Source organism: Sceloporus occidentalis, unplaced genomic scaffold (assembly GCF_023333645.1).
Source record: "Sceloporus occidentalis isolate IW3139 unplaced genomic scaffold, rSceOcc1.0.p SCAF_169, whole genome shotgun sequence".
NCBI classification, from domain to species: domain Eukaryota; kingdom Metazoa; phylum Chordata; class Lepidosauria; order Squamata; family Phrynosomatidae; genus Sceloporus; species Sceloporus occidentalis.
Genome location: NW_028317149.1, coordinates 899,704 through 971,792, shown reverse-complemented (window position 1 = coordinate 971,792; position 72,089 = coordinate 899,704). Strand labels below are relative to the sequence as shown.

The 72,089-nt window shown below is 39.7% G+C and overlaps 3 protein-coding genes across 3 annotated transcripts in view; 1 reads left to right on the top strand and 2 right to left on the bottom strand.

Annotated features, from left to right (window-relative positions):
* LOC149279369 (SWI/SNF-related matrix-associated actin-dependent regulator of chromatin subfamily E member 1-related-like) overlaps positions 1-2,293 on the bottom strand; it is a 7,074-nt gene extending 4,781 nt beyond the window's left edge. Inside the window, exons 1-2 of the mRNA XM_089501269.1 lie at positions 2,259-2,293; positions 2,002-2,110 (exon numbers count right to left, since the gene is read on the bottom strand). Of these exons, the coding sequence (XP_089357395.1) occupies positions 2,002-2,110; positions 2,259-2,293 (144 nt within the window). The remainder of the gene's footprint in view (positions 1-2,001; positions 2,111-2,258) is intronic.
* A 27,707-nt stretch (positions 2,294-30,000) lies between these two features.
* On the top strand, positions 30,001-46,979 carry LOC149279368 (major facilitator superfamily domain-containing protein 12-like). Its single transcript, XM_089501268.1, has 10 exons — positions 30,001-30,265; positions 31,825-32,035; positions 38,368-38,488; positions 39,173-39,379; positions 39,454-39,546; positions 39,837-39,929; positions 40,043-40,213; positions 41,268-41,362; positions 41,500-41,630; positions 46,891-46,979. The coding sequence occupies exons 1-10, from the start codon at positions 30,001-30,003 to the stop codon at positions 46,977-46,979; spliced, it is 1,476 nt and encodes a 491-aa protein (XP_089357394.1).
* A 3,064-nt stretch (positions 46,980-50,043) lies between these two features.
* LOC149279367 (SWI/SNF-related matrix-associated actin-dependent regulator of chromatin subfamily E member 1-related-like) lies at positions 50,044-65,728 on the bottom strand. Its single transcript, XM_089501267.1, has 7 exons — positions 65,561-65,728; positions 57,512-57,617; positions 57,148-57,242; positions 53,479-53,682; positions 52,803-52,923; positions 51,245-51,460; positions 50,044-50,192 (listed from the first exon to the last, which is right to left on the bottom strand). The coding sequence occupies exons 1-7, from the start codon at positions 65,726-65,728 to the stop codon at positions 50,044-50,046; spliced, it is 1,059 nt and encodes a 352-aa protein (XP_089357393.1).
* Positions 65,729-72,089: the final 6,361 nt, after the last annotated feature.

Sequence of the window (72,089 nt, the reverse complement as noted above, 5' to 3'; positions counted from 1 at the left end):
ATCATCTGCCCTGTAGCAGTTCTAATTAGGTAAATATAACCCTTAGACAAACAACACGTGACATATTACACCGTGTCATGATTTATCCAACAAATAAAACTAAAATGGAGAAGCCATGTGTGAAAAACTAAGTACACCTTATGATTCAATAGCTTGTAGAGTCACCTTTAGCAGCAATAACTTGTAATCGGTTTCTTTTTGACTTGATCATCCACTTGGAGGAATTTTGGCCCACTCTTCTTTACACGTTGCTTTAGTTCATTAACGTTTGCGGGCATTTGTTTATGCACAGCTCTTTTAAGGTCCCACGACAGCATTTTAATCGTGTTGAGGTCTGGACTTTGACGGGACCATTGCATTACCTTGGTTCTTTTCGTTTTCAGCCATTCTGGTGTATATTTGTTGGTGTGCTTCATACAGAAAACGATTACTTCAAGATATTGCTGCTAAAGATGGCTCTACAAGCTACTGAATCATAAGGTGTACTTAGTTTTTCCCAACATAGCTTCTCCATTTTGGCTTTATTTTTGTTGAATAATTCATCATACGGTGTTATATGTCATGTTGTTCATCTGAGGATATATTTACCTATTTTTTAGACCTCTCCATGGAACAGATGATTGTTATGTCCCGATTTCTAAAACCATAGAATTCAAAGTGGATGTGCTTTTTCACACCACTAATATATATATATATCTTGTGCATCCAGATTTCATACAAATTTTAACAAAATTTGCAGAAAGAATGAAATACGAAGACGAAAGATCTCTGAATTTTCTTCTTTTACTCACCCTCATTCACTCATGCTCTTTCACACTCTCTGTCCCCCTACCTTCGCCACCTTGCATCTTCTTGCTCCTGAAAAACCATACATAGCCTTCTAGTGAGCTGCCGCAAAAGGGGGGCAGGCTCCAGGCACACCTTCTTCCCTGATTGAAGTTACAGAGCTGTCTGCGTGGCTCCGCCCTTTTGCAGAAGTTCCACAGAGAGACCAGAACAATGCACAGAGATTCATGGAAAAACAAGTGCAGAAATGCCTCTCATTCTCAGGAAGTCTGTCTCCATTACTCTTGACTCAGAATTGGCCATGTAACATGGCACACTGAAATGATTAAAAAAAAATCAAAAAAAAAATCCATTGCTTTATACTCTTGTCTAGCCACAGCTACAAGAGAAAAAAACATAAAAAATGAAATATGCAAAAGAGCTTCCAGGAAACCCTATCACCCAATTGGAGAAACAATGGAGAGGTTGTGCCCAGAGGCGCTGCCCTTTTGTCCGAGTTCACTGGGAGTCCAGTTATCCAAGACGCAGACAAAGAACTCCTTTTGGAGCAGCGGACAAAGAAAGAAGACAGAAGAACAAGAAGATGCAAAAGAAGAAGCAGGGCTGCAAAGCAAGGAGATGGAGGCACATGGAAGCGGTTGGCGGAGAAGGTAGCGAGAGAGTGAATGAGAGTGTGAGCGTGATTAAGGGAATGGATGAGTATCTGTGAATAATTAGTATCTGTGAATGAATGAGTATATGAATGAGTGTGTGTGATAGCATAGATGTGTAAGTGAGGGGGTGGTTGCATGGCATAGGGAGGCTGTAATCACACTCCTATCATGCCCATATATATATTAACATTTTTATTTAATTGTTTTGTCGAATTTGTTGTTACACTTACTTTTATAAAAAGTGTGGGGGTTTTTTTTTTGTCATTTTCGGTTTCGGACCAGTGAATGCTGAATTTTTTGGTTTCGGTCCAGAATTTTCATTTCAGTGCACCCCTACTTCTAATATATATGTATATTTGTATCTGTGTCACAACAGTATCCACTACTTAACAGATGCCTATATTACCCTCATACAATACTTGGTTTGGATATTAACTTGTAGTGTGCAAGTAGTCCATACAACACATGCACAGCATAAACACAATGCCTGCTCACTTAATGGTAATAAAGGCAAATTACACAAAATGTATAAAATAAAAAAAGATAAACTCAGGAGCTTTACCTCCTCCTCATTCCCAGCATTCTTGTCTCCACTAGTTCGTGGCATCTTCACTTTCTCTTGTTTGATGGCCACAAGAAAATTTCCTCCATGTGTCTTAGTTACATGATTCCTGAAGTAAAAGTATAAATCATAATAGGTGGAACTATCCCTGTACAGATGCAGATATTGAAAATACCAAATGTGATTAGGATAATAAGGGAAGCAATAAATAAAAAGTTGCCGTATGTTGCAATATGCAAGATAATTATTGCACTCACAAAACTCCTGTCAGAGGTCTGGCTGTCTGTGCCATTATTTTTCAAATTAAGTTCCTGTTGGGAAAACAAAGAAAAATAACATCATCATCATCATTATTATTATTATTTATATAGCGCCAACAATTCACACAGCACTTCTTACAATACATATATTCAAAGGGCCTGACAAAACTAGAACATACGTAAGATAAATGAGGCCCTTTATGTATTTATTTATGTATATAAATAAGCACTTATGTCGTTCATAGTAAATTTAAGATCTCCACTGAAGAAAAGTAAGAGTACTGGTATGAAGGATAAGTTGGCACACACAAGAATGAACAAACTGTAGCACAAGGTATTGGTGCCAAGATCAAAAAAAGATGTACAGCATTAGCAATCAGGTTTAGTGAATAAATAAGTTGGAGCAATCAATCACCAAAAGCCAGAACAAAGTTCAGTAATGTTTATATTTGTTTAATCAGTAAACAAGCACTATTGCCACGTTAAATACATATTGGAGTCTATTTTGCGTGCATTTTACTGCATGCAAATCAGTGCAGGTATTTTTTAATTATTGGATATAGCAAATGAGAATTAGGTCTTATTTAACTTCTCCCTCAGCTGTCTCTACTGAAAGGAGAGAGTATACTTCAATACACTTCTTGCACACGTTCTGTAAAACTCCAGTTCTAGACAATACGACAACCATGGAGCGCATATAGATGGGGAGGAAAAAAACAACAATAGTGCAGTATGTACACACAATAGAAAAATAAATAGGGTATCAGATCCACTCACAAACAAATTGGACAAAGCAGGCTCGTCAGGAATTCAGTAGAATATCAGCAGAATTTAATGGCTTCTAAAATCTATAAAAACAAGGAAACCAAAAATGGTGCAATATCATCACAGAACATGAGTCAGGAGGTCTGGATACACTTACAGTTGGAAGAGGCACAGCTATATAAAAATAGTGTGCAAAAATGCAATGTAAACAAAGACAGTCCCAAGTCAGCTGCTATGGCGATCTGCAAAGCTCTCTCAACGCGTTTTGCCAATTGTTCGTTGGCTTCTTCAAGAGAAAAAAATCAAATCCAATAATATGTGTATTCAGCAAAATACACACAAAATAAACATGGCAATAGTGCTTGTTTACTGATTAAACAAATATAAACATTATAGAACATTGTTCTGGCTTTTGGTGATTGATTACGCCAACGTATTTACTCACTAAACCTGCTTGCTCATGCTATACATCTTTTCTTGATATTATTCACTGTCAATACGTGGAGCCGTTTGCCATTTTCCCTGACATACCCAATGAACAAAATGAATGCTACTTGTATTCACAGAAATATTTTCTGAATGAAAAGAAAAAAAAACCAAACCATGTAATCTCACATCAACATTATCATTGAAATTGAAGAATGCCATGTACTACCTTAATCATTAGTACATTTTATTGCCTTTTAAGAACGAAATGTATACACACATATATATATATATATATATATATATATATATAGTTTTAGGTATATCTTAAGAATTAAGTATTATGACTAAAATTATTCTACTAAGAAAAAATAAAAATGAAAAAAAATATGTAGAAAAACAGAAATACACAAGTTACATGAAGCAACGGCCTAACATTCAATGCAGGTAATATGAGAAAACACAATAAGATTTTTTGAGGGGATGAAAACAAACTATAAAATTTGACGGTGCAAAAAAAAAAACTGCACGGTAATATTTCTATATAGTAAGTAAAATATATTACTACTATGTGTGCGGAGGTAGGAAAGTTATTTTATTAACTCGCCCACTTTTCCCCTGTTAGTTTCTGTGCGCAGTGTAAGGGTTAATTTAAGTAGCTTAAATACATTGCACAATGGACAGCTAGCAAACGCGATTGACATGGTTAAATCCACTCGCTCCGGTAATACACAGCCAGCATAAACAAATATGTTTTTACGTCGCGCTATAATACGCACTTCTATTATTTAATTACCGTTCATTAAACTTTCCTTCTTCTCACGAATACCTCTCAACCGGGCTTGAACACACTCCCCCTCTATGTTTCTATTGGCTAATACACATGCCCCATAGCCGACTAACAGGCTTCTGATACGCTTATCAAACTCCCTTAGATGATGAAGCGTAGACTATTACAACGCGCCGATTGGTTGCATACCTTTCACAGCGGTTTTTTCTAGAGTGAGGGAGTGTTGTGCGAATGGCTAAATGAGCTGTCAATCACTATGAAAGCACGTTACTTTGCGCAGAGTTCGCTAACAGCCAATCATTAATCAGCTTCATCCTAATGTAGGGGCTACTTAAAGGGCCAGGTATTACCGGAAATCATAGAGGGAGAGGGGGAAGTGGTCATCTTATTGTAAGCGTGAGCACGAATGAGAAAAGAATAAGCGCTGTCATATAGCTAATGCTATTCATTATACAAAAAACACACACACACTCTCTCTCTCTCTCTCTTTAATAGAACACTGCATGATGTCATTACAAATCACATTTCTTTCTCCTAGATACGAATAGGTTTGCGGTTTTTAAAAGTATTAATTGATGAATGGTATCCTGTAGGAATGACAATTGCTAGAACAGTCTGACGCCAAGCTTACTAGAAACACAAATGAAAAAAGGAAGTGTTGATTTATGTTAAATAACTGCAGGTGCCATTTAGTTTGTAATAATCACCATTTGAAAAACTTACAGACAGTTTAAAAGAAGATCTCCCAACAAGGTGGGATTCTACTAAGATGTCGCAGATGCCACCTTCCCGGAAACATCTGAACAGATTCCGCATTGAGAGAATGCAGATAAGAGGGTGAAAATGCTCTACTTAAAGCGCCAAGGTCATAGGGTTACCTTCAATCATTCAGATTAACGGTTTAAGATCCTAACTACATGAGGTGATGACAAAGTCGCCACAGATGACAGCATAATGCACTTTGCTGTCCAATCAGCTAACTTCAGGCAAGATGAGAAAATGGTCTCACTATATTCACTGGCCACTTTATTAGGTATACCTTGCTAGTACTGGGTTGGGTCCCCTTTTGCGTTCAGAACTGCCTTCATTCTTCGTGGCATACTTTCTACAAGGTGCTGGAAACATTCCTCAGAGATTTTGTTCCATATGGACATGATGGCATCACGCAGTTGCTGCAGATTTGTCATTCCACCGCATCCCAAAGGTGCTCTATTGGATTGAGATCTGGTGACTGTGGAGGCCATTGGAGTACAGTGAACTCATTGTCATGTTCAAGAAACCACTTTGAAATGATGTGAGCTTTGTGAGATGGTGCATTATCCTGATGGAAGTAGCCATCAGAAGAGGGGCACACTGTGGTCATAAAGGGATGGATATGGTCAGCAACAATACTCAGGTAGGCTGTCACGTTTAGATGATGTTTAATTGTCAATTCTTGTCTTGTCATATCCCTTGAATTTATGTATTGTATTAAGCGCTGCGTAAACTGTTGGCGCTATATAAATAAAAGATAATAATAATAATTGGTACTAAGGGGCCCAAAGTGTGCCAAGAAAATGTCCCCCACACTATTACACTACCACTAGCCTGAACCATTGATACAAGGCAGGATGGATTCATGCTATCATATTGTTTATGCCACAATGTTTTTCGCAGCTGGAATCAAGACGTTATTCCATTCTTCCATTGTCCAATTTTGGTGAGCATGTGCAAATTGTCGCCTCAGTTTCCTGTTCTTAGCTGACAGAGGTGGCAGCAGTGTGGTCTTCTGCTGTTGTAGCCCATCTGCTACATTGGTTGTAAAGAGTGGTTATTTGAGTTACTGTTGCCTTTCTGTAATCTTGAACCAGTCTGCCCATTCTCCTCTGACATCAACAAGGCATTTTCGTCCACACAACTGCCGCTCACTGGATATTTTCTCTTTTTCAGACCATTCTCTGTAAACCCTAGAGATGGTTGTACGTGAAAATCCCAGTAGATCAACAGCTTCTGAAATACTAAGACCAGCTCATCTGGCACCAACAACCATGCCACGTTCAAAGTCACTTAACCCCTTCAATCCCAGGGGTTTTTGGTACCTCAAGTCCCAGAGCAATTTTGCCATTTTTGCGGTATGTCGGTTTAGCGATTATTCGCCTTTCCTGTGAATAGTGTACCCATGTAAACTATATATTATTTTTCTCAAGGAGAGATATAGATTTCTTTTGATACCATAGTTGGATGATTAGCTGAAAATTAAGAATGAGAAGTTTAGTAAAAACTAGCGACAATTGGAAGAAAAAAAACTATTTTTTAAATTTTCCCTCTGAATCCTCACAAAATTAGGTAAAGTGATAGAAAATCCTCTCCAAGTTTATCAATTCAGGTGTCCTGATTTCAGAAATACCTAATTTATATAGATTTTCCATACTTTCCCAGCACCAGGGAGCATACTATAAGGTGTACATTTTTTGTTTAATTTTTTTTGCCTATGGCTTAACGGGTTTGGGGGTTGTGAACGGGGGCAGGAGGGTTATACTGGCTAGATGTTATGCTAGGGCAATGGGATGTAAGGTTTTAAAATTTTTTATGATTATTATCTTTTTTATATATTTTTTTAAATTATTATTTATTTATTTTTAATATATTTTTTTTTTACACAAAAATGGGTAGAGGTCCTCTTAGGGACCTCCTGAACATGCCAGTGATGTCACAATGACATCACTTAGCTCACATTATTATTTTTATTATTATTATTTATATTATTATTTTTATGATTTTTTTATTATTATTTTTTAAATGAATAAACTTTTTTTCCATCCTTTTCTGTTTCAGGGCGGGAGGGGGGGTGAGAGACATGGTTTCTCACTCCCCTCCCCTGCGATCCCCCTGCACCGATCACACTGTGATCTCTATGCAGGTCCTCACAGACGTGCATAGAGATCGCACCGTCTGTGCCTCAATCGGAGGACAGGATATCCCCTGCACGCAATCGGGCAGTTTGAAATGTAACAGCTTTCATGCCGGAAGCTGTTACATCAGATCGGACAGCAGAAAGCCGGCAATGCCAGCTTCTGCTGTCAGTAGGGAGTCCAGGCTGTCATGACAGCCTGATCTCCCGTGCAGCGGCAGGGATGTGTCCCTGACGCTGCAAGAAGGGCTGGACGTACCGGTACGTCCATAGGGATTTCTTGAGAGGCGTTTTTTGGACATCCCGGTACATCCATAGGGGATTGAAGGGGTTAAATCCCCTTTCCCATTGTGATGCTCGGTTTGAACTTCACCAAGTTGTCTTGACCACGTCGACATGCCTAAATGCATTGAGTTGCTGCCATGTGATTGGCTGATTAGCTATTTGTGTTAACAATCAATTGAACAGGTGTACCTAATAAAGTGGCCAGTGAGTGTATGTAGTGAAAAAAGATATGTCCTGTAAGTTGCAAGGTGGGGCCTCCATGCATGCATCCAGGTGCCATGTGTTCTCCAGGAAAGCGAAACACACACCCAACCATCCATGTGCATCAATGAGCCTTGGCCGCCCATGACACTGTTGCCGGTTCACCGCTTTTCCTTCCTTGGGCCACTTTTGACCGGGTACACCCCGTAGACCGGGTAGACCGGGTGCAGTTTCGGGATGCTCCTACCCAGTCGTCTAGCCATCACAATCTGGCCCTCGTCAGATTTGCTCAGATTCTTATGCTTGCCCATTTTTCCTGCTTCTAACACATCAACTTTGAGGACAAAATGTTCACTTTCTGCTTAATACCCTATTTGCCCGATTATAAGACAAAATACCCCTAGTCTTATAATCGAGGTCGTCTTCTAATCAGACCTCAAATGAGGTCTGACTATGAGACTAAGATCCAGATCGCCCGCAGCACTGCAGGGGACCTGGATCCTCTGCTGCCAGCACTTACACCGGATGTCTGTCATTGAGCGCCGGCGGCAGCAGCGGAGGTTGTCTACGCGCATCGCACGTACCTTCCCCGGCTGGCAGAGAGGGGAATTCTGCAGGGAATTCTCTTCTCTGCCAGCTGGTGAACGTCCGCTCGATGAATGCAGACAACCCCCTCTACCGCTTGTACTTCAGCAGTAGCTTCTATGACGCAGCACTGCCGTCACACGACCTTCCGGTGCTCATAGAAGTTCCGGCGGAACACTCACTGCCCCCACCAGACACCAGGGAGTCAGAAGCACTGGTAAGTCGGGGGTTTGTGTTGTATGGGTGACATATGCCTTTTAACCCCCTGTATGCCACTCTGCCTCCAGAAATGCCCTTTAACCCCTTATATGCCACTCTGCCTCCATAAATGCCTTATACCCCCTTATATGCCACTCTGTTTACATGAATTAATATTCACTAGTAAAACTTTTTCCCTATAGGGTCCTCTTATATTCAGGCTTTTTCTTTTGTTTCCTAAATTAATATTTAGATTTTGGGGGGTCGTCTTATAATCAAGGTTGTCTTAAAAGCAAGCAAATATGGTATATCCTACCTCCTAACATCAGTGTTATTCACTCTACCTGTCAGTGGTCATAATCTTATGGCTGATCATCTTATTTATACATACATACATGGTGGTGTATAGAGCCAAAATCATGAAAATTGTGCCACTTTCTAAGTACTTATGGACCTGACTGTATATATATATATATATATATATATTCAGAATATATACATGTTCTGAATGTGTATATATGTATATATATATACACACACGCACCCAAATCTGGTGGATGAAAAAACATAGAAGGTCCATAATGCACCACTATGTACCCTCTTAACGTATAATCATACCTTTTAACTAATAAACAGATTGAAAACATAAGACTGAGATTTGTTATTTACAAGGTAGAAAAACTGGGGTATGGAGTCCCCAAAATAAACTAATGTGACTTTCCCTCTCCCAGAGGACAGCTGGTTCGTGAGTCACCGTGCACTCAGCGTTCAGTCAGCACCTAGATCATCCTGCAGGTGTCTGACACATGGGTCAGAGGGGCTGTCCCTCACTAGTTTTATATATAAACTATATATAAATTATATGAAATAACTTCCACAGTATAAAAGTCCCTGGTTTGGGATATCTTTCAACATATTGTAATATGCCCTATTCCTTGTACATACAACAGAATTACAAACAGATGGCTGGTGTTTGACATGTCTTGTAAGTAATGACTCATGGGATATGACCTAGTGTTCTGGCAACTGTTTTAAAATACTTTATGATCAAAAGTATTTGGACACTCCACTTAATTACTTAGTTTAGGCGTTTCAGCCACATTGCTAACAGGTGTGTAACATCAAGCACACAGGAATACCATCTCCATAGTCAAACTATGGCAGTTAAATAGGTCATACTGGAGAGCTCAGTAACACTACATTATACAAGGTACTATCATAGGGTGCCAAATTTGCCACAAGTCATAACATTTCTGCCCTGTTAGAAACAGCTCAGCCACAAAGCAGTAGACTATGTTCACTCTAGTGATGGGAAGTTCGGATCAGTAAAGTGAATCAGATAATTTCGAGTCATTCATTGAAATGATCCGATTCATGATCCGAATCTTCGGATCACTCAGTGTGACTCAGTTACTGTTTCCCAGTCCCCCCCCCTGCAGTCACACTGATGATTGGCCCCGCCCCTTATCATTAGAGTCAGTGAACCCCCCTGCCTGCCTACTCTAGTGATGCCACTGAAGGCAGAGAGCCATTCAGAGAATCCTTCAGAGATTTGAATCTTTCAAAGACACCATACTTTTAGAAAAAAATACATTAATAATCTTCACTGCCCCCAGGATTTAGATTCCCTTTAGTCCAAAGAAGGCTTTAAATTGCATGAAAGTCACTGTGAGTTTAAAATCCAGTGCAGTCCCAATGATTCAGTTCCTTAGTAAGTAATATAGCCATAAAATATTAGGTAGGAAATCCCCAATATTTATGCCTCAGTGTGATCAGATCTGAAGGCCTGCTGCTTAGTTCATTAATATTGTGGTTAAATTAATATGGTGGGAGACATTTCTAAGTACAGGCAAACTATGCAGCGGGCTTTCAGCAATATTGCATTGATTTGAATTAAGATCTGTCCGATGAGCCTTACTGCTGAGCAGTAATTCTAGCTTGAATAAAAGGTAAAGTGTCCAGGTAGGTGGAATATGATCAGAGTCTTACGCAAGCTGAGGTCGCCAGAGGTAGCCAGATTCTATCCAAAGTTACATAAAGGAAGCAATTCAGAACAAGCACACCCAAAGATCACAGAGAAAGTGTCTCTAAATAGACACAAAAACACAAAAAACCCAGTCACATGAGTGACAGGGCAATTTTGCACCAAGAAGACACCAAAAGTTCCTAAGTGCCTAAGACAATACTGAGAATGTCGGCAAGAAATCTGACGACACCAGTTCAATGAGTTGAGTAAGCAAGAGCTTCTTTATTCAAGTGCGCACAGGGGAGAGTCCAGTTCGCAGACTTCTCTCTCCTCCTTAATTTTCTAACAATATATAGGCAAAGAAGCGCAAACAGTTATTAGCATATTGTCTAGCCATCTGTTGGTATATTTACTTTGATTTGCTGACACACACGGTTTAAAGAGGTCAAGAAAAATACCCCCCCACCCCAGACATGTGAAATCTTTACTTACAGAAGGTCAAGAAAGGGACAACTTGTCCTCTGTCGTGGCGGACTCTGATTCTTTTGCAACAAGGCACTTAGAGCAAAGAAAACATACGAAAACATACCATATGTACACATTCTTCCGAGACACAAACAAGACATAAGTAAACTAAGAAATGAGGTAGACAGGTGATTGTAGTGTTATCTTATCTGCTATCAGCAGAATAAGCAATGAGGTAAAGATCATTGTACTGACATCCAGAATCAGCAAAATTCTTCAACTTCCACAGTCCCCCCTTTTTATTCTTACGGACTCACTGTAAGAATCAATTTCTTCAGAGTCCAGTGGAGTTATAAGTTGGCCAATTCCATGAGCCTTGCTCCTTCTCATATTGATCTTCAAACATGTCACTGTACAAAGTCTCTAGGGGAAACTCATCAAGTGGGAAGTCATCATCATATTTCTGCTCCTGGATCTGTGGCATTGCTCTTGTTGGTCCGAGACATTTTTGAATAAGTGTTTTGCAACAAACAACAATTACATTGATACATATAAAAGCCACAAGCAACAAAAACATACCAGACATCAGCTTTGCTCCAAGTGAACCAAATAGTCCGCCCAGACCAAAAGGATCCCAAGTAGTCTCCCTAGATCTAAGTCTTTCCTGAAGTTCGCTCACCTTTTCCATATCATGTTCTATGGATACACTATTGTCTACAATGTAAATCTTCCCCTGTAAAAGGTATTCCTATGCAGGGCTCTGCTGAGTATGCAGAATATATCCACAAACACAACAAAGCTCCGAGACATTAGAAGCATTATACACCTTTCTCAACATTTCTACAGGTATTATCTTTTTCCCAAGGAGAAACATGCAGATCACGTTTAATTTGTGAATGTATCTTATTCTCTGCTATATTTTAAGTAGGTTCTGATCTGAACACCTGAAAAGGACTGAAAGGAAAAAAGAAAAAATAGCAAATACATTTAGTATAAAACAAGTAACGATAATATACTCAAACATTTTTGCATCTCCTGATGACCTCATTCTTCGTATCTTCACGAGGGGCTCTTGCCAATCTCGTCTTATGTTGGTTAACCAGCTGGGATTATTGTGCCCGATGGAATGGTTAACTTTAACAATTTAAGATGAATCCACGTAGTAATTTCAGCTACCTTTACAGCTGTTTTAGTGATCAGTAGTACTTGGTATGGACCTTTCCACCTGGGCTGAAGAGTCTTTTTCCGTTGGAAATGCTTTACCAGGACGTAATCACCTGGTTGGATGTGATGAATTGTTTTTTCGTCCTCAGTGTTCGTACGCACAGCAGCAACCTGGGATTTAAATTGCTCAAGAGATTGTATTAGTTTTTTACAATACATTTCTATTGTGCCATCAGTTAGAGCATGATCATGTCTTAGTAACTCTAGAGTATTAGCAGCTATCATGGGTCGACCCATTATGAGTTCATGAGGAGAACATTTAATAGCTGAGTGTCGGGCATGTCTTATTGACATTAAGGCTATAGGTAATGCATCTGGCCATTTTAAACCTGTCTTGGCACATATCTTGCTAATCTTATTCTTTAAGGTGCCGTTAGCGCGTTCTACTTTTCCTGCGCTTTGTGGATGGTAGGGACAATGTAAATGGTACATAATTCCTAGCCTATGTGCTATCTCTTGCACTATTTCAGCAGTAAAATGATCAGAGTATATATGCTGAGGAATGAACTCTTGTAGCAACTTTTTAGCAACTGTTAGAGCGTCCGCATGTTGGCAAGGATAGGCTTCTATCCAGCGGAAATATGTACACACCACCACTAGTACATATTGATAATGTAGAGATTTAGGCATTTCAATAAAATTAATTTGCAAATTTTGGAAGTGTCCTCGAGGACAGGGAGTCTTTCCACCTGGGCTGAGCAGTGAGGTGGGGGAGCATTAGCTTCCACTTCTCCTTCTGATGTAACTACAGCATACCCAGTACAACGCCTGCTGTCAATATCCATAAATGAGGAACCATCTACAAAGTATTCGATATCAGGGTCAGTCAAAGGTCGCTCATACAATTAGTCGCAAGTAGTTTGTAATTGTTCTATCAAAATCACACAATCATGAGGAGTTCCCTCCTCTGGTTCTGGCAAAAGAGTGGTAGGATTTAACACTGTGCACCGGTGGATGGTACAAAACAATCTCGTATTTAGTCCGCCTACTATTAGTAAACTGTGTCGATCGACAGGTTAACAATGCACTCACTGCATGAGGAACCATCACTTTCAGTTCCTGTCCCTGAACTATGGCCTGTGCTGATTCTACTAAGGCAGCAGCCGCCGCCACAGCCCGCAAACAAGGGGTTAATCCAGCTGCCACAGAATCAAGTGGAGTGCTGTAGTAGGCAAGGGGTCTCTATCTCTCTCCGTGGCGCTGGTTTAGTACTCCAGAGGCATTACCCTGTATTTCATGACAAAACAAAGTAAATGGCATATCATAGTTAGGGAGCCCAAGAGCAGGGGCACTCCACAAAGCCTCTTTTAACTGAAAGGGTAAATCAATTCAGCATCTTCAGTATTAGGTTCAATAGAGCCAGCAATTGTTACTAGCAGATCTACAATTTCTATCCAACTGCCCTGGCTTGTTACAATTAAAACAAATAACATTCTTTCTAGTTTCCTTTCTAGAGGAAGATTGTCCGTTATCTCCCACTACATCAGACGGAGAGTTCTGTGAATAGAACTGTCTCTGACTTTCCATCAACATTCTCTGTTCTTTCTCTCTAACTTTCTCTTGACGTTCCTTATTCACTCCTTTTGCTTTTCAAAATGTTTAGCAGCTGCTATCATTTCAGAAAGCGGCTTCTCTTCCCATCCTAAAACATTATTAGTGACACCCTTATGGAAGTCTGGTAACAACCCTTTTACAAAACAAGATACAATCAACTGTCTTGCATTCTCCTCTGGATCTGTCACAACTCTGTGTCCTATTACAGCTTTCGCTACTCTGTCAGCAAATTAACTTACTAATTCATTCTTTCCTTGCATTGTAGAGTTAATCTTTCCCCAGTCAGGTCGCTGTAGCCATGCAGTCTCACAAGCTTGTATTATACAATCTATTGTCTGCTGTCTCTCAGTACTCAATCTCTCAATAAACAGTTCATTTGCTCAAGGTGTTACATCAGGAATTCTGTTATAAGCTTCAATTAACTGTTTTACTCTATGCGTCAGTCATAACCAAATCAAACAATTGCATAAAATCCTTTTTCACTGGATCATAAGCAGTAGACACACTACGTAATTCTTTACAAACTGACCAACAATTTCAGGTCTGGGGAATCGATCTTTCAACAGCAATAATTCCCCTGGTGTCCATGGTTGATGGACAGATAGAGGTACACTCTCTCATCTCTAGCCCCCCCCCAGCCTCTCTCATGGGCATAGCATGCACAAATGTCTTTTCCTCAGCATCAGAATCTGAATGAGGATCTAAATGGGGCTTTCTGGATCTAGTTCTACATGATGGTCCTGTGGGCTGAATATTGGACCTTGATATTTTAGGAGGATCAGATTGCCTTTCTTGGTCTAGGGGTGAAATAGGAGCTGGTGGTACAAATCGGACAAGCTCCAAAGAAAGTGGCAACTCTGCTTCTGGACCTGCAGGGTGTTAATTAGAACCAGGCATATTAGGATCTGCTGGTTGAGGTCCATTATATGGGAGTGGGTCAAATAATTCTTGAGTCCATAGATCATATGGATCTAAGGATGGATATAGCAAATTATGGACCTTAGGTGGTCCTGGGGTTACAGACACCTCCTGTGCTTTCCTAGAAGTCTCAACAGGTTGAGGTGTTTGAGCACCCTTTTGATTCTTAAAGTTACCTGCCGGACGGCAAGGATATTGGGAATTGGCAGAACAGGTCGGCTCTAGTAACTTCTGCTGTTTCTGTCTTTTAACATTGTCCCACCCTTCTTGATACCATTTCAAGAAAATCATTCTCTCATTCCTTTTCACATCACACATTTTCAAACATTCTTTCAAATTATCTAATACTTCTACATTCAAACTACCGCCAGCTGGCCAAACATAACGGCTTTCATTATCCTCTTCAGATATTCACTTCCAATGAGACATATATTTTCCTGCCTCCTTTCCATGTTTCCTTATCATATATTCTAAGGGCGTCCCCTTAGGCACATTTTTTGACAACAAACTCCCCATCTCCTCCGCTACAATAATCCGTGACTATGTACTTCAAAATATTTACACTAGTTCTCACCACTAGGTACTTTACAATAGCCCGTGATTATGTACTCAAATAGCTACACTAGTCTCTCACAACTAGGTACTTTACAATGGTCCCTGACCATGTAGTAAACAATAATTACACTAGTCTTTCACAACTAGGTACTTTACAATGGTCCCTGACCATGTAGTAATCAATAATTACACTAGTCTTTCACAACTAGGTACTTTACAATGGTCCCTGACCATGTAGTAATCAATAATTACACTAGTCTTTCACAACTAGGTACTTTACAATGGTCCCTGACCATGTAGTAATCAATAATTACACTAGTCTCTCACAACTAGGTACTTTACAATGGTCCCTGACCATGTAGTAAACAATAGTTCGAATTAAACAATTCAAGATCTTATAGGTCTTACTTACTCAACTCTGGATCCCGTCACCCGGATGGAATACTGAGGACGACCTTACCCTCATCCACCCAATAATTAAACTATAGGCATTTCAAAAGGTGCCTTACCTCTTTTTGATGGCCAAGAATTAGGTGGATCAAGGTTTAGTCCGCTCCTTCGGTTACCGCTTCCGAGACTGTTGGGATCCCGGACGAGCCCCCAAGTGTGAATGTCGGCAAGAAATCTGACGACACCAGTTCAATGAGTTGAGTAAGCAAGAGCTTCTTTATTCAAGTGCGCACAGGGGAGAGTCCAGTTCGCAGACTTCTCTCTCCTCCTTAATTTTCTAACAATATATAGGCAAAGAAGCGCAAACAGTTATTAGCATATTGTCTAGCCATCTGTTGGTATATTTACTTTGATTTGCTGACACACACGGTTTAAAGAGGTCAAGAAAAATACCCCCCCACCCCAGACATGTGAAATCTTTACTTACAGAAGGTCAAGAAAGGGACAACTTGTCCTCTGTCGTGGCGGACTCTGATTCTTTTGCAACAAGGCACTTAGAGCAAAGAAAACATACGAAAACATACCATATGTACACATTCTTCCGAGACACAAACAAGACATAAGTAAACTAAGAAATGAGGTAGACAGGTGATTGTAGTGTTATCTTATCTGCTATCAGCAGAATAAGCAATGAGGTAAAGATCATTGTACTGACATCCAGAATCAGCAAAATTCTTCAACTTCCACAATACCAAGGTTCAACAGTGGACATAAGATATATTACAGAATATTATTAATCCATAAAGGAAGTTTACAATTTCTATAATGAGTATTTTTTACTACCAGATTGTAAGATTATTCCTTCCTGTTTGTATGTGTATAATACCATGAGTGAATGGTTTGTTTGGTTTTTTTTCTGTTATTTAACTGAACAGTTGGGTGCTTTATTATTTCAGCAACTTGCAGCCATCAGTGGATGTTTAAGAGTATTTATATTGTTGAGTGTCTGTCTCTTGACAATAGCGGTAACAATATTTGATGTGAGAATGATTGTAAGATACATTTTAAGATAGGTTGCTTGAAACAACTATGAGAAGCTTTAAGGTAAGGAACCTCAGCATTTTCATTCAGCTAAAATTTTTAGGGAACAGGGTTTGGTCCTGATATAGTAAATAAACGGTATAATCTAAGTTGACAACAACAACTGAAGCTCTCAATTCAGTTTGTGAATATTGAATATGTGCCTTCAGCTTCTCAGCAGATATTTTTATGTTAACCCTGAGTGTCCTTTTCTGTGTGACTCTATGTGAAATGAAAGGTTAAGAGTGGACAGGTGGTTGGCTATTTCTTGCTCCAAGTAAGTTAAAAGAAACTGACCAAGTCTATTCAAGGACCACAATGAGGGGGGTCAGAAGTGATTGATTATCTCAGCTGCAAACATGGTCTTTGCCATAAACTGACCATAATAGGATGAATGGTTTTCTGTATCTTTCTGTGTGTATATTTCAGGACACTGATTATTTGCCACGTAGACAGATTTTAGCACGTAGCTGTCTTGTTTGTAAAAGGTATATAAGACATGTGTTGTTTTCATTGAGGAGAGAGTAGTCTGGCTGATGACACTCCCTCGTGTGCACGAGCAATAAAATCTGCTTATTCAACTCTTTTGGGAAGAATCTGTGTCTCAAAGTTATTGAGCATTCACAGTTGGGGGCTCGTCCGGGATCCCACATTTCGGACTCAGGATCCAGACGGTGCAGACTCACGATCCTTTACCCAACATTGAGCTCATCTGAAAAAAGGTAAGAGGCACCTCTTTTAAAAGAAAGCCTTTAGTGTAAAGTATTGGGTAGAGGATACGGGGGTCGGCCACTGGGTACCTATCTGAATGACGGGATCCATAAGAGTTGAGTAAGTAAGATGCATGCATGTTATTCTATTTTGTATGTTTATAAGAAGTAAGTTATTGTATTGTATGGTATTGTCAGAAGTTGCAACTAAGTTGAGTACATAGCCTAACCCGCTATTGTTGAGTACATAGCCTAACCCGCTATTGTAGAGTACATAGCCTAACCCGCTATTGTAGAAGTACATAGCCTAACCCGCTATTGTAGAGTACATAGCCTAACCCGCTATTGTAGAAGTGCATAGCCTAACCCGCTATTGTAGAAGTGCATAGCCTAACCCGCTATTGTAGAGTACATAGCCTAACCCGCTATTGTAGATTTGTGTAGAGGAGAATAAGATGGGAAATCTTTTCTCCAGAGTTACCCCGGGGTCCCCTCTAGAAACCATGATTAAGAAGCATGGCAAAGAGATGGGAAAATATATGCATAAATGGAAATTGGCCTCAGAATCAGATGAGGATAATTTTTATTGTTGGTCCTCACAGGGATCTTTAAATATGGAATCCTTAAAAGGACTCCGTATGACTTTAAAGAAAGACATGTCACATGTCTCCAAAAATGAATGGAGAGTGTTTTGTATGTGGTTTAGGGAAGGTTTCAAAATCTGGAGAAAGCATAATGAGTCTGCTCCACTTGAAAACTCCCAACACCCTCAGGCGGCCGCCAGTTCCCTTTATCCTGTTAGGAAGAAGGAAACTGATAAAAAAAAAACTGCAGAAAGAATCTCACAATGTTGTACTTGTTGATAAGTTATATCCTCCATTGCTTACTAACAATGATATGACTATTGATGATTTGATATTTAATCCTCCCCCTTATAATCATGTTGCCCCTGGAGCTGATGCTCCTGTCCATTCTGTCCCAACACCCTTTTCATCTCTATCACCCTTATCCCAATCTACTGCTTCCCCTCCTCCTCTGCACCCAATTTCCCCTCCTCCTTCTACTGATGTTAAACATCCATATGATTTAAGAAATACAGATAAAACTGTTAAAGTAAAACAGATTGCTTCGAGCACAGAAAGCATGTATCCTATGAGAGAAATAGGACAAATGGATAATGCTGGTGTTCCCTTTACCATTCATCACCCTTGGGCACCGGGAGAACTGTTAGTTCTAAAACAACAATTTCCCCGTCCTGGAGATGATATTACTAAATTTTGTGATGTTTTGAAAGGACTGATGACTGCTTATGACCCTGTTAAACGAGATTATGATCAATTGTGGCAGATTATTTTAACCAGTGCAGAGTTTACTTGTTTTAAAGCAGCGTTTCCTAAAGTAGTACATGACTTTAATTGGGATACAGATGTTGAATTGGTAGAGCGCAATGCTGCCGCACGCAAGACATTGAATGATAATATTATTAAAGCTTTTGTTGAAGGATTTCCTCAGAACACTGACTGGACTAAGATTAACACTGCTTCACAGGGTAAAAATGAAAGTGTTGAAGAGTTTGCGGATAGAATTAAAAAATTGGTGAAAGCATATAGTGGTGTGAATGACCCAGAGAGAAACGCAGAACCTATGATAGTTGCTGCATTTGTGAAAGGATTGTTACCAGAGGTAAAGAAGGGAGTAAAAAGAGTGGTGATTGGTTGGGAAGAGAAGAGTTTAAAAGATGTGGTCTCTGCTGCAAAGCATTTTGAGAAATATAAAGAGGATTCTAGAGAAAGGCAGAGAGTTGCTGAAGTTAAGGAGTATAGAGCTGCAATGAGAGCAGTGGTCTCTGCTTCACAGCCTGTGGCTGGAGGGGGAAGTACTGATCAGTTGGTGCAGCAACCTGGAGGAAACGTGACATGTTATAATTGTGGCAAACTTGGTCATATAGCTAGGAATTGTAAATTCCCAAAAAAAAAAAAAAAAAAAAAAAAAAAAAAAAAAAAAAAAAAAAAGAATGTGAATAATGGTGAAGGTTATAGCTTTGACAGACGGCAGTTCTCTAGTGCAACCGGTCAACAGAGAGCAAAGTGGGTACCCCCACTATACAGACAGGACCGTAATGTACGAGATTGACTAGTTAACACTGATACCCATGCTCCTGCTGTTTCTGACTCATTCCCCACTATAACGGCTGAAGATGAAGGCCCATTTATTAAAGCAAAGGTACAAGGTAAAATACTGAAATTTTTGGTAGACACCGGAGCTCACCGCTCCTGTCTGTCTAAAGACTGGATAGGGAAATTTCCCTTAAGCTCAGATCTGCCAGTTCTTGTAAAAGGTGTTGGTGACAAAGCAATTCCTCACCCTGTTTCTCAGCCTCTAAACTTTCAATTGGCAGGAATAAATTTACAAGTAAAATTTCTCGTAAGCCCCACTTGTCCCATAAATTTGCTAGGAAAGGACTTGCTGTGTGATATGGGTTGAACCATATCTTGCACTCCTAATGGCCATATTGTTTTAGAACTTCATGAGTATGAGGAATTGTATTTGGGTAGGTTAGAAGAAGTGATCAAAGATAGAAAATCGATGTCTACGATTGATTTTGATATTGCATATCCATTGACAGAGCAGGTTACAAATGATATGTGGAAAGGGCTACCTAAATGGGTATGGGCAGTCCCAGGTGATTCTGCAGGGTTGATTTGGGAAGAACCCCCGGTTAAAATAAAATTACATTTTATTCCCAAATTGATGAGAAAACTCAACAATATTGGGAACAAAAGGGGGGAGTGGAAGAAAATGGTTTTTGGCATGGCCCTCAAATTTTTCAACATTTACCAGCTTTACCTCCTGATTTGGCTCCCTATATTATCAGACTAGCGCATGGCCTGAGTCATGTGTCTAGTAAAGCAATGGTTAAAGCTATACTAGCTGATTGGTGGGCCCCAGGTATCCGGCCCCTTGTTAAAGAATATTGTGAACAATGTGTTATTTGTCAACAGCACAATGTGGGTAAGCGAGTACACATACAAGGGCATGGGAGGACTCTGTGTCCCATGGGACCCTTTAGAAGTTTGCAAATTGACTTTATTGAAATGCCAAGATCTTTGCATTATAAATACGTCCTTGTTATAGTGTGTACATATTCCCGCTGGATAGAAGCCTACCCATGCCAAGGTGCAGAGGCAAGAACAGTAGCAAAGAAACTACTACAGGAATTTATTCCTAGATATGGTATACCTCTGCACATCTTTTCAGATCAAGGAACGCACTTTACTGCTGATATAGTACAGGAGCTTGCTAGAGTTTTAGGTATTGTGTACCATCTGCATTGTCCATATCACCCTCAGAGTGCAGGAAAAGTAGAAAGAGCTAATGGAGTCTTAAAAAATAAGATTAGCAAAATATGCGCAGAAACTCATATGCTCTGGCCAGAAGCTTTACCCTTAGCATTAATGTCTATGCGAAACTCAGTTCATGCAGCCATAAAAGTTACACCTCACGAGCTCATAATGGGACGTCCTATGCTAGCAGCTAATTCACTAAAAGTATTAGTGCATGATCATGCTGATAGATGACACAATTAGCGTGTATTGTAAGACTCTAATGAAGTCCTTTAAGTCTCTCAAATCACAGGTGCAAGCAGTGCGCACGGACACAGGACGACAAACCAATTCACCAAATCCAACCAGGAGAATACGTATTGGTCAAGAGTTTTCAAAGAAAGAAAGTTCTTCAACCTCGCTGGAAAGGCCCATATCAAGTCTTGCTTGTAACTAACACAGCTGTAAAGGTAGCCGAGATTGCTTCTTGGATCCATTGCAGCCATTTAAAGCTTGTCCCGATTCCAAGGAAATCAACAAGTTAGTCCTCCAACAGGCACAATAATCCTAGCTGACTAACCAACGTGGGAAAGCCGAGAAAGGCCAAGAGGCCACTCGTGAAACCATGCAGCAAGATATTGGAAAAGCCGAAAGAAAGATCTTAATGTTTTTTGCATGTCTTGTTATATTGTTTATGGGATTGTGCATGTCTGTAGAATATTTGTATCAGTCTAATACAGAAGTTGTCAACTCTATTGTCAGACACAAAAGGGAGGAGATTAGAGTACCATGGGAGAAAGATAATTCGTATATTGAGATAAGCAAAATTTTTTATAAAGCTTCAGGTGTTAATCAGTCATGTTGGGTATGTGGGTTTGTTCCACATACCGCAGACACTCCCTATATTGGGTATCCCTATACTAAGTCAGAAATTTCTCAAGAACTAAAGAATGGGTTTAGTTTTATAAAGCCTGAAATTGGAGATTATTCTGATAAAACAAGGAGATTAACCCTGATTAATACAGCAGATCAAGGAGGATTATGGGTACAAAGAAAGGTAGGAGAAAATTTAGTAGGAGACTCTAAATTAAATTTAAGTAGCACTTGTGTCAGATATAATTTCACCGATTATGAGTCAGATGGATATTTCTGTACCAATGACTCTAATGAACTGAACGTTGCAGAAAAGGCAATGTGGGCCCCATCTAATGATAACTGCAGGAATCACAGTTTACCCCGAAGCATCTATTGGCTATGCGGTAAGTGGGCTTATAGAATACTACCCTGCAACTGGAAAGGAAGTTGCTATTTAGGGCGAGTGTTGCCTGCTTTTACCATAAGAAAGGATCTACCAAACGGAAGACTGAGAAATCGGAGACGTGTCAATGTAAAAACCAGTACGACTGAAAATGTTCTTCTATCTATATTTCCCCAGATAGGAGTGGGATTGGCTTTAAAAAAGATAAATGAATTAGCTGAAGTATTAGATAGTGCCTTGAACTATTCCAGTGATGCCATCTCCATATTAAATGCTGAACAAATCCAAATTAGAATGATGGCCTTACAGAACAGAATGGCTTTGGATTATATTTTAGCATCTAAAGGAGGCGTGTGTGCTTTAGTTAAAGATCATTGCTGTGTGTTTATCAAAGACAGAAGTGGGGAAATAGAAACTGACTTAGATAAAATTGGAGTAATCCAGAAAAAACTACGTCAAGTTAATGAGGAATGGGATCCATTTGGCCTTGAAAGATGGCTCGGTTCACTTGGAGCAAAACTGGTGACTGGTATGATTGTGGCTTTGTTTGTTATTGTATGTGTGTATGTTTTCTTTCTACTAATTAAGTCGCTGAGTGTAAAGTGTACTGGCACTAGCCACGCAATGCCTTTGTTGGAAGGTGAAGAATCCCCCGATTTTAAAGACCCGGAAACTCTGGATGACACATTGTATGACGATCCACATGAAAAGGAAGTAATGGACGCATGGTTCGCTATGCAACGAGCTTCATCACGTCCAAAAACAAATTATTGATTACTTAACAGAATCTGTTAAGAATAAAAAGGGAGGACTGTGAATATTGAATATGTGCCTTCAGCTTCTCAGCAGATATTTTTATGTTAACCCTGAGTGTCCTTTTCTGTGTGACTCTATGTGAAATGAAAGGTTAAGAGTGGACAGGTGGTTGGCTATTTCTTGCTCCAAGTAAGTTAAAAGAAACTGACCAAGTCTATTCAAGGACCACAATGAGGGGGGTCAGAAGTGATTGATTATCTCAGCTGCAAACATGGTCTTTGCCATAAACTGACCATAATAGGATGAATGGTTTTCTGTATCTTTCTGTGTGTATATTTCAGGACACTGATTATTTGCCACGTAGACAGATTTTAGCACGTAGCTGTCTTGTTTGTAAAAGGTATATAAGACATGTGTTGTTTTCATTGAGGAGAGAGTAGTCTGGCTGATGACACTCCCTCGTGTGCACGAGCAATAAAATCTGCTTATTCAACTCTTTTGGGAAGAATCTGTGTCTCAAAGTTATTGAGCATTCACAAGTTGAACCTGAGTACTTCTCTATGTTTGTGACCTATAACATTATGAAACAGGTTCCATGTGAGGTAACAAAATGGGTTTTGTTTTTTTTTAGCTGTGGTCTTTTAAAAGCACCGTGAAACATCTACAGTCACATTGATTTTATGTAACAGAACCCCTTCCTCTCACTTCCTCTTTTATCTTGTGACGACTAGTGGGTGGAGGATACAGATGTGATTAATTCAAAGGAAGATTATAGATAAAGTTAAAACAGAATAAAGAGTCACAAGACATTCCGTGTCTTCTTCGGTGGAAGAGCAGAACATCTTTGCCCACTATTTTTTCCTGTCTTAAAATCTAATTCAGGGGAAGTTTAACTCTTAATATCACAGGTTTGATATGTTTTACCAATTATGGCTACCACGTATGTTTGCCTTATTAAGCATTAGGGGAACATGTTCATTTTAAAAAGCTATTTCTTATTTTATAAAGATATTGACATTCTCTACCCCTCTCTGCATCATTTCCTAAATGTACTAGAGGCACTAGCAGATACATGCCCATGATGTTATAGAAGGAGAACTCATGTTCCACATTATCATTTTGTGACATTAATCTTTTATTTTGTATACAAGTGCGGTTCAATTAAGCGGAAGATCATCTGTGTTTATTTGTTGCTGAGTTTTTATAAAAACATACATTATAATAATAATTGGATGCTACTTTAATTGCTGAGCTTCAGTCGTGTGAAAAAGAAAATGCACCCTCTTTGAATTCTATGGTTTAACATATCAGGATATAATAACAATCATCTCTAAAAATTAGGTAAATGCAATCTAACAAAATGCATCTTATACGGTGTCATGATTTATTCAGCAAAAATAAAGCCAAAATGGCCTGTGTGAAAAACTAAGTACACCCTTACTATTTCCATTTGAATTAAATGCTAAGTAGCAGACAGGTGCTGGTAATCAAATACCCTTGATTAATTGATCATCAGAAATGACCACCTCTATAAAAGCCGAAGTTTAGGCAGGTTGCTGGTATGGAGCATTCAGGTGTGTGTTAGCACAATGCTAAGGAGGAAAGAAATCACCAATGATCTTAGAGAAGCATTTGTGGCTGTCTATCAATCTGGGAAGGGTTATACGGCCATTTCCAAACAATTTATTGTCCATCATTCTACAGTGAGAAATATTCAAAAGGTGAAAACATTCAAGACGGTTGTCAATCATTTCATGAGTGGACGTCCCTGCAAATTCACCCAACGGTCAGAGAAATTGCAAAAAACCCAAGAGTTATACAGGTCTCAGCATATTAAATGTTAAAGTTCATGACAGTACAAGTAGGAAAAGACTGAACAAGTATGGTTTGTTTGGAAGGGTTGCCAGGAGAAAGCCTTTTCTCTCTAAAAAGAGCATGGCAGCATGACTTAGGTTTGCAAAATTGCACCTGAACAGACCTTAAGAGAGCTGTACATAAAAAAAAAATGCCTGCAAACTTCAATGAACTGAAGCAACATTGTAAAGAAGAGTGGGCTAAAATTCCTCCACGACAATGTGAGACACTGATATAGTCATACAGAAAACAGTTACTTCACTATTGCTGCTAAAGGTCATTCTGCAAGCTTTTGAATCATAAAGTGTACTTAGTTTTTCACATATGGCTTCTCCATTTTGGCTTTATTTTTGTTGATAAATCATGACACGGTGTAATATGTCATGCGTTTTTGTTTATCTCAGGTAGTATTTACCTAATTTTTAGACCTGCTAAAGAACAGATGATTGTTATTATGTAATGATATTTAAAACCATAGACTTTAAGGAGGTGTACTTTCTTTTTCACACGACTGGAGGTCATATCAGACAAAGGGCACATGTGGCTTATACACCATGTATTGCTTGAAATATGAAGCATGAAATTTCTTTAGCACTGTAAAAAATATATTAGTAATGCAAGGATCATGCATTTGGATGAACGTACTTAAATCTGGTACGCTTTAATTTTATTTTGGGTCATATATTATATGGGTAGCAAATCATGTAACATGGTGTACTGTTCACCACTAAACATACTTTTGCATAACAAGTTTTGTTATGTAAAATCTGAGCTCTTCATAGATGATGGCATTAAGTAAAAGGCTCGGCAAAATAAAATACTTCCATGCTGTGGAAAGGGCAAACAATATATGATGGTGTATAAAACCAAACATTTCTATAAAATGACATATTTATAATGCAAACAATGTGTCAGAGTGGTGCTAGAAAGGGCAAGACTGTGTTAAACAGAAAACGGCAAATTTTGAAGTTCCACTCCAGGATATGTCACATCTAGATTGCTTAAACTTTTTGACGTACCTGATGCAGCTTCACCTTTTCTTCTACAAATTATGGAAATTAAGAAAGCTCAGATAATTGGACAGAGCCCAAGTTAAACATTATCTTAAAAATCCAAGGCATTCTGGTAATAGATAATATAACACAAGATCAGCTGCTACAAGCGTAAATTATTCACTGACTGGTAAAGTTGTTTTTGCTGACTTGCGTACGTCAAGCAAAAATTGATACTGCATTCTTTTAAGGACAACAAATTAATTTCTGACCTCTCGGTTCCGACAAAATTCAGAGCGGTTTTCCCATTCAGGAAATACATTTGGAGCAACATTTTTAATGGAGAGGTCCCTGCCACCTTCTGGGCTTACAGTACCACCGTCTTAGGCAGAGATCTGAGCTCTACATTGCATCCATTAGAATGCTATGAGACTGAACGTCCCCAAACATTAGACCATTTTAACCCCTTAAGGACCAGGCTGTTTTTTATTTTTGTACCCTTTGGGATCAAGGATGCTTTAACACTTTTGCGGTACTCGTGTTTAGCTGTAATTTTCTCCTCACCCAATTAGCGTACCCACACAGGTTATACATTGGGGGGTTTTTTCAGGACAAGAAGGGCTTTTTTCAGATACCATCATCTAATTTCCTATGAAAAAATATGACTCACTTTTATTTTAAAAATCTTTTACTCATCCAAAAAACCTAATGAAAAACCTGCTAAATAGATTATACTATCTACTATACTACTCTTCTCTTTGAAGACGGCTTATTCAATTTACCCGATCAAATCACATATCTTTAAAAACTAGGCACCCAAGGGTATTTCGAATGGTGGTAGTTTAACCCTTTCCATGCACTAATTTTACCACCAGCCTTTTGTTAAAACTAGTGGTAGGCCACATTTGGGAAGTGCGCTTTTTTCCATTTTGGTCAGTCTGTGCCCATGCCCTGTCTTTGAACCCAGCCACTCCAATTCACCTCATCAAACCATTCATTTTTAAATTAGACACCCTTTGGGTATTTGAAATGTTTTGGTTTTTTTTAAACTCTTTCCATGTCAAGATTTTTGGGACGATACAGCACTTGCTCATAATAATAAACCTTATTTTTTATTTTATTTATTTTATTCTTTTTGGACTTTTTTACATTTTGATGGAACTGGATGGTTCTTCTGAATGTGACATTGCTGCATAAATATTTTTAATGTTACTACTTTTTTAAGCAATTTAAAAAAAAAAATGTTTACTAATCACATTGTGATTAGAAGGCTGGGCTCCATTGAATTGCATGGTTGAATGCAGTACCTGGAGAGACCCTCTGTTGAACTTTCACATCTTATTTTTCTAAAGGACACGTCGCCATCTTGCGAGTGGCAAAGTCTCATGGGACTTGTCACTGTAACTCCCTGAGACTGAGGACATATGGGAGAAGGTTTGAGTTGGGGGGGCTGTGGCAGCTTCATGGGGATGCTCCTTTCTCAAGAAGCTCAATGGAACTACCAAGTGCCTCAGAACTTTGCCTCTGTATGTTAGTTAATTCTCCTCACTGGTTTATTTTCACCACCCTGTCCTTATGATTATTTCCTGTTCCCTGCAACTCTTGCTCCATTTGCTGGCGGCCTTCGGAATTGCAGAATGCTGCGACTTGGGCAGAACGCAAATTTGCTGCAGTCCGCTAAAGCTTCAAGCAGTTCTCATTCCCCCATGAAGCCTCTGATCGGTATGCTATTTGGGGACAAGGGAAGCAATTGCCTGGGGTATATGGGGATATATTTACAGGGTTTGGGGTCACTCCATTAGGGTACACTGTTTTCCGTATGCCGGGATATTTCACAGCAGGGCGCGAGGGAGGGAATGGAGGTTTGAGGTTTGTATTTCAAATAGGTCTGAGTAAATGTGTGTAGTGTAACTCAATAAAGAAGTGTTGGTTTTACCCTTCATCATGTTTTCACTGATGTTTTGGTGGGGAACTATGTATCACTGAACACTCAGTGCAAAAGGGGGAGACTTTGGGACCACAATCTGCCCCAAATGGCTTGGACACGCTAAAGTTCAGAGGACATGGAGTGAAGAGCCGACTGATGTGCTTCAACCAAAGGTCCACTTGGACAGATAGCACATGCACATTATTAATGGCACTGTAACAGGACATGATCCTGTTAATATGCAATTATTTCAGATATATTCCTGTTACTCCATTTTCTGTTTTTTCAGGATATTGTTATGTTTTTTATGTACAAATTACTGTGCATTTGTTTAATTGGTTATAGTTATAATGTTGGTAAAGCTGGTGGTTGAATTATTGCATGTGTTAAAATACCGCCATTTAAAATACACTGTGGTGTCTAGTTTTCAAAAATATATGCTTTGACTGGAATAAACTGAATTGGTCTTTTCCAAGATGTCCCAAATAGGTCATAGGTGCAGGGTGACTAGATTCCAAAAGTTGAACAATTGAAATGCGTTTGTCCCATATGTGGCCTTGTACCCTTCAATCAATCCAACAAACCTATGTGCGGGGTGCATCACTGTGCTCAGGAGATGTTGCTGAACACCTATTCAGGTGTTTGGCAATTCCACATATTAAGAGCTGTAAATTCATACCTGAAGTCCTGGATATTATGGATGCTAGAGCGGCAGCAGCAGCTCCATGTCCTCTGAGCTTCATTGGGCGGAGCGGAATAGGCATTAATGGGCAGATGGTGGCGGTCCTGAAGCCATTCAGGGAAGTAACTAATAATACATACTGGCCACCCTCTGCGACCCAAGGGTTAGGGGCAAGTTGGCCCTTAAAACTAATGTTAAAACTTGGAGGGACATGATTCTCTGTAGGGTGTGTGAGACACAACACAAAAGGAGCATGCAAACCAAAGGTCAGGAGTTGGAAATTGAGATTTCCAGCAGCAGTGCCATCCACATATCCAATTTCCAATCCCTTGTAGCCATGCAGAGCAGCTGCGCTAAATCCACAGGAGCATCAGCCATTTGGGAAGTGGCCCTTTGGTGGGTACTATCGAAGTTCCCCAAAGAAAGCCTAGATCCCCTGAAATGGTCAGTGGCTACCTTAAAGAACTGCTACTACCCCCTACTACTGAACATCGAAGTTATTGCGACCAGAAAGCTGTTATCTGGCCTGGCCTTCCTTAGTGTCCCAGCAGCTGCTATAATGCCAATTTTTGCTCACATACACTTACATATGTGGGTGCACATACGCTTAGGTAACCCTGCTGCGTTCCTGTCTCTGCATGCCTGTTCAAAATTGTATAAAAAAAAGGCCCCTTCCAACCCGGACCGCCCCTGAAGCGGCATTAGGAGACAGGAACAAGTGGTCACAGGGCCCCCTAGAGACACTGCCCCATCACAGTTATGCCACTGTGTCTGGGTGTGTGTGGTGCATGTATGCTAGTGTTGAGCATCTGTGGGTGTCAGTGCTGAATGTCTAGATGTGTTGGTGTGAGTGCTGAGTGTTTGTGTGCGTTTATTTTAGTGTGTGTGTCTGGATGTACGTGTTTCTGGATGTGTATGGCCATATTGAGCTTAGGCTCTGGATCCACCCCTGTAAGTTGGTCCTATATAATGTATATTTCAATATGTAAGGAGACCACCCTCTTCAAGCAGCAGATCACTGGGGTTGGCGTTTCATAATGATGAGAGCAGTCCGTGAGCTAAAACACAGCTCCTCCTTTCAAGATGTATTTTTTTCATGATCAGCATGAAAAAAGGATGTTGCTTCCTCGGCAATCATGTTCCCTAGAAAGGTGGGGAGGAGGCTGTGATGCGTGTGTGCTGAGGAGGGTTTTAAGAACTGCACGTGATTTGCTAGACATGAGTGGTTAAAGTCAATTCGTGTGAGCAAACAAATGGTTTTTAGGGGAGATATATTTTTATATTAAGAACATTCGTATATTGCATCATTGAAGTGAGTCATCCAAACTATGTCAATAATCATCTATGTAAATATTCGTTGTAAACCAGCTGCAGCAAGGAACACCGGTTCAACCTTAGTCGGCAAAGAAACCACCGCCAGGCTGCACCCGGTGCCGCAAGGAATGGGTTAAACGAGTCACAAGGTTAGTTTAAGGGGGCGGGTTTTATTGTCAGAAAGCACCCTTTCCAGCCTATCCTCCAATGACGTAGAAGGTCCCGATTGGCTAGGATTCTCATGTCCTGTTGGCCGGGCTGGATTGACCGAGTGGTTGCTCAAGACCAGGTTGGATCTGTATTGGTGGTCGGTGCCAGGCATTGGTGGCAAATAACGCAGGAGCCTTCCGGATCGACATCTCAAACATTTGATTCGTTGATTTAGGGGGGGTTGGATCCCCCAAAATATTTAGGACCAATGCGGAACAGCCTTATCACAGATTGGCTAGCCCCGTGTTTCGGTTTATTTTATCTTGGGTGGCTCTTCACACTGCTCTCCTGTATATTTACTATCTGTATTGGTTGCCACTACTCCTGTGCCCAGAGATACTAAGTGGCAGATGAATGCTATTTTGACTTTTTTTCCTATTGGAACCCAAGACTTCCATAAAGGACAAGTCAGTACCCCATCATGACAGAGCCAGTAACTCTGCCCATATGCCAGAGGCTCAGCTATGCCACTGGGCATTTCCTGAATGACTTATGTGCCTCTATGTGGTTTACTTATTTCTTGGTTTATTTCCATTCCGTATTGGGGTTCAACTCCTTCAATGCTGGAGTCCTACTGTTGGTGGGTCAAGTTGCAGATGGAATCTGTACCCCTTTGGTTGGCTATGAGTCGGACCGGAGAGTTGGCTGTCTTTCGTATGGGCGCCGCAAATCCTGGCATCTGATCGGTAGGTCTTACATTAGACAATGGAGAATGTGAATCAATAATGTATATAATATGTATATATGCAGAGTTTCAGATGTTATTAGTAACTTACTATATATGTTAAACTTTGATGTTTAATTTTTTGGGGATTTTTTATTATATATTAAAAATTTGATTTTTTTATATAGCGGCAACTATTTACGCAGCGCTACCTAAAGTACATACATTCAAAGCTTATGACAAAAAATATTTCAGACCTTCAATAAGGACCATATACTATATATTCTTTGAAAAACAAGCTATATATATATATATATATATGTGTGTGTATGTTTCCTGTAACTCCATCTGGTTAAAAATAAGCTAAAGCAACTTTGGATATCCTGAAAGTATGAAATAAGTTTTAAGCTTTCACTTACAGGTGAGGTATATTTCCAATAAATTGGACGCATTAGAAGAACCCAAACATACCTGAAATGTGCCTTAATATTTTTACAGTTTAAGATTTTTTGATTCAGTTTTATTTAAAAATGGCATTATTCTGGGGATTTTTGTAATCCGTCCTTCTGCCTAAAAAGCACTTTCCATGTCCTCAATGATGCCGCATCTGTGATAGTAAATATCATTTCCCCCACTTTATAGCATGCTGTCTGTTATGTTAGGTATCGAAGGTGTCTATGCGCATTACCGCCATAATAATCATAATACATCAAGAACGTAATGGCTGTAGAATATGTAAGACAAAAAATGTGTTGCTTTACACCGTTGTAATGAAACTTGCAGGAAAGTATTTTCATAACATTGTTACAACACAGGGTTTGGTGATGGCAGTTCCTCTTGAGGCATTGAATGCAAGACGTGGGCCAAAGGAATTATTGAATATGTTTACACGTTTCATTTAACAAAACTTGAAACTTTCTTTATGTACCTTGTTAAATTGTGTGTGTGTGTGTGTATGTATGTGTGTGTGTATGTATGTGTATATATATATATATTTAATATTTATCATGGCACTCTAGTTGATATGCCATATGTGTGTGTGTGTATATATATATCAACTAATATTTAATACTAATATCAATCAATTTATCCCTGCATGGTATTTTGTTAGCATTTGATTACATGATAGTACCTTTTTTGTTTGTGTAATGACAGCCTTGGTTTTATCTGTCAGCACCAGACAGTAGAACTTCCTGGGTAAGCAGTTTAATTTTCTCTTTTAAAAAAACAAAAACAAAAAAAAACATACTGGTATATCTATTTCGTAAATCTTTAACCATTTCCTTCAATACAAGCTGTGACCCTCATTAGTATGTTGAGTTCTTTTAAAAATGTTTTGGAAGCAGTATTTTTCTCTGAGATTTAAGTTTATTATATTTCTTTTTTTTAAACTATTTGTAGATATTAGCAAAATGTAAATGCACAACAAACTGTTTATTGTTCACTTATATACGAATATTGGTTTTGTCTTTTATTTTTTTCAGGCATGCATTTGATAAGACATTTTATTTATCTTACTCTAGTGAATATTGAAGTCCTAATATCAATTGTATCTATTTTTTTCCTTTCCGTAATCCTCAGGGACATTGAGCGTGATTCTGTCATTCCCTTTTATATTTAATCCTTGTCTGGGATGCACAGAGAACACCCCTCAGTGGGTAGGCTTGATCTACTTCATCCCGTTTATTGTCATCTTCCAGTTTGGTTGGGCAGCCACCCAGATTTCCCATCTATCTCTCATTCCGGAGCTGGCCAAGAATGAACATGACAAGGTGGAGCTCACAGCCTTCAGGTAGGAATGGAGAAACTAGTATAATTCTTAAATTGAAAAAACAATTTTATGATTTGCACTACTTAACTTCTTTTAAAATTACATTTCTATAGTATCTTCACTAAGAAATCAGAGACTTTATAAGACACACACAGGGATGCTCATGGCAGGTGTTTTTTAAATGTTTTGGGGTTTTTTTGCTAAATGAAGCCCTGCTGGGATCCAGGTCCCCCGTAGCTCTGCAGGGGTCCTGGCTCCTCCTCTCTGGCAGCCAGTTGACACCTGCGCAGTGCTTGTAGACAACCTCCGCTGCTGTGCGACACTTCCACCGGGGGCCTTCTATGACGGAGCACTTCCAGGTCTCAGTCTTAAAGGCCCCGCCGGAAGTGGCGGCAGCAGTTGTCTACGAGCATGTCCACCGGTTGCCCCCACTAGACACCAGGGAGTCTGGAGCACAGGGGGCAGGCCTTGGGTTGCATTGGTAAGTCTGGAGAACAGAGTGGTGTATCTGGGGGGGGGCAGAGTGGCAAATCGGGGGGGCATCAGGCATATCTGGGCATAATGCATATAATACGAAAAAATAGTTTACATGTGAATTAATATTTACTAGTAAAACTTTTTTAGGTATTAAAATCTACTTTGAGAAATATTGTGCTTGGGTTCTTGTAAAATATAGCTTTTATTATTATGTCATAGTAAAATAAGAAGGCGATTCGAGTAATGCCATTGTGATAAAGAGATAAGTGTTGTGTGTACAATGACACATTAATGTAACTTTTGAGTTATTTTATTCTGCTGTTTGTTTTTAACTCCTGGTTTGTTCATTACGTTATTTTAAATAAATGAAAAATGTCCACTGAAGCCTCTTTCCCCCACGCTGTGTTGTGGCTGCGTCAGATACAGTGTCATTTCATATCCGGCGCAATGTCCGAGCCCCCACGCAGCCCCGTTAGTTTCTGGCTGCATGCGCTAGAGCTTGGAGGAAGAAGTAATCCGGGGAGCAGATCTTCTGCATTTTAGTGGATGTAAGGAGAAACTCATGAGGTGAACTCCCCAGGATGATGGGCTCTGTATGAGGAGTGCTGTCATTACTTAGCTGTTAATATATATATATATACCTGGTACATAGGGGATAATGTATGAAAAACAAAGTATCACATCAAACACCAAATGATTTAGTGGCACAAGGCATATGCATATTAACAGCTTTGATTAAAATTTATTTTTTGCATCAGGACAAATAGATTGGGCTACCATTTTAGTCCATAGGACAAGTACATTTTTTTTTTTTTATTATTTCCACACCCCTGCACATGAGATTAAAACTTTTATAAATAGGTATTCATTAAAATGTCCAAAAGACACACTTGGCCATTGCTCAAAGAAACTCATAGACCCTTTTGAGTCCAACTTGGAATTCAGGAAGCGTTGTCATGAATGCTGTGCGGATCAGCTTTTGTACTATTATTAAGTGCACTATTAAGTTGTTGGACTTTTTAAGAATTTTACTGTAGTATAACTATAGAAAAGGCCTGGGATTGCAGAATAATATTATATAATGCTTATGATGAATCATGGTACATGTCTCACTGAAGAGTTCATAAATCATTTCAATCAGTATACTTACAGTTAAAGGAGGAAGTAGTGGCCATTTTTATATTTTCTCAAGATGGATTAAGCTGTTTGCGTTACTCTTTGCATTAAACTGAGGAATACTTTACTTCTACCAGTGCGTTCTTACCTAGTGGCTGCAATCAGACTAAGATTCCAGTTTATGTTAAACAGAGTGATTCTATAAGAACTTAAATTTACTTATGTTAGGAACCAAAATTTCATTCAGAATTGATATTATTAGTGAAAACACTCAATTTTATAAGCTGATAAACCAATATATTAAATTATTAAACATACAAGAATAAAAAGATGGCGCTGGAATTACTCATTTTCACAACATGTTTATATAAACGTATTCAACATAAGAAATAAATCAAATTCAAAAAACACAATGGAGGTTTATACCAGAAATTATATATACATATATAAAATATACACACACTGGATATGGCACTATACGTTTACATACAAACACTGACTCTGAACTAAGGTATACACATACATACATACATACATACATACATACACTACGCCCTTTCGCTGCCCAGAGACCATCTGCAACTCTGTCCGTCTTCCACCTATAGATCACGTCATACATGTTGCGTGACCCCGCTGGAGACCACAGGAATGCAGCTGCCCTCCTCGTTTATGGCATAACAGTTTTTCAAGCAGCCCATCGGTGTCAGGAAAGCCACATTGAAATGTGGAGCTGACTGGTGGCAAGAATATGAAATGCTTCTTAATATTCTTGGCCAAACACATAATCACTTGGAAAATAGCAGGGGGGCTGCAAAGGGGAAAATACATATGGGGTATTTTTCAGTCACCCTCCATACTTTTTCAAGGGGGAAAACCTTGAACATTTAATGGGACCACACAACTATCCTATGCATTAAAGTGCATATTATATGGGAAGGGTTTGAGATTTTGACACTAGTAATGGTTTCTAATACTAAGTTTAGTTACTAAGGTGTTAAAAGCAGTAGAGTTAAGTGGCATAGTGCCTTTGTTGTGACTTCATTTTCATGTGGCGTGCAATGTGGCATGAGTATCTTACATGTATCTGCATAATGTCCTTTTTTTTTATGAATAATATGATGGGGTCCTTCCTAAATCTGTCCTTCTGGGGTCCCCAAAAATCTATGAACAGTGGACTGACTGAGGTTTGGAGCTGTTTGAGGCTAAGGAGTGTTATAAACCAAGGCGTATTATAAACCAACTGACCACAACCACAGTGTAAAGATTCAGTCGGATTTCTCTCCTTTTGCTTCCCCGCTCTTAGACAGCGATTGTCACCGCACGTTTAGTGTTCATTTGTGGTACTGACTAACCACTCCCCACAGGTTTAGTATTTGTATACTTTTTCAATAGCCGTTTAGTGCCCTAAAAGTTAGGAATTACTCTCTAAAGTATTTTTGCCTCTTTGTGGACTGTTTGTTTTTAACAAACTGTTAATCTTCAGCATGTTTTCCCTTTTTGCCTCCGGATGGACTTCTATACCCTGTTTTTGAGATGTGAATGCATACTGTTATGAGATAAAGGACTGGGACAGCCTCTATATTGAATCACTCTGCTTGTTTTCATCTACTGATAATATTGTGGTATTTTGTGTCTTTCCTTTTTAGTGGTTTCTTTGTTTAGTGTTACACACAGGGAATGTTAGAGATTACACACAAAAAATGTAGGTGCTTGTAATGATTTTTATCCATTGAGTAGCATTTGACAACGTATCAATACCTGATTCTGACCATCTAGTCTCTCTGAAGCCTTGGTCAGTCCTTGGTCACATGCTAGGTTCAGGATAGTTTTATGCCTGTCTCATGCATATTTAAATTCCCTCACTTTATTAAAGCTACTAAAGCTGGAAGGTGGTTCAAGTCATCTGCCATGCTCTCCATAAACGGCAGTGACCCCTAGCTCTAAAATAAAGAACATTCTTCTTTACTGGGGGAAGGTCAAGGACATAAAATCAAGGACATAAAATCGTCCTTCTGAATTAAGCCTACCATTGTCTGGTAAAAAAACAAAAAGGCAAAAAAGTGCTTAACCCCTTGACAGGTCTCATTATTTAACCTTGCCTAATTCATAATAATCCATGGAAAGCATAACCAACGTGCAGTCGTGTGATTTCAAAAGAGGGCATATGGAGGTTTACTATTGGAAGAGAAACGTATGGTAGTTTTTAAAAGTTTTTATGCAGGCTTTTAAATCTGTTTTTAAAAAAAATCATACATTTTGTGAAGCTGCAGCCCAGTGTCCCCTCTGGTTAAGGTATGAGGCACACAAAAAGGGAAGGATATGATGGAAGTATTATGTTGATGAAGCTTGACACCATGTCACTACCATGTTTGACATTTACGTCCATGTTCTTTCCTGAAATCCCAGAACAGGATGCTGTCGGTCTTAAGAGCTTTCTGTTTTCTCTGAAGCTATCATTTTCATGTAGCTGTGTGTTTTGGGCTACTGAAATGATTTTTTTTTTTCTGAATAATGTTTTTGCCGTTTACCACAAACCACTTTATTTATCAAGACTTACACTTGATAAAACCATAAAACGTAGTGACCAGTGTTCAGACAACGATCCTGAATGGTTAAAGCTTTGTTTTAGCAGTCATTTTATCAAGAAGAGTGGTTGGGTCTTTACTAATGGTATACTCTTCCCTTGATTTTATTTTTTAAATATTTACTATATGCAGTCCTTCAAAATCAGAAAAGGCACGTGTGGTAGACACAGCAACGGAGGTTGTCTAAGCACATCGCGCAGACATTCACCAGCTGCGGCAATGCACATGGACAACCTCCGCTGCTGGCACTTCCACCGGTGCTTTTCAGTCATGGAAAACCCGGCGGAAGTGCCGGCAGCAGAGGTTGTCTGCGCGCATTGCACAATGCCAGGGACTCTGGGGGTGCATTGGTAAGTCTGGGGTGGTGGCATTTCAAGGGGGCAGACTGGTATTTCTAGGGGACATAAAGCATATCTGGGGGGGCAGAGTGGCATATCTGGGGGCAGAGGGGAATGTCTATAAGTAAGGTGCATTATAAATTAAGAGGGACCATAAAATGGCTTTTGGTTTTTGAGTTTTCTGCATAATAGATACCAAAAATGTTAAACTACACGTATTGCTGTTCATTAGATAAAATACTGTTTTACCATTCCACTATGTGTATCTTTTCTTTCAAAATACCTTTTTTTTTCTTTAAAATAGCACCAACTTTTAGGGTGCGGCCTATAAAGTCTAAGTATATAATTAGACTTGTGCACTCTGATTCGTAGAAATTTTCTTTTCTATTTTGTTTATTTGTACAAATGTCTGTAAAAGAGGAGGAACCCCAACAAAACAAACAAAAATGAAGGAGCGAGCTCTGAATTATTTTTTTGCATTGACTTGTTTCTTTTACGTATTTTTATTTACGTGCTTCATGACACTCCCTCTTCCCCAATTGGAGGAGCGGGGAAATGTTGTCTCCGTGGTAAATGGTCTCTCATGTTCTCTAGTTCTTCTTTTAGGCCCTGTTACTTCTCCAGCTTCTCATACTCCTTCTTCCTAATATTGCTGTCACTTGGCACCGCCACGTCTGTCACCACGACTGTCTTCTGGTCTTTGTCTACCACCACAATGTTGGGTTGATTAGCCAGTACCTGCTTGTCCGTCTGGATCTGGAAGTCCTACAGGATCCTACAGAATATATTGTATTTAAAAATAAATGTCCCAAATATGTGAAACCGGTTAATAAACACTAGCTAAATGATTTTCCAAGAATCTCCAAGTAAATTTTCACAGCTATATGTATGTCTGTAGCTGTAAATACATGTAGATTGCATGCAAAGCATGTGTAGGTAACTCTCTAAAAAGATAAAGGGTTCAAAAAAGAAAGTAAAACACTAAAATAACCATCCACACCACACGGAACCTGTCCCCTACAAAGATAAATGATTTGTCCTTTTAAAATCTGTAAGCAGTATTGAAATTGCAGACTCAGAATACCAAATTTTAACGATTTGGAAAAATAAACAGAAATCATTGGTATATTAGGTGTTTCCCAACTCTGGTCAGGCATAAGAATATAATCTTGTATTTTTTTATTTTTTTTTTATTATTTCTCATTTGCAATAGCTGTATTTTGAAGTAAAAAGATTAACTTTCTTAGCGGTTTCTTACAAAACAGTGGATTATATAGAAAAAGAAAGCCCTATATGTCTTTAAAAAAAATAACATGATTTGTGTAGGTATGCTAAATGAGAAAGAGAGGGAAGATATGGGTGAGCAAGGACATAAACAAGGCATAAATGTTGAAAATGCTGTTGTCTTTAAGTATGGGGAAGGAGATTTTAAAGGTGATGGTGGGCACCTGGTATGGCACAATTTCTTATCCTGTCTTATTTGGGTTTGTTTTCGTTTTTCAAATTGAACCCCGGTAGCACAGGAGGGTTTCCTTTCTGTGATTTCTTTTGTGTAGGGAAGGCTAACCGATTAGCTATAATGTGTGGATTTGTGTCTGTACATTTGCACATATGTAAATATGTATCAAATGTTATCAATTCTGATTTAGTAGTTATAAACATCCTTTCTTTTTTTCCAATTAGAACCTAATAGGTAAAGACCATATGACAAACTTACACAATCATTTTAGTTGAAAAGGTTTAAAAATGAGCCGTTCCCATTTATGTATTCTTTGTTTACATTGACGTTTCTCACTCTGTTGACTTTGACATAGCTATTTTTTTTTCCTTTCTTCAGATACGCCTTTACAGTCATGGCAAATATTGCTGTATATGCAGTAGCTTGGTTGTTGCTGCATTTTCAGGAAGGAGAGACCAACACAGAACACCTAAGCTGGCAGGACATTCCTATTTTCAGGGTGTGTGAGGTTGAAACATTTCTGGAAACTTATTTTATATAAATAAAAGTCTCTGCACTGCACTCCATAACTTGCCATAGTGTACACCAGAAAAGAGTTAAGTGGGATAGAAACATGTAAGGAGAGGCACGAAATGAGAAATCCAAAAAGACAAAGAATAGCGAAAAGGACAAGGTAAACAATGGTACAAAAGCATGTTAAGACAACATGGCGTGGAAACCTTGAGGCAAGAGAAGTGTGACTTTCAACCATCAACAAATGATCATCCGAGGGAGGCCTATTAGCTCTCTAATATTTGAAAGTCAGGACAGGTTACATATGGACTTTTTCACTTTTCTAAAAGTAGTCATATGGGACCAAACACCAACTTTGCCATCCAGGTTTTTTTGTGTGTTTTTTTTTTTTTTTTTTTCTTTTCTTTTCTAAATAGGAGAACCTTGTGACTTGTCACATACTTACACTAGATGTAACAAGGGTGAAATGCCATCAAGTGCATACAATTAAATTATGGTTATTAAACACATGTTCTCTACAAACTGGGTAAAATATATAAGTTGCATTCATCAATACTATTTTTTTGGTTCATCGTTTTGTTAAGATAGCAAATATCATATAACTTACTTACTAACATATAAGTTACTTTTGTGATTGATTGACAGTTCTGTATTCATGTTTTTCTTGCAGACACTGGCCCTAATCATGGTGGCTTTAGGGGCCTTGTTTTCCCTTGTTTTCCATGTTGGCACAAAAGAAAAAAAGCATAGCTTTCAACACCTTGTAGAAACTGAAGACGCAGAAGCTGATGCTCTAACTGAACAACCCAAGCTCACTAACCCACCAAAACCACTGCTGCGCTGGCACCATTGGCTTGTGGAGCCTTCATTTTATCAGGTGAAATCTGGTGGGGTACAACGAGACATGGATGATTCATAAGAATGTGTCTGAACAATGCGTTTTCCCCTCAGGTGGCGCTTCTCTACATGTGCACACGGCTCATAGTCAATCTGTCCCAGACGTACATTGCTGTGTATCTGACAAATTCTCTGCATCTCCCCAAGGTATTATTCTCTTCAAAGGCGTCCAGTCAAAATGTAGTTATTTTGAATTGTTGACCACATAAAATCGAATTTTACGCCTTAAATTTTCTGCCTCTCATTGAGTTTTTTTTTGTTTCTCATGATAGCAAATCTACCTACTACGTAGACCCATTTTGCTTTTCACTGTGTGTATTCAAACAGGCTTCCTTCTAAACCCTTTTTTAGTCCTCTTTTCCTCAGGACACACTTTTTATGTTTTTGTAACTGAAGTGTATCCTGTTGCCGCATGATTAATGACTTTGTGTATTTAGAACTATATCGCCACCATTCCCCTGGTCATGTACGTCAGCGGTTTTGTATCTTCGTTCCTCATGAAGCCTGTCAACAAATTGATTGGACGCAATGTAAGTGATGAAAAATGCTTTCCTTTTGGGAAAGGGGTTATACTTCTAAAGGTTGGATATGTTTTGGCTGTTTCTTGTTTCTTTGGTTCAGTGGTTCCCTTTTTTTTTTTTAGCTTACCTACTTTGTAGGTCTTCTAGCCATTGCTGCTTTTGCAGCATGGGTTGCACTAGATCCTGAACTTGGAGTTGCTGTGTATGGAGCTGCTGTTGTCCTGGGTTCCGGGTCTGCCACAATCTTGGTCACCTCCCTCTCCATGACGGCGGACCTCATTGGCCCTCATTCGGTATGCATGTATAGCAAGTAAAATGCCCTTAGTAATGCATTTTGTGTTCTCTTCTGTGGCTAGAGCTACTGCCTACTCCTTCCTTAACAAATAAAGTGAAACATAATAAGGTTTAAAAAAAAAAAAAAAAATGACCACGGTGATGCGATTGGGATACTCTTAAATTACATGTTCTTATTACATCTCTCTCCCTTTTTCTCAGTTAGTGCACCCACACACATTATATATTGTTCTCTTTTACAGCAAAAGTAGGGCAAACACATTCATAAATGTAAGAAGTTATTATTTATTTTTTTTAACATTTTTTTCCCGTAGTTTTATATGAACATAAATTACCACAGCTAAATTCAATGGGGGGAAAAAATATCCAAAATGTATTCATTAACTTGCCTTGGTTAAGTTTTTTTTTTTTTCTTCTTCTATTCGGTTTCTATTTGTTCTGATTGGGATCTCTACAACATCCCAGCACGGTTACATTTAATTTGACAGCTCAAGGCCACAAATATTTGGAGTATCCTATTAAATCTTATGTGAAACACTGGAAGATTGTCTGTTACAATGGCACTATGTCCTGAATAATCTCAGCTCACACTTTTCTGATTCCAAGCGTGTAAACAGAGCGAGAGATGACTGCTTATAATCTGATTTGTAAAATGCTGTCCCAAGAAAAAAACACGGGACCCGTAAGATACTTTATAAAGAACTATTAACCTATGTTTGGAGCTTTTTTCATTTTTAAAAGTGAACCTTGGCCAAATGTGAATACAGAAAGGTAATTCTTGAGTGTAGGAATTCTGGGTAAATTGATAACAAATTTTAGTAAATACACTCCATTTAAGTGCTCTATGGTTTATTCATTGAAGAGAGAGATAGTAGGAAAGTTTGAGTGAGAGTTGTGTTTTTAACTCCCTCACTTCACTATTTATTATGAAGGGTCCTACTGGCTCTAGAATAATAATTTGTATTAGAATAATAATTCCTACAGTTTCTTATCACTGGATAACAGAAGGCAAATGCTGAGAAGCTCACACTGTTTCACCTTTTAAAATTACAGCACAGTGGAGCCTTTGTATATGGGGCGATGAGCTTTACTGATAAAGTAGCCAATGGGTTGGCAGTAATGATCATCCAGTCCTTCCATCCTTGTCAGTAAGTATCCACTTGGCCATTTTGGCAACAACTGTTATATATATTTTGTATTGTGTGCATGTAGAGGTCATTTGCATTTGTCTAATTTCTGGATTGTATTTGAAATTTTAATGTCTTTCATTATACTACTTCCGTAGCACTCAGGTGTGTTGTCCAGCCTGTACCCCGTTCTACCATTGGGTGATGGTGATAGTTACTGGAGCTGTGGCCGTTGTGGCTGCCATATCCCTAAGCTCTATTATGATCTGGCCAATCCAAGTGCGGTTCTGTAAGTAAACAAAATTTATTTTATTTCTTTTAGAGGAACTGTTTGTGGCAACCCATGCACATAATCATTTTAGACCACTTATGATGAACTACACTCTTCATGTTGCATAGTGCATAGTGCACATGTTAGCTGGAAAAATTAAGCTGTGAATGTTAAGACATAAATAGTTTTTGACTTTTAATGGTTTGGGACACATCAATTTAAGGGATAATTTTTTGTTATGGAAAACAATTTCCCATAAACCTGTATTACACCCGGTCATTCTATGAATTATTAATAAAAAAAAAAAAACAAACAGTACGTTATAATATTTTAAGCAGTAATGGCAGCTGGAGCAGTCCACAATATTTGTAACATCCAGCCCGACGTTTGGTGCGCAGCATCTTATTTTGTATTCCTTACCTTTTTGAATGTTTTTCATATGCAAAATTTATTTTGAACCGTTTACTCATTCATTTTTATAAGCTAAGCAATGTTTTAAGAAAGCAGATCATATAATAATGACAGTGTTTTATTGTATAGAGGTGATAAGAAAAATCTTTCTTGCTGTCCTGTTCTTGCTGTGACGCTGAATGTCATGTCTGCAGGCTGATGTACACCGATCAGCCATATCATTTCCTCCTTCAAACACTTCAACTTTGAGGACAAAATGTTTACTTGTTGCCTAATATATCCCACCCGCTGACATGTGCCATGATAAAAAGATTGTCAATGTTATTCACTTCACCTGTCAGTGGCCATAATGTTATGGCTGATCGGTGTATGTTGCTTCCCTGGTAATGAGCTTGATGTTGCTTATTATTGTGTTTTTGTTGCCCACAAAATATCTTTTTTTAAACCCTGGTCATTCATACCTGGGGACTTTAGTGCTGGAGTACCTGGAGCATTCCCTCTTCCGAAAAAGTGACTTTGTGGGGGCTGGGGTCAGACTGCCTTTAGTAAGCGGGGAATGGGAGGGAAGTGAGCAAGGAATGGGACAAACACCACTTTCCTGTTCACTGAAAGAATAGACAAAGGTTTTTACCAGAAGACTCTGAAGTCCAGGGTTTTTACTGCCCTGGAAACCAGAGCTTTTTTACCATTTCTAATATATCTTTGTTCAACCATGATTCCCCTTTAGCAATTTTAGGTGCCACAAAAAAACCCCCTGATTTATGTTCAGCAATATCCCCCTAGATAGAATAATACACATGCATGGGTTTTTTAAAACTTTAAAATGGAGCAGAATACTCCGTTGTAGACCTTATGGATCGCTCTTGGTATTACTAGAGTCTGTTTTAATATTTTTCTTAATTGTATTTTTAGGAGAGGAAGAAACTCTGTGTCTCTTTTCACTTTGATCCCCACCACTGTTAATCCATTGCTCTGCATTGCTGATCGCACTACCTCATCAGAGGGGTCTGAATTGACTGTCTGGGAATCTCTTTAGTTTTAATGTGCCTGAAGAGAATGCCCAATCTTCTGTTTGAGTGCTGTCCATTATTTTGTTGTTACACTGGATCAATCATCATGGAAGCTAGCAATGCTAGCGCCTGGTGACAGGACAGAACCCAGACTGTTTAATGAAAACTATAGAACAAACAATTATATCCTTGGTCATCTAGACCATGTTTTATAGGATGCACTTAGTCACAAAGTGGTAAAAAGGGAGCTGCAAAACTGACTTTTTAACAAAAAAAACTATTTTATATGGAATAGTGTTCATGCGCGTTGTCATTGCTTTGCTTGTGTCTGTTTTTAGCCAGTTTGAATGACCCGAAATTCAACAATCGGTGAAAAGCGCACTCCGTTATGCATAATTTTCTGGCAGAAATATACGCAATGACTCCTTGAATCCCTTGTGCTTGAACAGGTATTTTTGGCTACTTGGCTAGATCTTGGAGCAGACTTCCAATGGAAGTAGTATAAGCAGTAAAAAACCAAAACAACTATTTTCTTTACCTCTCTGTTGGCCTTTGTCTTGTGCAAGATGACCCGCAAGTTGTATCATGACTCTTAATACTGGTAGAACTGGATGTTGGAGACCCAGTCGCTGCTTTGTGTGTTGACAACTCCATGCTTCCCATGCTTTGGTTGCAATGTCCTGAGATGGCTGTCCTTCAATACCATGTTTCTTTGAGCAATGCTTGGTGTACTGTGTTCAAGCTTAAATTGAATGTCCAGTGCACTTGCTTTGCTTATGCTCAGGATCCTAGTTTCCACAGTGAGTTAATCCTTCTACACACACACTCCTAACGTCACTGTCTGAGCCTGCAGGTAGTGGCTCCTGCAGGCGTTTTTAATCTATAGACCTGTAAACTGTCATTTATATCTATTATCTAAAAGATATAGATACATAAAACATACCTCCGGCAAAATAGCCGATCCTGAAGATGCCTTTGCGCAGCGCTGGAGGCTAGCGTAATTAATTGGTTTAACTAATTTATCTTTAATGCTTTGTACACTTTATTTGGTTAAAAGATGTCCATGTTTTTAAATGTCCTGTACCAAGAGTGTTTAAAGCAATTGCCTATTTTCTGATATTTTATTATATAGGCCATCTATACAAGAGAATGGCAATTAGTTAAGGTGGCATATTGACTTAGACCAAAATCAGTGACTTACTAAGTGACTTTTAATTGCCTGCTTTTGTTGCAAGCATGTATCTATGAAGATGTATTTTGTTCATATGTTTTAGATATTTTTTCCAGAGGACAAAATATGTTCAAGACATAAAATTTCCCTTTCCATACAGATCGCATGCTGATGAGTTTTCTATGTTTTAGGGCATGCAGTGTGAACTTTGGTGAGAGGTAATCCAGCTGAGTGAGGTACTGAACATTTTAAGTACTTCAGTTATTGCTCCTGACCTGATGTGGTAGATGCCAAGTTTACTTGATGCCCTGGTTATGACCTGGATGTGAAAACAACTTTTAGGAGTTGTCATCTTTTCTTGACCATCATTCACTTGTGAATAGCTTTAGTTTTTCCATACCTACCTTGAAAAAACACTTGCCATCAATAGCAAGAATACTGCCTTTACCACCCTGCCTCTCATATCCAAAACTGATTTCAAGCAGTAAAAGTGAGCTCTTCACTCCTCTCCCTTTTCTCTGAAAAGTGTTGCGGTTCTTGTGATGATCATCTTCTTTTATCCACCTTTTATTATATATCTTCACTGAAATGCCAGTTTCACCAGCATACTGACATAGTATGTAGTAAAATATGCGCAACACTGGTGTCCACTCTATTCTTGGACTGAAGGCAGTGTTGTGTTTCATCAATATTCCTTTGGAACTGCGACTTTTTTTTTTTTTTGATGTTTTTATTGTTGCTGATTTTTGTTTGAGCGTTACCAGTACCAAGGAAGCACATAATATGAAGTCATATATTAAAAGTCCCTATCTTGCCTTTTTAAAAATATACACACAAAACGAAAAGACCAGTGTAGTAATTTGCGGCGGTTTCAATAGGCCTTAGTATACCTTCAATGTGTTCTGGTAAAAATCTTTGTCTTGGTCAGTTTCTTTCTGCGGATAGGGAAGTGGTGTTTGACAACTCACTTCCCACCCATTCCCCACTTACTGAAGGCTGTGTGACCCCGACCCTCCACAAAGTCACTCTCTCGGAAGAGGGACTGCTCCAGGTACCCCACCCCTGAAGTTCTCAGGTTTATATAAATATAAAGTGGTTGTCAGTTGCATGACTGTTATTCATGGGTCTTCAGATGTTAAGGTGTGCACAGGTGGCCTCAATTTCCAGAGAAGCAGTAGTCTGAAGTAAATCATTGCTTTGTGAATTGATCAATTTTTCCATTACTGAATATAAGCAATTCTGCTATTAGATAAATATATTTAATTCTGCTAATAGGACTCAAAATATTGAGCTCTATTGCAAACTACTTGTGGATTAGTGAATTATCCATTTTTTTTAGGCCCTGAAATTAGTGTCATAACTGTGAGATTTCTGCAATTATAAGACAAGATGAGAAATTCCGTTTTTGAGAGAGAAACTTTTAGGAATTGTGTAGATATCCGGGTAGAGACAGAGGCAAGACAGTTACACAATCAAGACAGAGCGAGAGAGATCTGGAGAAGATAGGTAGATCTGGGTGTCATCAGCATATAGGTTTTGTTGAAAGCCAAAAGATATAAGTTTGCCAAGAGATATAAAGGGAGAACTGAGCCTTGGCATACCCTGACTGAGAGGGAGGGGAAGTGTTACTGGAGACTAGACTTGTCTCCCTGGTCCCTTCCCCATCTAGCCTACCTTATCAATGCAGCATCACAGGGATTAACAGGAGCAGAAATCCGTAGGTTTGCCGTCTGCACTTCATTGGCTGATGGCAGAGGAGGCCCCTGCCGGTGACCAATACAGTTCCTGGTACGGACATTTAAAATACCGCGTTAACCCCGTATTAACCCCTTCTACAAAAAATGAAGAAAACTAAAATGTACACGAATATTCGCCCGAACCGAACACAGGAACGGGCAAATATTTGTGGAATGCAAAGACTTTTTCCCCCACGAAGACGAACATGAAGAGTTGGCTGGCACCCAAGTCTACTGGAGACTGAAACGCTGAAGGTACGATCAGAATCGCAGGATTATAACAGGAGAGCCAGTGTCACGGAGACCAAGATCATGGAGTGTTTGAAGGAGAAGAGTGTGGTCCACAGTGTCGAAAGCAGCAGAAATGTTCAGTAGGATTAGCATAGTGTAGTGGCCCTTGCAGAGAGTAGGTCATTATTAACTTTAGTAAGGGTGGTCTCAGTAGAATGCCGAGAGAGGAAACCGGATTGAAAAGGGTCAAATAAGGAGTTGGAGTCTAACTAGGAGTTTAGCAAATTGGTTATAAAAAATTATTTCAAGAAGCTTGGAGGCAAGATGAATTAGAAAGATGGGACGGTAGTTGGACAGATCAGTCGTGTTTTTCAGGATAGAAGTTATAGTACACAAAAGAAAATATTTACAAATTAAAAAATAACCCTTAATGACTAGCATACTGTATTGTAAACTCACCTTATTTGTATAACATGGAACCAGTCATCTTTATTCCAAGCATCTGCATAAATATCCCCCCCCCTTAATCTGTCTCTGGTTTTAAATTGATCATTGGATCACACATCCTTTTTAGGATGGGTGGGGAAAAAGGGGAAGGACTCTAGAAGATGAAAAATGGTTTTCTGTTTGTGGTTATCGTCATTTGTATAAATATCAGCCTTCCAGAGTTAAAGCATCCAGTTGTAATATGTTTTTTTTCTTCTTCTTCTAACTTTCAGGTAGAATCGCAGTGTCTTCAATACAGGATTCTTCCTGTACATCAGAACGTGTTCTTGGCTCACAGGAAAATGGCATAGTGAACACATGACCACCACAAAAAACCTTTCACATTCCTTTTTCTGTTCGATTGTTAATGTTTTATTTAGGAAATGCACACTCCTCTGGCAAGTGGAAGACTACTTTCAATTGATTTGAATTGTGTTAAAAGGACCTGCTCTTTTTGTTTTTGGTTGCAGCACTTTTAGGGCAGATTTTACATTTAAGGAGTGTTAAGGAGGATGCAGCTCATTCCAAAATCAGACTTACAAAAGAACCATTTCAAATCCATAGGTGAAACTATGCCAGTGAACCACATACAGGACAATGAAATAAAATATTTTATATCCATTTTTACAACATGCTGTATGGAAATTCTTATCATTTGTGGACCTTCATTAAATCAACCTCTGCCATGGCCAAATTAAGGAGCTTTGGTACCTGGAACATTCTCTGGATTTCCTGCCTTACCAATCGCTTTCATCCCCCTTTTCTCTGCTGGGTCTCTTTTCACTTCTGTTCTATGCTTTCATTTGTCCTTTATTTGCAGCACACTTGCTGATATCTTTTTCCTAATTTTTGTCTATCCTCTTTCTTCTTTTAGCTTGCTTGCTTGCCTTATACTTTTTTTTATCTTCTTTCTAATGTCTATTCTGCACCCCCCCCACACATACATATACACATACGCACACATAATGTATATGCATAAACACACATATATGTGTACATACATGTGTATATTCATATACTCCAGCAGCCATGTCTCGAACGTTTGGTCTTGAGGGTGCTGAAGTATGCTAAACAAATTAAACTTACCGTTTTATGGCAACTGCCTATGAGTACCCGGGACGTATAACGGTACAAGGAATGATGCTTCTAATGCATTTAGTTCCCAATACATTAAATTAAGCAGAGTGGCTAGAACTCACTGCACATCAGGACAAGACTGGTTGGATACCAATAAATTTCTTCCCATTTGCCCATAGGCCTGTGTGGAAGCCATACATCAAGAACAATTTATGGCTAGCTATGGAGTCGCTTCATGTCATGTGACCTCCTGCATTTTTAGTGGCAGCACCATGAGGAAGTGCTGTAAATGATCAGATGAGGTATTATGTGTTTGTTCAATTTTGAAGCCCAAATTTTCCATCAGCCCTATGCAAATAGGGATTCGATATATAACTTTAGAAATATAACCGTGCAAGCTCATATGGCCTTCAGATATGTTATACAAATGGATAAGGTGATTTTAACAGAACAAGGTGAGATGTGATGAGTGCTGTGTTGGAAATTAAGTGTTTGGCTGAGATGTGTAATTGAGTTTGTGTCATTTGTTTGAAAATACTGTGTGTATGCTAGACTGAGGGTCTTATAGTGGTCCTTACTGAGTTTGCATTCGCGTGGTTGAGAGTAGTCTTTGCGTTCACATAAGTGTCGTAAAGTATTGTAAGTATAAGGGAAAGGCTTATTATGGGGTTGTGGGTTACGATGAAGACGGTGAGGTGTGGATTAAATGGATTGAACATTAAAAAACTCAAATATTTGAGTTATTTGATTAATACCTAGAAATTACCTAAAATGAAAATTATTTTTTTTTTGGATTAATAGCTACTTTGCACTATAACTACCCTAATTTGACTACTTGGACTTTATTTTTAATGCATAGCTGATAAATGTTTTTTAACCCAATTTCTTTTTCTGGCTACAGAGCCGCAAATAGATAATCATGCATTTCCGCTACAAAAAAACACTTGGACAGAGAATTGAATTGTAGATTTTATTTAGAATTGGACTATGAGAACAAATACACAAAGAATCATTAAATTAATACATATTGAACTGGAACAAATTGTATCGAAGATAAAAAGCTCCCAAACAGTAACGTGTATTGATTTACCTGTAAAATAATGCATTATTTTTCATGCCACCATTAGAGTTGACCCAGTCAGTAGGGCCAGTAATAACTATATATATATACGTATATATCAGATTCAAATGAAAATAATTCATTATGTGTCTGATTTGTATGAGTATATTTACACAAATGTAATCCCTGTATATATAGATATAGATATAACTCCCTCCTATAAATATATATTTGCCATGTGGAGGAAGGAATATTCTTGCTCACTCAACAATCTTTAGGCTGTGATTGGAAGGCCAGATTTCCCCAAAAATGGAACAGTATTAATACATTTTTTGACCTGCTGGTACTTAGTTTTAAAATTGAGCATGTCAATTAGAATATTAGAAAAATACCGTACAAAAAAGCTGCTATATTTATATATTTACACATTGTAAAGAATAATTATGTAAAGAATCTTTGTTAAAATGACTCTTCTAAGGCACATTATTACTGCAATATGTCACCTGATTAAGTATATGGTAATGCAGCTGCTTTGTACAGAGACAATGAGAAAGACCTTTGAAAAATGTCAGCAAGAGGAGCTTTTGTGCAAATACTACTATAGTAGCAGTTAATGCCTATGGCTTGTGTAAGGACTTTCAGCTATATGCTAATAAGAGTCAATTTTGGCAAGTCAACACAATACTATAACATCATTCAGATATGCACATAAAAAGATACAGAAGAAATTCACTGCACACAATCTTTAGTGATTATTTAAACTTTATAATTTGCCCTTACACCCAAAGCAACCCCCTATACATATCCGTTGCTCATTCACTGTTAATTCAGCGAAGTTGTGAAAAGTTCTGATGTATTCTGTTGAAGACTGAGTTGGTGGTCTTCAAATCTTACAGCTTATCACTAAAGGGAAGAGAATATATATATATATATATAAATAAATGCACTAGATCTCTGAAAGAACAAGGGGCCTATTTAAGTTTTTTTTTTTTTTTTCAGGTTTCTCTGTATAAATATATATATTTGCCAAAAAAATATGTCAGTTGCATATTACACTCGATAATTAAGTCAGTTGTATTTTGATAAAACATTATTGTTTCAAGGAGACAAACAAAAAAACCCTCCTCGTGGCAGAAGTAATTACTCTCATTGTCCTCAAAAGAAAGGCCCTAACCTTTCTGCTACTAGAAGGACATTTTTATAACTAAGGGCGTACACGTAAGCACACTGTGGACGGTTACCAATTATATCACTCAAAATCTTCCATGTCAATCTTAGACAAGGCTTCTTTTACACGGATGACTATATCCTCGTGCAGAGATGGGTTCTTCATAATCACGTCATGAAGTTTAGTCAGGTAGTCATCAAGATTTTCTTGTGTTGCTGTCTCACCAGTGCCTACAATATAAATTGGGACATGAAAAGTATTATTAAAGCTGGTCTGCAATGTCCAGTAAGTCAAGAGCACTAAGTGACAGAGTATCAAGGAGACAAATATTACTGTCAGAGGAATAAATAATGAAATATTTTTGTTAACGATAGAGCTGTGTTGAGTCAAAACATTTCAACTTGCTGACTTCACTATGTATTATTAAGGGGAAAACCAGCAAACCAGTAAAGTTTCTCTGGCAAAAAGCATTGGCCATGACTTGTGTATTATCAAAAATCTCTCCACGGTGACTATGCATTATGAAGCCGAACACATCCATTTCAACGTTAAACAATCACCAGGGTTGCTATTTTTGTAAGCTGAAAAGCTTCAAACAAATCACGTGTTCAGTGAATAAGCCTTTGTGATTATTTTTGCACTGAAACACATCCTACTTTACAACAATAAAACTGATACTTCCAGATGTATTCAGCTATCGAGACTCCCAAAGAGCCTGTCGGCATTCATATTTTAGCTGTCGGGTTCCTTTTGTTTTTGGTTTACGCTTGTAGTGGTATAATGGCAAACTCATTTAAAAAATACATACAAATACATACAAAAAGAAGTGATATAATATCACCCCACTGTATTTTAACTATTTGCATGCTAACACCGGAAGTTGTATACGCGTATTGCGTAGATGTCCCCCGCCGGCCCCGCAAGACACTCGGGAGTCTGCTCCGGTAAGTCGGGGGGGGGGCTGGCAGGGGAGGCTGTCTGAGCGTATCGGGGAGTAGGATGCAGGTCCCCTGCACCGCTGCGGGGGATCTGTATCCTAACCCCGCTGCCTGCCCGGCGCCCGGGACTGCATGTCCCGGGCTTCGGGCGCTAGACCCCGAATATAGGCCGCGCCCCCACTTTAAAGACTTAAAGTGGGGGGAAAAAGTGTGGCCTATATTCGAGCCAATACGGTATATATAATTTGTCCTGAAACATAAATATGCTATTTGCATAGATATCCCAAATGAAAAAGGGAACATTGCTGTAGGACAAAGACAGAATATCTGTGGACTTCACTAACCAGGGATGGGCAAGGAGGAGAAGCAGCTCAGTAGGGTTTGATGAATAGTCTGCAGATCCTGCTCAAGCTTCATAACAAATTCTTCTCTGGCTTCTATATCCTCTTCTAGCCACACGTTGTAATGCATCAAACCATAGGAGTTCTGTCTGAATTTAATATTACTCTTCTCCAACTCCAAGTTCCTACTGGTCAGTTCTTTCAGCTCTGTTTCACAAGCTGCATGAGGTGGGAATGGACACATTAGTGGAAAAACATCTTAAAAGATATATGTCGTGCTTCTTATGCATAACCTATAATGATAAAAAGGTATATCCAGTGCTACAATTTTCTCTTCCATCCCTCTGCATCCATCCTGACATTCTATACCATCATGATTTTCATATTATTAAATACATCACAATGACACCACATGACTGCACAAGACAGTTTTTTCATCATTTGGATTTTAAGTAGAGTTAGTGGGGAGTAGAAGATAAATAAAACCATACAAAAAAGACTCCTCTGCTACATACATATATAAATTACATTTCATCCTGTCCTTATTAACCTTCCAGATAAACTGATCTGTTCTACATTATAGTTTGTATACTGATCTTTGCTGCATCAAGTTTTTACTTGTTTTAGGGGGATTTGATTTCGGCTTAGTGGGTGGGAATATATTTTGTTTCAGCTATACATCTTGTGTGCTTAACAACTGTTTTCTATACAATCAGTACATCTACATTAATGCTTATGTCACTAGGAAATTAAGTATGTTTTGCTAATCATAGAATACCTTTGTCATCAACAAAGAATGCAAATTAGATGAGTTATTATTTAACTCTTCTCTGATAAAAAAGAAAAATATTACTTTGGAGGAGGTTGGTGGCTGCTGGGTGAATAGACTTGCCAAGTTGCAATCGTTTTTGGTTTTACCAAAAAACTTTTGTTCAAAATCTTATAAGGTAATTTTCCAGTTTACAAACCTTTATATTCATTCAAAAACTCTTTGGTAAAAATGGGTACGTCACATGTGAGGAATCCATCAGTCTCAGGATCTTTGCTCTAAAAAACAGAAAAATAATTTCTAAATCCAGGTGATGAAAGACCACAAAAGCTGAATTAAGCCACATGGAATGCTGCTTCCCCCCCACAAAAAAACAAAAACACTAATACAATAAAATACTATAACATGCATTCACATCACTTAACACACAGATAAACCATGCCGTATTTACATCGGGACTGCGTGACAGGAGGAGAACAAAGTTGGATAAGATACAAAGTCATGCATGGAGTTACTACTTTACTCACTGTGCATGGTTGCTCGTCCAACAAGGTGGTAACAATGGTGGGCACGTTGCCTTCCTCTAAATAAAGAACAAATCACAATAAAAACTACTGATTAAAGTCAAGGATATAATAAATATTTTACTGAATACTTCTAATTGTTAAGACATATTTACAGTGGGATGTAGATGCCCAAAAATACATATTAGATGACAACAGGACACATATCGGTAGGTATATATATATATATATATATATATATATATATAGTGGAACAGAGTCTGCAGACCTTTTTTGATCTTTTTAGGTGGGATCTTTTCTGTGCACATCTTGTATGCTTCAGACTGTTGGTACTCCCTGAGCTCCTTCATGTACTGCTGCTTGTCCTTCTCTGCCTCATCAAGATATTTCTATAAAACAGAGCATGTTAACTTGAACTGTTAGACCTCATATGGAAAAAGTATAATCATTAGTACTCAAGCATAAATATATATCTGACTCTTTTAACTTGTGCATTTTCATTCGACAGCTCTCCTTAGCAACATTATTATAACTTATGTGAAGAAAAAATAATATAGGAATAGCAATAAAATAGGAATATCATTCTTCTTGTTGACGCCAATGACTTTGTAACTGAATAGATTTTGGTTGCTTGTTCCTAGCCAAGCTAGATAACAAGCTAGATAGTTAGCAGATACTACATGCTTGTCTACTCAACTTGCATGCTGTCATTAAAAGTGTGGTGTCACTCATTAAGCAGACATTAAATATAAACTGACTCACCCATCTGATAGGGGTCTGTATGTCTTGTTAATGACACCGGTGCAATAAATAAATAGTAAAATGCCTATTTAGCATACAACCAAAAAACCTAATTGCTAAAAATAATATTAATGGAAATGGAAACAAAAGAACTAAAAAGGACCAATACATTTAGCATAATAGTTTGTTTCTGAAAACCAAACCTGCTTCTCTGGTGCTGGCAAACTGCTCCACTCAGCTCCCAGCATCTTTGAGATTTCTGAAAATGGCAAGTCTGGGTGCTGACTTCTGATCTGTTCTCGGCGTTCATTCGAATATCTAACATACCCCGTGACTGGGGCTTTGGGTCCATCGGAAACGGCCTTTTTTCTCTTCTTTCCTGTTGTGCACTCCTTCTTCTTACCAGGCTACAAAAAAAGTTCGTTTCATATATGGTTTTATTTTCCACAACAAAACATTGCAGCCGTCCGGTTAGTTTGACTGTTTAAGAGTTTTTCACCCTTGGGTGTCATCAAGAGCAGCAGGCATTTTGTTTTTTTATGACATCACACATTTTAAGGTATTATTTTTATTAGACTGATCTTTGTAACAAAAGACGCATTTCTAATAACAAAAAGGATTTTTCGATCTGTAAAAACCAATATCCACTACATAACATACTGCCTCTTCATAATCTATATTGGTTGGGATATTAACCTGTAGTGTGCCAGGGGTTCATACAACACATTGTAAACTAATCTGACATGTGTAGCATGAACACCATATCTACCCTCATGGATGGGACAAAATGTAAATATAAAAAATCATGATCTTTACCTCCAACTTTTTCCCAGCTTTCTCTCCTCCACTGGTCTGTGCCATGTTCTCTCTCTTCTCGTGTTTAATGGCTACAAGAAAATTTCCACCATGTGCTTAGTTACAGGATTTCTGAAGTAAAAGTATAACTCATAACACCTGAACTATACCTGTACTGATGCAGATGGGTATTAAAAATCCCAAATATTACAAAAGTAATATGGGAAGCAAAAAAATAAAAAATTGCCTTATGTGGCAATATATATAATAAGAGAATTCCTGCCCTCACAAAACTCCTGTCAGAGGTCTGGCTGTCTGTGCCATTATCCTTCGAGTTAAGCTTCCGTTATTATGATTTCATGGTTATATAGCGCAAAAATTTCAGCCAGCGCTGCTTATAATATATACATTAAAAGGGCATGACAAAACTAGAATATACAGACTAATACAAACTGATACGTTAGATAAAGGAGGCCCTGATTGCAAGTTTACAATCTGAGGAAGAATACATCATTAACAGTAATGCCATTTGTGTAATGCCATGATGTGCCATGCGCGTCATTGGTCGTTAACTGATCGTTTTTACATGAAGTGCTTGGTACATCAGTGGCCGTTAAGGGGTTAAAAGAGATTAGTGGCTGCTAGGTAAATAGACTTCCAAGGTTGAAAATGTTTTTGGTTTTACAAAAAAAGTTATGTTAAAGGTAATTTTCCAGTTCACAAACCTTTATTTTCATTGAACAACTCTTTGGTAAAAATGGGTACATCACATGTGGGGAATCCATCAGTCTCAGGATCTTTGCTCTAAAAAACAGAAAAACAATATTGTATTTCTAAATCCAGGACAACAACCAGTAACCAGGTGATGAAAGACCACAAAAGCCGAAGTAAGCCACATGGAATGCTGTTTCCCAAACACCAAAAACCCCCCAGAAATACTAATACAATAAAATACTATAACTTGCATGCAAGCTACTTAAGGCACAGATAAACCATGCCGTATTTACATCGGGACTGTGTGACAGGAGGAAAACAAAGTTGGATAAGATAAAAAGTAAGAGGCATGCATGGAGTTACTACTTTACTCACTGTGGATGGTTGCTCGTTCAACAAGGTGGTAATAATGATGGGCACATTGCCTTCCTCTAAATAAAAAACAAATGACATTAAAAACTACTGATTAAAGTCAAGTATATAATAAATAAAGATTTCACCGAATACTTCTAATTGTTAAGACATGTTTACAGTGGGATGTAGATGCCCAAAAATACATATTAGATGACAACAGGACACATATCGGTAGGTATATATATATATATATATATATATATATATATATATATATATATAGCGGAGCAGAGTCTGCAGACCTTTTTTGATCTTTTTAGGTGGGATCTTTTCTGTGCACATCTTGTATGCTTCAGACTGTTGGTACTCCCTGAGCTCCATCATGTACTGCTGCTTGTCCTTCTCTGCCGCATCAAGATATTTCTATAAAATAGAGCATGTTAACTTCAACTGTTAGACCTCATATAGAAAGTATAATCATTAGTACTCAAGCATAAATATATCTGGCTCTTTTAACTTGTTTGACAGCTCTCCTTAGCAACATAATTATAACTTATATGAAGAAAAAATAGGAGTAGCATTCTTCTTGTTGACGCCAATGACTTTGTAACTGAATAGATTTGGGTTGCTTGCTCCTAGCCAAGCTAGATAACATGGTTAACAGATACTACATGCCTGTCTACTCAACTTGCATGATGTCATTAAAAGTGTGGTGTCAATCATTAAGTAGACCAGGGGCCGAATTTCCTTGTTTCTGTCTCCTCAAACCGATTCAAAATAGTTTAGAAAGGGCCCTTCCGACTGGATAATTGCATAATTGTGTGTGTGAGCATGGTTGTGCAATTGTGTGTGAGCATGGATGAGTAAATGTGCGTATGTGTGAGCATGGATGTGTAATTGTGTGTGTGTGTGAACATGGATGCGTAAGTGGGCTGTGATGGAGTGTGTGTTAGAATGAATGTAACCATATGTGTTGGTATGAGTGTGTGTAATTTGTGTAAGGGTGTTTACATATGTGTGCCAGAGTGTATGTTGGAAGGAAAGGGGCGAGGAAGGCACAGACAAGTTGTTTGGGGGCAGTGATGGCACAGACTAGCTGTTGGGGAGCCCCTTGGCAATTTTCACATCCGGGCCCTGTGGCTTCTAGTTATGCCCCCTGGAAGTAGACATTGAATATAAACTCACTCACCCATCTTGTTAATGACACCGGTGTAATAAATAGATAAATAGTAAAACCCATAATAAGCATACAACCAAAAACCTAATTGCTAAAAATAATATTCATGGGAATGGAAACAATAGAACTAAAAAGGACCAATACATTTAGCATAATAGTTTGTTTCTGAAAACCAAACCTGCTTCTCTGGTGCTGGCAAACTGCTCCACTCAGCTCCCAGCATCTTTGAGATTTCTGAAAATGACAAGTCTGGGTGCTGGCTTCTGATCTGTTCTCGGCGTTCATTCGAATATCTAACATACCCCGTGACTGGGGCTTTGGGTCCATTGGAAACGGTATTTTTTCTCTTCTTTTTTTTTGTAGCCTGGTAAGAAGAAGGGAGCACAAAAGGAAAGTCGGCTTTATATATGGTTTTATTTTCCGCAAAACAAAACATTGCAGCCATCCAGTTGCATTTTAGAAAGGCTACTTTAAAATGTGTACGTTTTTAAATGAATGACTAAGAGTTTTTCACCCTTGGGTGTCAGCAAGAGTAGAAGACATTTTGTTTAACGTGATATCACACATTTTAAGTTATTATTAGACTGATCTTTGTAACAAAAGATGCATTTGTAATAAAAAAGGAGATTTTACGACCTGTAAAAAACAATACCCACTACATAACAGATGCTTATTTTGCCTCTTCATAATCTATATTGGTTGGGATAATAACCGGTAGTGTGCCAGGGGTTCATACAACACATTGTAAACTAATCTGACATGTGTAGCATGAACACCATATCTACCCTTATGGATGGGACAAAATGTAAATATAAAAAATCATGACTTTTACCTCCAACTTTTTCCCAGCTTTCTCTCCTCCACTGGTCTGTGCCATGTTCTCTCTCTTCTCTTGTTTAATGGCTACAAGAAAATTTCCACCATGTGCTTAGTTACAGGATTTCTGAAGTAAAAGTATAAATCATAACAGCTGGAACTGTCCATGTACAGACGCAGATGGGTATTCAAAATCTGGGATATATATGACATTAAAGCGTCATTAAAGGAAATTAATCCTTACGACAATTGCATTTAATGGAAGGGTTAAATATTCTACTAACGACAAGCTTACCAGAAACATTAAATATAAAATGCGGTGTGTTGTTTTAAGTGAAATAACTGCCGGTCCCCCTTGACAAACTCCTACAGACACTTACAGATCTCCCGACAAGGTGCGATTTCACTCTGATGTCTCAGGCGCCACCTTCCGGGAAACTTCCGAAGGGATTCCGCGTCAGGAGAACTCGGATAACGGGTCCTCACCTCAAAAAAACGTAAGATCCGAAGCAATCTCACAATAAGCGCTAAGGTCGCAGGCTTACCGTCGCAGTTCAGGTAAACCAACGGTTTCAGCTCTGCGCGAGGTGACGACAACCCTATGACGGAATATTGCACTTTTGCCGTCCAATCAGTTTACGCCAATCGAAACGACAAAATGGCGGGTTCACCTCTCTATTATAGGGAAGATTATTATGTCAAAACCATCCCTTAATTTAGCGTTGTATTTTAAAACACTCACGAAGCAATGTAGGTTGCAATCATGTCTCTCTCTCTATATATATTTTACCCCAGGTTACAGAATACAATCATCACACAGCCCCAGGGGCAACTTTCCCATACAACAGAAAATATGAAACTTTTAGAAATACACTACAGGGAAGGGTATTTTTTTATTAACATTTTAATAACATATTATTATTAGTATTATCAGTATTATTTGTATTATGTGGCTGTGTTTTGCTTGTCTCTTGTAGCCATTTTCAAGGTAAATTGATAAATTCTAATATTCTGTCTGGAGACAACCCCCATCAATTTCCTGGATATATAAATACATTTCTAAATACATAGAAATGATACCGTGCATTTTTAAACCCTTAAGGACCAAGGTTTTTTTTCTTAACATGTTTGTGCTAAATGACCAGAGCCGTATTTGTGTTTTTCTTTATTCAACTGTGATTCTCCACTAACTCATTTAGTGCACCCACACACATTATATATTGTTATTTTCAGCACAACTACTGCTTTCTTTTGAAATATTAATTATATATCTGTTAGTATGAAAAATATCTAAAAATGTAGGGAAAATTAGGAGAAAAAGACAAAATTTTCAGTTTCACTTATAAAGACTATGTATAACCAGTGCAAATGGAAAACCTCTAAAAATGTATGCCTGTTTTTTTCATTTATTTTGGCACTTACAGGGTTAAATATGAATAATGCACATTGCTGTTTCTAAATAAGATTTTTTTTAAATGTAGTATGCCAAGTTGACATCCCAAAGTATTTTACTAGTATTTACTAGTATTTTAAAGTATTTTTAACACCAATCTGTCCTAAATGTTGCAGTAAAATTTCATTTTTTTCATTTTTAACAAACCTATTCTATCCAAACACAGTACTTCAGTAATTTTCCCTGGGTACGTGAAATTACTGAAACAACTTGTGATTTGTATTCAGAAACAACCCCCGAGTACATGAATACCCCATATACATGGGTAGGGCATGTCTTTTATTCACTGCGGGTTCAAAATTGGCACATGCACAGTTTTCAAACATGGAGTTTTGACAGATCAGTTTGCTTGGTCCAGGTCTCACCTGAGACACAGTAAAGATCCCATAATTAATTTTATCCCCTAAAACTATATATTTTCAAAAACTAGACAGCTCTGGAAATCTGATTATTTGATACGGCCTACTATCCGGCGAGCGTGCTTCTCTTTTGGACTTTTAGATTTGGGCTGAAGTTATTTGCACCCTATTGTGTTTATTTGGGACGTCTTTAATGCCGGCCACTTCAATTTACCCCCATCAAGCCCTATATTTTGAAAAACTAGACGACCCGGAGTATTTTGAATACTGGTACTTTGACACTTTCCTTGCACTAATTCTACTGCCTGCCTTTGTCAAAGTTTGTGGCAGTAATATTTTTTGTGTACTTCAGGTATAAAGTTACAGCTCCTGGCATATGTCACTTCAAAACAACACCCTAATATGTGTTCACCAACATCTTCTGAGTACAGTGATACCACCCATGCATGAGTTTGGGGCTAAAAGGCTACATTTGAAACATGCGCAATTCAGTTTTTCAACTTACGATTTTGACATCTGGTCCTTCTGCCCCATGTTCTATTTGGGGCATCTTTGTATCTGGACAATTCAATTTTACATTCACCTGCCTTCTCAGGAGGGTGTGGAGAGACCCTCTTAGGAACTTGTTTTTTTTATGGGCGTCACCATCTTGGGAGAGGCAAAATCTCTCGCATTGGTGTTTGTGACTGCTCTCTGGAGCGTTCATAGTGCGTCCAGGGGTGGGTTTTCGTTGTCGCTGAATGTCGAGGCATTCCAGCAACACCGTTTAAGCTTAGGAGGTGATAAGGTTTGGATCAGCGTGTGTGTGGGCAGGTATGTGTAAAGACATTGTTTGTGTATGTATATGGGCAGTGTATATGCATGTAAATGACAGGTGTGTGTATATGGCAATGCATATGTGTGTGTGTATGGGCTGTAGTGTGTAAGGGCAGTGGAAATAAAATCACCAATGTAAAAATATAGTGTGAGAGGCACAATTTTCCATTCTTGCCTCGGGCGTAAAAGGAGATAGCTATGTCAAAATGTTTCCAAATGTCAATCAATTGCGTCATATTTTTACATGACATAGGTTTTTAACTTCCTTAACCTAGAAGTCTCATCGACTTTGGTTTCCCACATTGCAAATGTGTGGCATTAAGCTTGTTTTTGGGGAGCTTAATGTGACTTTACTTGCAAAAATGAATTTAAATATTAACCAATTTACTCCAAACTCTACACAATGCAAGAGCCCATATATCCAGAGATATACTAAAAATGTCAGGACTTTTGGTAAAGCATACTAAAAGTTATTCACATTTAACTATTTTTAAAAATGTAAATGTAAAAATGTAAAGATCTTAACCCTTTCAGTCCCAGGATTTTTAGAACCATAAAGCCCATATGTTTTTTGTATTTTTGGGTTTAATTAAGATTCTCCTCTATGTTGATGTACCCACACAAATTATACATCCTTTTTTATTTGAAACCATAGAAACATGCAAAAAAATATTTATTGTGAGTTCAAGTATGTAAAAAAAACATAAAAAACAAAAAAATATATCTTTTTTTGTTAAAAAAAACACATTATTGAGGGGAAGAATTCCGTCAAATATGTAAACAGACAGTGTCAGCATATACAAACTTGATATCATTTGCAATTTCTTCTACACAAAATCCTTCTTGCATGTATACCATTGGGGAAATCTCCTTATTTTCAAGACCTGCATGATTATTCCTCCTATTATCTCATCTTATTAACCCCATGATGACAATTGATGTGCATGTGGCATGTTAAATGGCTGTAGAAAGTGATCACTTTCTTCACCCAAACAGAGGAACTCTGATCTCTGACAGCCGGGGAAGGTCTGCGCGATGGACGCAGACAACCCCCGCTGCTAACCGCACCTCCTCCCGGCTGCAGCGGAAGTTGTGTACGCAAACTGCGTAGAGCTCTACACGCTGCCCGGTGCTTAGTCCGGGCAGAGTGAAGAGCTCTACGCGAATCCAGGAGAGCTGTACATGCTGCCAGGACTAAGCACCGGGGACTCAGAAGTACCGGTAAGTTGGGGGGGGGCATAAGACAGGAGGCTCTGGAAAAAACCTTGTCTTATAATCGAGCAAATACGGTATATAGCTTGGAGTAAAGAAGAGGATCGGAGGGAATGAACAAAGTAGAAGAATTTAAAAGTAAGAACAATGTTAGAACAACAGGTCATAGTCTAAACCTGGAGGGTCAGAGGCTTAGGGGCAATGTAAGTGTCACGTTAACCTGTTTTATTTCCCTGTCTTACTGTGGTCCATTTCTGGATTTCCGTTATGTTCTGTCCTGAACCTCTGATTCCTGGATTCTTGTTCTGCTCTTTGCTTCAGCTCGGTTTCCTTTATAAGGTGTGCCCCACCTGTTATAATTGTCTCAGTCTGCAGTCTAAAGGTATGTCCTTGGCGTAGTGGTGGGCTAAGCATTCTATGGCCATATGATGTGAAGGAATCTCCAATTATTATCACATACTCCTAGGCTAGTCCTTTATTTATGTGTGCTTTGTCTGTTATGCTCATTGCTCTGTCCCCCTTGCTTGCTATGTTTCCCTTATATACTCTGCTTAGCTTCCATTCTCCCAGCTGGCAGCATCCTGCACATGATTCTAGTGCTATGTCTGATGCCTGATCCAGGGTGCCTGCAGGACATCTCCAAGTTCTGGTTAACATCAGCTGCTATGTCAGGGCGCTGGTATGTTGCTGCACAACCCTAGATGCCCACCCGGGAAAGTGCAGTCGCTCTGCACCATGCCCTGTCCTACTCCGCTACTGCGCAATAACTCCTGAACTCCATCTTTGGGCACTCTGGGTCATTACAGTCGCCTGTATGGACCCAGTTCCTGACAGTATTTTTGAGTGTGGGGCACTGTTGGATTTCTGGGAAGACTCCTGTGAAGAACCATGTCTGATCTTCACTGTTATTATTATTATTATATTTATGTGTACCCTGTTTGAATGTGGCTGCAGCTCCAGCCTTCAAAGAGACGATAATCTGGCTGGGGCTCTTAATCAGCCAGCACAGCCCTGTCTGCCCAGACGGCACCCGCACTACAGGGGGGATAACACAGGTGGGGGAAACCCATTGTATCCCTTAATCCCCTCACCTGATACATCCCCTGTATACCGATGGGATTTGTGAGGGGATGTGGCTGATGGGATTTGCGATGGGATGTGGCTGATAGGATTGGGGGTTGGATTCGGTGCACAGTGAATGGAGATTGTATATAAATTCTGTGTGTTTGTAATAAAGAGAGTTCTGTTTTAACCTCAAAGCATGAAGTCCTGTCTCATGATTGAGGGAAGTGGTGGTCTGTGACTGCTTTCTTCGGACAGCCACAGCGTGTCCGCTTACTGGGAGAGGGAAGGAGCTGACGGGCGGATGTGTCCAGTCTGGGGCACAGGACGATCCGTCACAACTCCTTACCTGCTTGCCCAGTCCCTTCTTTAAAGGGGCACCAGGTGACCGGAAAATACTGTCTGGCCTGCCGGAACCAGACTCCTATGGACTAGCCGGCTATGGGGCTCTACAAGCCAGGAAACACTCAATACGCCTGACTAGGACCTAGCCGCAAATTCGTGGAACTGTGCGGTAGCTAGGAACCGTGGAGATACCCATCGACAATTGGAACAGTGTTGCTACGGACGCCCTTTGCCCCACCAAGGGTATATTAAGCATGTGGTGGGCAACACTCGTTCGGGAGCTCGTTCGGGAACTGTGGTTTAATTACCAATTTCTAGGACTGTGGTTTACCCAGCAGCAGCTATGGTACTCTGGCCCGACTACTGCATGGACTATTCCCGGGGATGTTTCCAACACTGTCGCTCAGGGTACCGACGTTGGATCACATCACTTTTTAGATCATAGAATCTTTGGACCCTTAGCTCTCCAATGGTACCCCGGGATTGACACCGCTCTGCCGGATTCACCCTGAAATAGTAACTTTTTGTCGGGTGGGCATTGCTGGCAATAGAACTGTATGGTGGTTCTGGGCTGCCTGGTGGGTGATTATACCTTTAATCTTATCATGTTAGATTATAAATATATATATATATATTTATTGTATATATGTATTGGGGGAATACACAGGGTTAATCACTTTCAGTGGCAAAGAAGATCTCTACGGCGGAGCTACTCTGTCCGAGTATAGGTCTTCGTCACAGTAAGGATGTTCTACTTTACGGAGAGGATAGTAGATAAATGGAATAATGTCCCAGCAGAGTTGGTGGGAGATATTACAGTCAGTGGATTTAAACAGGGATGGGATAGACATAAAGCTATCCTCACTATGGAACCAGACCAAGGACTGATGTGGATGTGGATCCCTTAGATCAGGAAAAATGGACAGACTGGATGGGCCGAATGGTTCTCATCTGCGGTCAAATTCTGTGTTTCTATCAAGTCATGAAAATGACATGCATATAGATTTTGGGTTTAAACTGTCTTGTATGACAGACGCTTGCTTATATTTGGATGTTGCGTTAGCTATTATAAAAAAAGCTCTTTATAGAAAAAGGCAAAGAAACTCAGCCGCCCACTTTATGTCTTGGCTCTGTTGTGGTGGCTGGAACAGGTACAGAACTGTCACCCGCTCCAGGGTTCCTAATAGACATACCTTGCGTCGGGGTAAGGGGAAAGTGACGGGCAAGGGATCCTCTCTCACAAAATCTTCCCCTGCTGGAGGAGCGTGGCTTCAGCCGGCGCAGGATTTAAAAATCCAGTCTCTTTACCCTGGCATGGTCCTTGCTCTGATATCAAGTTGATTGCATTTTTGATCGGCATGTTCCTGACCCTTGGCGTTCCTGACCTTCCTTTTGCTCATCGATTCGATTTTGTTTCCGTCCTGTGTATGACCCGGACCGTCTGACTACACGCTCTGGAATTTAACCCCTGTTCATCTGACTAGCCATCTAGTGTATGATCTTTGGCCCGCCTGGTTCTGAGCTTGACTACATTTGTTTTTTTGTGGTTTTACTAATTTAGCGAATCCTGCCCCAGACATGGTTTTCTCATTCTCTGTGGTATTCGCTCCGTTTCAGAAACATCACCTGGCATACTCAAGAACTTTGTCTATCATTTTTAACATATTTACTTATTCTGGAGCCTCCTCACTGCTGGGATCATCGATACCCTGGTGGACGTTACTTGGGGTTTTTCCACTTGTACTGTTTTACAGGGAGAAGAACTTCTGCAGCGAGTTCTCCGGCAAACGGTAGACGGGACAAGAACAATAGTACAGGTGCCGGCATTGTCAATACCCGTCTGGATCTGTGTCACACAGAAAGTTGCTGACAAAGGTGTTCCTTTTGCTATTGTCATTGAACATATTCAGCTAATGACTGTGTATGCTTTAGTTTTAATAGATGTGTTAAATTAGTTAAATGTGTTTTTACAATAAATAACTAAAACATTTGATGTCTATTTCACAGTAACACCAAATTTCAATCACATAAAATCAAATTGGTAGTCCAAAAATAAGTTTCATTAGCACATCATTGCAGACTTTTTGGAATAATACCATTTTAACTAAAGGTGATAGTATTTTGAAAGAATTACTCATAGACAGCAACAATTCTGAGAACAAACTTTTTTTAATTTAATAGTAAACATTGTATGGATAGTTTAAAGATGGAGCTGCCTCTGGACTCACGAAGAGTCATTTTTCAGCCCACAGGAAAGAAAAAACCTTTGTTTATGGAAGGAAATCTCTGGGGTGTGAAGAACTGCCCCTCCCTCTGGGCACTAAGAGGCTAACTGACTAGAACTAAAATGTAAAGAAGTTTAAAAAAAAATAAAAATGTCATAGCAACAAGAAAAACGTAGATATGTTGACAGTCTTCAAATCTGTTGATGGAAATCTGACGCTCTGTGGATCTCTTTGCCGGGGAGCCGACACTCCGCAGATTACTTTGCCAGGTAGCCAGCTGTCTTTAGATGGTCCTTCAAAACTGTTTGCACGCTGTGTGTGTGGAGATCCAGTGTAACATATGAGACTTCTATTATGATGTCACTATGATAGCTGGCAGGAGAGGTTCCATTGAGCACAAAGCACTTTTAAGCATATCACTAAATACTACAGCTTTATTTAAAAAACTAAAATTGCAAATGTAAATCACAAAAATACTAATCCATTCATTTTATTGAAAAGATAAATGTTTAGAAATCCCAATGCCTAGCCGTTCATTATTTTAAAATGTTCCTTTTAAGTGACATTTTAATGTGATATTCGAAACTATGAGGATTTACCTTTTTCATTTTAATTTGAGGTCCCGTGGTGTTGGAGATGTGAGAGGAGACCAAGTGAAATGTGGGAAGGGAGAGCTAAACAGATATGCTTGGTGGTTTGGATATGTCTTTCCATGCATATATGTTTCTTTTTAGTAAACCCCATGGGATAACTTTATGAAGTGTACTAAACAGCATTCAATGGAGGGTGGACCCTAAAGGTCAGAAATGAGTTGTTTTGCTATTTTCAGTTATAGAGCATCCCATTCCTTTAGTTTGCTCCTTGTTGGTGTCTGTAACATGTAACGTAAAAAACAGAAATACAAAAATAATAGTGCAGTATGTCTGTATATAGAAGTAGATAATATATATATCCTACTGTCAGGTCCCACGCCGCGTCCTCCTTCCGACCCACGCCGCCAATATGGCGACGCACGAAGAGGGGTCCGACATGGCAGACCCGCTCACTCCCCGGCGCTGACGGTACCGCAATCTTCTTCCCGGCACCATGATCTTCAGGACGGACGGAACACAACTGCAGGGCCATCCCAACAGAGACAGAGAACACATTCCATCTCTCGCACACCCTCTAGTGGCGCACGTGCATACACATCCTCTTCTTAAAGGCAACATTCTCAGGTGTATGGAATTAGGTTAATCTTGACATCAGAGGGAGTATCCCTCCCTCCTTCCTATAAATCTGTGTCCTTTAGTTTACTCAGTGCTCAGATATACTGTGCTCTCTACGTATACACGTCAGTGCTGCCTTATCATAGTTTCATTGGATATTGACCCTTCGCTGCCTGAACCGACCTCTGCTAACCCTGACTTCGTCTATGTCTCATCCCTATCGGTACCTCGTTTTGATTCACCCACGTCTCCAGCCTTGCATACTGGGCTCCGACTACTAACCCGACAGAATATCTGAGCCATACCATGGAGCTCGCTGAGCTGGCTGACGTACTGGATAACCTGACACGACAGGTATCCTCCCTCACCCAAGCCGTCCATGACCTGCAGGCCCAAGCTGCGGCCCCTACACCTGAATTCCCACAACCACCACCGGTTGTACGGGTTGTAACCCCACTTGAGGAACTGACAACCAATCCAGAACCACAGGTGCCTCTGCCAGAATGTTTCACGTGTGAAAGAACCAAATACCAGTCTTTTATCATGGCATGTGACGTACTATTTGAACTGAAACCTCGCACATACCATTCTGATGCCATAAAAGTCCGCACTGTGATTGCCCTCCTATCTGTACCGCCACAGGAATGGGCCCACGACCTCCTACGCAGCAATGATCCCAGTGTCTCGACCTGGCATTCCTTTGTTACGGTCATGTCCTCCATGTATGATGACCCGCATCGACAAGAAACCGCTCAGTCCGCTATCAGGGCTTTACGCCAGGGTCGTCAACCCGTGGAAGACTATATCACCAACTTCAAACGGTATGCTGCTGACACACGCTGGAATGAACACGGATTGATCAACCAGTTCCGTTTAGGGTTGTCTGAACCCTTGAAAAACGACTTCGCTCATTTTGGGATTCCGGAATCATTGGAGTCCTTTATCCAACAAGCGATCCAGCTAGACCGACATCTGAGGGAATGACGCCAAGAAAAGGCCGCAACACCTGCTGCACCACCAAGATACTCCTCGGCTGCTTACTCTCCTTCTCGTTCTCCAGGCCAGACTGAAGAACCAATGCAAATCTGGTTCAAGGAAGGCTGCCACCAGCAGAATTACAACGCAGAAGGCACGAGAACCTTTGTCTCTACTGCGGTAACTGTCGACACACCGCTGAATCCTGCCCTAGAAAGGCGAGAAACAGGGGTAAACCCAATGACCTTGCTATCATGCCATCCACTCTGACCACCATATCACCACCCTTATCTGTTCCTCTTTCCTTGCAGTGGAATAAGAACTCATATGGCTGTCAATGATCGACTCCGGGTCCAGCGGCTGTTTCCTCGAAGTCCACATAGAAAATGCCTTGTCCATCCCTGTGCATGACAAAATAAATCCTTTGCGCATACAAGTCGTAGATGGGTCATTTTTGCAAACGGGTCCCCTCACTAAACAAACCACACCTATCCAAGTCTGATCTGGTTCCCTCACCTCTATTCCCTGTTGGGTATCCCTCCTTGGGATACCCTGGTTACGCCTCCATGACCCTACCATTACCTGGTCAACAGGCACCTTAACCTTCTCCTCATCCGTCAGTAACCATCATAGAGGACAACTACCGACCGGATTCATACACTCCATATTAGAAATGAATATGAAAAAAGGACAAGAGATCTTGCTACCCAAAGCGTATGAACAATATAAAGCTGTGTTCGACAAAAAAGGGGTAGAGACCCTGCCACCACATAGACCATACGATTGTCCTATAGATCTCCTGCCTGGGGCACCCATATCATATGGCAAAATATACCCACTGGCAGAAAAAGAATTACACATTTTAAAGGAATACATCCATGAAAATCTAAAGAAAGGTTTCATCAGACCCTCTACGTCCCCAGCAGGAGCCGGTATATTTTTTACGCGAAAAAAGGATGGCAGCATACGTCCATGTGTGGATTACAGAGAGATGAATCATATCACCATAAAAAATAAATATCCTCTGCCATTCATTCCTGAACTCCTGGAACGCCTGCAAACAGCAACCGTCTACACTAAGCTACACAAGGAGCCTACAATCTAGGGCTGAAACAACTAATCGATAAAATCGATAATAATCGATAATGAAAATCGTTGTCAACGATTTTCATTATCGATTAATCAAATCGATTTTTATCGATTATAAAAATTATAATCCGACCTCAAACAGAGATCGGATTATAACACTAGAATCCTTATCCTCCGCAACGCTGCAGGGGACCTGGATTCCCCTCACTGTCGGCCGGTCTCTCACTTCCGTCTCTCTCCCCCTCCCATACACCCCTCTGACTCCTCCCCCCTCCCATACATCACCGCTCTGCCTCTCTACCCGGCTCCGTTACTGACAGGAACTTTCACTGCAGCCTCAGCGTAAGTGAAGGGCAGTAACGGAGGCTGGCTGTGCGCATCGTGCAGACCCCCACCGGCTGACAGAGAATCATCCTCTCTGTCAGCCGGTGGGGGTCTGCATCGCACAGACAGCCTCCGTTACTCACCTTCACTTACGCTGAGGCTTCTATGAAGCTGCAGTGAAAGTTCCTGTCAGTAACGGAGCCGGGTAGAGAGGCAGAGCGGTGTATGGGAGGGGGGAGGAGTCAGAGGGGTGTATGGGAGCCACCCTCCCATACACCACTCTGGCTCCTCCCCCTCCCATACGGCACTCTGCCTCTCTACCCGGCTCCCTGGTGTCTTGTGAACCTCCGTTGCTGACAGGAGGCAGAGTGGAGTATGGGAGGGGGGAGGAGGCAGAGTGGAGTATGGGAGGGGGGAGGAGGCAAAGTGGTATATGGGAGGGGGAGGAGGCAAAGTGATGTATGGGAGGGGGAGGAGGCAGAGTGATGTATGGGAGGGGGGAGGAGCCAGAGTGGAGTATGGGAGGGGGAGGCAAAGTGGTATATGGGAGGGGGAGGAGGCAAAGTGATGTATGGGAGGGGGAGGAACCAGAGTGGTGTATGGGAGGGGGAGGAGCCAGAGTGGTGTATGGGTGAGTTATAGTGGTGTATGGGGGGTATTATGAATTTCAGGGCATATAGGGGGTATAAGGCATATCGATATTAGGCATATCAGGGGGGCATAAAACATATCTGGGGGTAAAAGGTATATCAGGGGGCTCAGTGGCATATCACTGGCATATAAGAGGTATAAGGCATATATGGGGGCAGAGTGACAAGCTGGGGGTCAGATGTGCATAACCGGGGGCAGTTTGGTAAATAAAAAAAAATTTAAACAAGGCTTTTTTCTCATAGTTTTTATTAAATATGAAAAATAGTTAACATATGAATTAATATTTACTAATAGCTTTGTATTAAAACCTAGTTTGAGAAACACTGTGTTTGGGTTCTTGTAGCTTTTATTATTATGTCAGTAAAATAAGAAGGTGAATAGAGAGAGGCCATTGCAATAAAGAGATGAAAGTGTAAATTGTACGTTTTTTATTACATTATTTTAAATTGAAAAAAAATTGCATTTTTTTATCCGATTAATCGATTAATCGAAAAAATAATCGGCCAACTAATCGATTATTAAAATAATCGTTAGTTGCAGCCCTACTACAATCTGCTTCGAATGCGCCAAAACGATGAATGGAAGACTGCGTTCTGATCCCGATATGGACACTACGAATATTTGGTCATGCCTTATGGACTGTGTAATGCCCCTGCTTCCTTCCAGCATTTCCTTAACGACATCTTCAGGGACCTCCTTGATCAGTACGTAGTGATGTATTTGGACGACATCCTCATCTTCTCCCTTGACGTACATATCCACCGTCTTCATATGACATATGAGGTTTTGAAAAGGTTACAACAGCACCACTTATACGCAAAGATCGAAAAGTGCATTTTTGAAACGGATTGTGTGGAGTTTTTGGGTTTCATCATCAGACCAGGCAAGGTTGAAATGGATCCTCGCAAGATAGAGGCAATCCTCTCATGGCCAATACCACAAAGTAAGAAGCAAGTACATTGCTTTGTGGGGGTTTGCCAATTTCTATCGGAAATTAATCCGGAACTTCTCACAGACAATTTAACCATTGACTCATCTCACAAAAAAGGACGTCAAATGGTGTTGGTCATCATCAGCCCAAAAGGCGCTCAACACCCTGAAACATCGTTCACATCTGCTCCCATTCTCCATTTGCCAAATCGCAAAAGACCCTTCTTCCTCGAAGTGGATGCATCCAACATAGCAACCGGGGCCGTGCTATCACAAAGAGACTGCGACACAGGACTCCTACATCCAGTGGCCTTTTATTCACGCAGATGCCGAATCCAACTACGACGTAGGGGATAAGGAGCTACTAGCCATCAAAAGAGCCTTCAGAGAATGGAGGCATCTTCTCGAAGGTGCCAACCACCCCGTCACGGTGTATACAGACCACAAGAACCTAGAGTACCTCAGAACCGCCAAACATCTCAATCCCTGTCAAGCACGATGGGCTCTGTTTTTCTCCCGTTTCATGTTTCATGTCACATGTCGTCCTGGTTCAAAGAATCAAAAAGCAGACGCCCTCTCCAGAATGCATGCCCCAGAAGAGGCAAAACCCAAACAAGAGGAGACAACCCCAGGGAGATGATTAGCATGGCATCTAAGTACATACTTCAAAGGAGGAACCTTCTACAGCAGATTATACATATGGGTCCCTGGGGTGGAGCAATTGGAGAGCAGGGTGGGCCAATGCTCCATTTCCCCATTCTGTGGAAACTCCATGCCGGGTTTTCCAGGAGGCAAGAAATCTGCAGCATCCGGTCCGGGATTTCTATGAGGCCGGCGTCAGGCACAGGTGCTGGGCATTAAAAACCCCTGGAGCCTGATACTCAGGGAGACTGTTGGGGGAAGAGGAAGTTCCCTGTGCTCCCAGGGCAAGGAGAGGCCCTGAAGAAAACTATCCCTGAGCCAAGTGAGGCAATACCTGCCTGGACATTTTGTGTGCTGTCTGGGGGGAGGTTTTCCAGAGCCTGGCGTAGCTGGGTCTGGTTGGGAGGTTGAGGTAGTGGGTGATTAGGCTGGTCAGTTTAGACCAGCATTGTTCAGTTAGAGAGGGCTCCAATTGGGAGCTAGGTTTTCTTTTTATGATTTGGTTTTTGGGGTTTAAGTGGTTAAAATAAAGCGCTGTTTTGTTTAAAGCTGCTGTTCCTGACTCTGATTGCCCTAGAGGACTGTGCTTAGGACCCCTAAAAGTGACATGTATGGCCCTCATGCTATAGGGTTTGTCACATATGGTGGAGAATGCGGGCAAAGCACTGCTATGGTCTGTGGGCAGAAAGCAGGAACCAAGTGAACAACTGAGTGGATGCTGGTGACGAGTGCTACACTGGATCCAGGAACCCCAAGTGTTGTGCGGCCTGAAGCTACCAAGCTGCAGTGGATGTGCCAGAAGTTATTACAGCTTAAACCAGAGGATTGAGTGGAAACTCTGCAAAGACTGTTGCGTGGTATGTGCCCTTGTGTATTGCTGGCTGAAATACATATGCTTATGGAGGATGGCCTTGATGTGTTTGAGACGACTTATTGATGATCCGGACGTGAAGGTTCTATTTGCTGGATAAAAGTATTGCGTATCTGTGAAACCTGCAAAAGAAAAGCATTTTGTCGCTATGACCTGCTGGTAATTACTTAATTGCATACTGCAGAGGAAGCGATTTAAAGACCTGGAGTACAATCTCTTGGATTTGTGTATTGCAGTGACTGCTAGTCTAATGCAAGATGGGAAAAGGACAGCAAAGCAGAAATAAAATGTCCTTTCCATATTTCACTCGCCAGCCAACCTGCAGTGGATATGTGGAACCACTGAAACTGGCACAAGAGGCATATATAAAGTGTGCAGGGTCCTGTATTGAGGCACAAGAGTTAAAGGAGGAAATTGAATCCTTAAAGTGGCTGCACCAGGGTGAAGCCTCTGATTTGAACTTGCAGCTGAAAGAAGTAACCGATAAACTAAATGCCGCAGAAAAGAAAGTGGGAATGCTACCTATGTCTTGCAATTGTGTACATGGGGACAAAAGATACTGTACAGTAGCTAGAGAAAGTCTTTCACCGGTGGTTCTTCAACTTCAGGAGGAGAAACACAAATTACAGAAAGAGCTTGTCTTCAACAAACAAAAGTATGAGGATGCTATCAAACAGAGAGACTGTGAAATTAAGAGACTGACAGAGTTAAATGTTTGCTATGACAAACTGAGTCGTGGTGTATGTAACAATGTGGCATGGACTACTAAGCTCAGGAAAGTGGAAGCTATGCCCAG

Excerpts from the sequence above, each read along its gene's own strand:
- LOC149279367 (XM_089501267.1), bottom strand. The coding sequence starts at position 65,728 with ATGGCCCTGCAGTTGTGTTCCGTCCGTCCTGAAGATCATGGTGCCGGG. Across the intron at positions 57,618-65,560 it reads ACGCGGCGTGGGACCTGACA|GTGAGGACCCGTTATCCGAG; the intron begins GTAGGATATATA and ends CGTTTTTTTGAG. Across the intron at positions 57,243-57,511 it reads CGCACCTTGTCGGGAGATCT|CACATGGTGGAAATTTTCTT; the intron begins GTAAGTGTCTGT and ends CCTGTAACTAAG.
- LOC149279368 (XM_089501268.1), top strand. The coding sequence starts at position 30,001 with ATGACAGAGCCAGTAACTCTGCCCATATGCCAGAGGCTCAGCTATGCC. Across the intron at positions 30,266-31,824 it reads CAAATCCTGGCATCTGATCG|GGACATTGAGCGTGATTCTG; the intron begins GTAGGTCTTACA and ends CGTAATCCTCAG. Across the intron at positions 39,380-39,453 it reads TGGAGCCTTCATTTTATCAG|GTGGCGCTTCTCTACATGTG; the intron begins GTGAAATCTGGT and ends TTTTCCCCTCAG.